Genomic DNA, 65,137 nt, shown 5'->3' with positions numbered 1-65,137 from the left:
TGAGCCAGGGGTGGATGATGCCGGCCCCTCTAGGGTGAGTTCAGCTATCTGGGCCTGAGCTCTGGTCAGGCAGTCCAGGGGGCAGTGACCCCAGCCTTCCGTGGGTCACGCAGACTTTTCCAGGCTACTCCAAACCTCCAGAGCAGGACTCAGGCCTCACTATCAATCAATCAATCGTATTTATTGAGCACTTACTGTGTGCAGAGCACTGTACTAAGCGCTTGGGAAGTACAAGTTGGCAACATATAGAGACAGTCCCTACCCAACAGTGGGCTCACAGTCTAAAAGGGGGAGACAGAGAACCAAACCAAACATACTAACAAAATAAAATAAATAGAATAGATATGTACAAGTAAAATAAATAAATAAATAGAGTAATGAATATGTACAAACATATATACATATATACAGGTGCTGTGGAGAAGGGAAGGAGGTAAGATGGGGGGGATGGAGAGGGGGACGAGGGGGAGAGGAAGGAAGGGGCTCAGTCTAGGAAGGCCTCCTGGAGGAGGGCCTCTCAGTAGGGCCTTGAAGGGAGGAAGAGAGCTAGCTTGGCAGATGGGCAGAGGGAGGGAGGGCTTTCCAGGCCCGGGGGATGACGTGGGCCGGGGGTCGATGGCAGGACAGGCGAGAACGAGGCCCGGTGAGGAGATTAGCGGCAGAGGAGCGGAGGGTGCGGGCTGGGCTGGAGAAGGACAGAAGGGAGGTGAGGTAGGAGGGGGCGAGGTGATGGACAGCCACTAGCCCCCTGGAATAGAGCTGTGAGTGAAGAGGAGATAGGAGGAGAAGGATGTCCTACTGAGTATAATCACTTCCAATCAATCAATCAATCAAATTGTATTTATTGAGCGCTTACTGTGTGCAGAGCACTGTACTAAGCGCTTGGGAAGTACAAGTTGGCAACATATAGAGACAGTCCCTACCCAACAGTGGGCTCACAGTCTAGAAGAACTAGAATCCAAAGCTGATTTCTCCAATCAAACAGCCAGAAGCAGCCCCAGTCCCCACCCCAGCGGAGAAAGAGAAATGGGGAGTGAGCCTCCTTCCCTGGCCAAACAATCAGATCGTTGGCTCAGGTCCTAAAGGGTGATTTCATTGACATCACTTCAGCTGTGGTATTTATTGAGTGACTACTGTGTGCAGACCACAGGACTAAGCACCTAGGAGAGTAATAATAATAATAATAATAATAATAATAATAATAATAATAATAATAATAACAATAATAATAATGGCATTTATTAAGTGCTTACTATGTGCAAAGCACTGTTCTAAGCACTGATAATAATAATAATGGCATTTATTAAGTGCTTACTATGTGCAAAGCACTGTTCTAAGCGCTGGGGAGGTTACAAGGTGATCAGGTTGTCCCACAGGGGGCTCACAGTCTTAATCCCCATTTTCCAGATGAGGTAACTGAGGCACAGAGAAGCTAAGTGACTTGCCCAAGGTCACACAGCTGACAATTGGCGGAGCCGGGATTTGAACCCATGAACTCTGACTCCAAAGCCCGGGCTCTTTCCACTGAGCCACGCTGCTTCCTCTGCAATAAGTACAATAAGAGTACAATAAGAGTACGAGAATGTCTGGTGTGAGAGAACAAGTTATTCCGGTAGACACGTTCCCTGACCACAAGATGCCATTTCCAGGCCCGCTCCCTTCCTGTCTTCCCTCACAGCTAAGCGAAATGTGCCCCCTGTGTGTTCTCAGCCCTCCCACGACAGCTGAGGAACTCTCTGCCTGCCCATAGCATGCTCGCACACGCCGGGCTGGATATAAAAGCCGAGGCTCTGTATTTTCAGACCCTCTTCACCTCCAGCTGAGCAGAACATCTGGTAATCGCTGCTTCGCCTCCCTTGCTCCATGGCTGAGGAACTCTCTGCCTACCTCCGACATCTTCTGTGCACCAACAACTCTAATATCCGAGGAATTGGCACCGACTTCCCCCTTCAACCTCGAGGAGACTACATCCCATCCTGATTTTCACCGCCCCGGTGGGAAAGAGAACAGCACCTGCAGCACGAGGCCTTCTTGGGAAGGCCACAGTAACCACTGCTAGGATTTTGAGCCCACTGTTGGGTAGGGACTATCCCTATATGTTGCCAACTTGGACTTCCCAAGCGCTTAATACAGTTCTCTGCACACAGTAAGTGCTCAATAAATATGATTGATTGATTGACTGATTTTAGGTATGCCGTGGATTCTCAATCATGAGGAGCCTGAAAATCTGCCCCTCCAGCACAGCTCCTTACTGACTTTTGTTTTTATTTTGTCTATTGTATTTTTGTCCTTGTCTCTTTTACTGTCTTTAGGTTTTATTGCTACTGATGTCTGTCTCCAGTCCTCTTCCCCACCTTTATTCAGACTGTGAGCCCCTCTAGGGAAAGGGTCCATGTCTAATTCCTTCTTGCATACTCTTTCCCAGTGCTTAGTACAGTGCTCTGCACACAGCAAGTACCCAATAAATGGCATTACTAGATAGCGGTGTTGGGAACAAGAAGCCTTAATAAAATCTTTCTTCATCTTTCGCCGACCTTACTGCTCCTCCAAAACCTTTCACCCCTCAGCCACACTGAACAATTTTCCAGGTCTTGGCTGGACAAGGCCATTGCTCTGTCTGAGGGAATCCTGCAGCCAACCTCTCTGTTTCTCTCATCACTGACATGCAGCCCACTCTGGGGAGAAACGTGGCAGTTGTTTAACTGCCGCTCAGCAACACAGGGCAGAGCGAGTAGCTAAAGGGACCAAGGCCCTTACAGAAACGACAGCAAGGATTTGAAATGGACAAAAATATTTCAATAAGCCTTTCCTGAAGTGTTGCCAGAGCTGCTAACAAGGACCCTACTTGTGCTCCTGTCTAGCTGGAAATTAGTTTTGTGAAGAGCTAGATTGAAAGAAGTCTGTGTCCTACTGCTTTACTTTTCCAGTAGTTATGCAGAAAGCAAAGCCAGAACCAAACACCTTCCCTGATCTACATGCTCAGCTAAGTTTCTCCCATCCCCTCTCCACTTCCTCCACCCTACTTTCCTCTGCTCTGTTACCAAATGCTGTCTCTCTAGACTTCGATCTCCTGGGTGGAATCCAGGATGGAGCCTGAGATACTCAGCTGCACATTTTATTGTGTAGTGTTGTGCCAACCAACTATTATGCTATTTATTGGGTATGTACTAAGGGTGTGGCAAGTAGCCTGGCCTAGAGGAAAGAACAGTCAGTCAGCCAGTCATATTTATTGGGCACTTACTGTGTGCAGAGCTCTGTATTAAGCGCTTGGGAGAGTACATCTTGTGGTGGGGGGGGTTTCAAGAGACCTGCGTTCTAATCTCATCTCTACTTTGTCCTTGCTGTGTGATCTTGGGTAAATCACTTAACTACCTGAGCTTCGGTTTCCTCATCTGTAAAATGGGGGTTCAGTATCTGTTAATAATAATTAACAATAATAATTTGGGTATTTGGCAAGCGCTTGCTATGTGCCAAGCACTGTTCAAAGCACTGGGGTAAATACAAGGTAATCAGATTGTCCCACGTGGTGCTCACAGTCTCAATCCCCATTTGACAGATGAGGTAACTGAGGCACCGAGAAGTTAAGTGACTTGCCCAAGGTCACACAGCAGACAAGCGGCAAAACTGGGATTAGAACCCATGACCTCTGATTTACAAGCCCGTGTGCTCTTGACACTAGGCCATGCTGCTCCTCTTCTGTTCTCCCTTCCCCTCAGACTGGGAGTCCTGTGCGGGACAAGGACTGCCTGACCTGATTTATTTTGTATTCATTCATTCAATCGTATTTATTGAGCGCAGAGCACTGTACTAAGCGCTTATCTACCCCAGCTTTTGGCACACAGTAAGAGCTTAACAAATACCATTAGGGAACCATCATCCCACCACTAGCACCATCTCAAATCCTCCTTACAGCTCTCTTTTCTCTGCAGGTTCCTTTTGGCCCATCGGAGTGTCTGAAAATTGATACTACATTTGCTGTCTTCAAATATCTCTTAGCTCATGCCCACTTAGTAGAGAAATCAGATTACCTTGAGTCGCCTTTTATGCCAGTGTGAGTAATAGCTTTTTTTTTTTAGGAGTTTATAACAATGAGGGGAAATCGTCCATTTTTCTCTCTCTTCAATAGACTGCCTCTTCCTCATTTCCTCTGCCTTCTGTTCCATTATGTTGGTCTTTTTTTCTTAGCCATTTTCCTTGCTCATCTTCTCCCTCATTCACTAAGGCCTTCATTGATTCCTCTTTGATTTGCCATAGTCTCTCCATCCTCTTCTTCTCAGTTTTCCTTCTCGTTTCTCTCCCAGCATTGCGCGCCGTTTGTGCCTACGTCTCCCTCCTCCCACCCTTAACCCCCTTCTCCCCCAGCCCTCTTCTCTCTATTGTGATGCAATAGGGAAAAGAGTAGTGGCAATAACAGTATTTATAAAGTGCTTCCTGGGTGCAAAGCGCTATGTTAAGTGCCGGGAAAGGCTTACCTGGATGAGAATTAGACACAGTCTAATTAGACACACCTCAAGGAGCTAACAGTCTTAACATAAAGGGGAAAGGGGGACTGGTGACAGACACATAAAGAGATCTAAAACAATATAAACACAAAGTCAACGTAAATGACCAGGACAGGGATAAATATAAATATAAAATCAACAAATCAGTAGGTCACCATGGCCTGAAGAGTTTGGAAATCGGCCGCCTCAGAGTCCCATGGTCACAATCGTAGCCTCATTTACCAGTCCAGCTGTGGACTTCCCAGTATTATTAACAATAATAATAATAATAATAATAATGGTGTTTGTTAAACACTTACTTACTGTTCTAAGCACTGCAGTAGGTACAAGGTAATCTGGTGCCCCATGTGGGGCTCACAGTCTTTATCCCCATTTTACAGATCAGGTAACTGAGGCACAGAGAGGTCAAGTGGAATGCCCAAGGTCACACAATGGACAAGTGGCAGGGCAGGGATTAGAACCCATTTATACTTCCCAAGTGCTTAGTACAGTGCTCTGAACGCATTAAGCCCTCAATAAATATGATTGAATGAATGAATAAATGAATGAATGAATGTCCTCTGATTCCCAAGCCTGGGGCTCTTTCCACTAGTCTACATTCTGCTTCTGAACTTCCTGCCAGGTGGTTTAGGATAGGCGTCCCTGCTGACAATGGGACTGGGGCCAGGAGACCCCCCTAGTTCTAGTACTGACTAGGCCTATTGCCCGCTGTGTGACTTTATGACCTTGGGTAAGTCACTTAACTGCTCTGGGCCTCAGTTTCCTCATCTGTAAAATGGGAATTCAGTACTTATTCTCCCTCCTACTTAGACTGTGAGCCCCACGTGGGACAGGGACTGTGTCCAACCTGATTATCTTGTATCTTTCCCGGCACTTATAAATACCATCAATACAGAGTGATACATATAATATATATGTATATATATATGTATATATAGTTAGATATCTATACCAATATATCTATATATTTATAACTATACTTATATATACAATTATAGCTATATATGTACATATATAATGGTGAGGTATGTGTCTATCTATATCTATACCAATAGATATAGATAGATAGATAGATAGATAGATAGATATAAATAGATAGATCAATCGATAGATATAGATAGATAGATAGGTAGATAGATATAGATAGATAGATAGATAGATAGATAGATAGATGGGGGAGCTGACCTCCATGGTCTGGTGGGGTCCTCTTTTTTTATGGCTTTTGTTAAGCGCTTACTATGGGCCAGACAGTGTTTTAGGTGCTGGGGTAGATAAAGGTAATCAGGTTGAACACAATCCCTGTCATTCATTCATTCTTTCAATCGTATTTATTGAGCACTTACTGTGTGCAGAGCACTGTACTAAGCGCTGTCCCACATGGGGCTCACAGTCTTAATCCCCATTTTACAGATGAGATAACTGAGGCACAGAGAAGTGAACTGACTTGCCCAAGGTCACACAGCAGACAACTGGCGGAACCAGAACTAGAATCCAGGCCCTTCTGTCTGCCAGGCATCCACTAGACCATGCTGCTTCTCTTAATTTCCCCTCTCCTACCAGGGCAATCTTTAAGGCTCCCCAATCTTTCTGCCTCCTCTCCTTTCTCTTTTTTATTCTCTGTCTCCCTCACTAGTCTGTAAGCTCTTTGTGGCAGGCACAGGTTCGATCAACCTTATTGCACGGTACTCTCCCAAGCGCTTAATACAGTGCTCTGCATGCAGTAAGCACTCACTAAATCCCATTGATCGATTGGAGGCAGTTTGAGACTCACAGTCCCACGCTGTTCTGAGGTAGCTAGCACTGAGCCTCCAGACCACAAGCTGGAAAGACGGGGGTGAAATGATTCAGAAAATTCCACAGTAAAAATATCCGGCAAACGCGTTACATCAACGGGTCTCCGTGCAGACTCAGATGTGACAAATGCAGAAGAAAATGTGGGAAAGGGCAGTGGTTGAAATGCCACCATCACTCTGACCACTTGGCTCTCCTGCTGCCCGCCGCTCAGCCCTGTTGAAAGCTTCGAGGCCTTGAACATGAAACCTCCGTGTGGTGGCTGGGGCGGTGGGATCTGAAGAGGTGTCAGAAAGTGATCTGAAAATGGAAACGGATTTGCCCAGTTGCGGTCTTAAAACGGGGTCATCAGCATCTCCGAGCTGTACCAGGGCCCACTTTGGTAAATGCACATCCGCTTGAAGCTGGCTCAAGTGAGCTGGACTTCCTAGAGAGCGCCATTCATGTCCTTCAGCATTTTGAGAACACTTCATACTTGGAGTCGGACGAATGTCCGTTGCTTGGGTCACGTCTCCAAATTATCAGAACATTCACACCTAAAGAAATTATCAGTTTGGTCAAGTGGAAAGAGCGTGGGTCTGGGAGTGAGATTAAGACTGTGAGCCCCCCGTGGGACCACCTGATCATCTTGTATCCCCCCAGCGCTTAGAACAGTGCTTTGCACATAGTAAGCGCTTAATAAATGCCATCATTATTATTATTATGACCTGTGTTTTACTCCCTACTTGACCAATGCCCTGCTATGTGACTTTAGGCAAGTTGTTTAACTTCTCTGTGCCTCAGTTCCCCCATCTGTAAGTTGGAGTTAAGATACCTGTTCTTCCTCCTTCTTAGTATGTGAATCCTGTGTGGGAGAGAAGCTGTATGCACTTATACCGACCCCAGTATTTAACATATGTTAAACACTGAATAAATACTTTCATTATAATAATAGTAATGATGATGGTATTTGTTAAGTGTTTACGATGTGCCAAGCACTGTTCTAAGCGCTGGGGTAGATACAAGTAGATAATTGCTTTGTCCCACATGGAGCTCACAGTCTTAATCCCCATTTTATTCATTCATTCATTCATTCAATCGTATTTATTGAGCACTTACTGTGTGCAGAGCACTGTACTAAGTGCTCGGGAATTACAAGTTGGCAACATATAGAGACGGTCCCTACCCGACAGCCGGCTCACAGTCTAGAAGGGGGAGACAGAGAACAAAACAAAACATACTAACAAAATAAAATAAATAGAATAAATATGTACAAATAAAATAAATAAATAAATAGAGTAATGAATACGTACAAAGATATATACATATATGCAGGTGTTGTGGGGAGGGGAAGGAGGTAAGGTGGGGAGGATGGGGAGGGGGATTTTCAGGTAGACCCACATGGGGCTCACAATCCTAATCCCCATTTTTTTTTATAATGGCATTTATTAAGCACTTACTATGTGCAAAGCACTGTTCTAAGCACTGGAAGCACTGTTCTAATTTTGCAGATGAAGTAACTGAGGCCCAGAGAAGTGAAATGATTTGCCCAAAGTCACACAGCTGACAGTTGGCGGAGCGGGATTTGAACCCATGACCTCTGACTCCAAAGCCCGGGCTCTTTCCACTGAGCCACGCTGCTTCAGGGAACTGAGGCACAGAGAAGTTAAGTGACTTGCCCAAGGTCACACAGCAGACATTTATCTGGGTTATTTCAGGACAAACTTTGGACTTGATGTAGTCAAATGTATTTTTTAAGAGTGAATGATCCAGGCAATCAATCAATCGATGGTATTTATTGAGTGCTTACTGTATGCAGAGCATTGTACTAAGCACTTGGGAGAGTACAAGACAACAGAGTTGGTAGACATGTTTCCCACTCACGAGGAGCTTACAGTCTAGAGGGGCAGACCTAAACCATAACTAAGGTCCCACACGAGGGATCCCAACTAAAGGGGATTGTCCAGTTAGATTGTAATCTTCTTGTGGACAGAGGTTGAGTCTCCTCCGGTACTCTGAATCTATGGTACTTGTGTTCTGCTCATAGTTTGTGTTCAGTAAATATGACTCATTGGAAGGGATTCACACAAATTGTTAGTGGCCACTGCAGAGAAGCACTGTGGCTTAGCAGAAAGAGCCCTGGCTTGGGAGTCAGAGGTCGTGGGTTCTAATCCTGGCTCTGCCAGTTGTCGGCTGTGTGAATTTGGGCAAGTCACTTAACTTCCTTGTGCTTCAGTTACCACATCTGTAAAATGTAGATTAAGATTGTGAGCCCCACCTGGGACAACCTGGTAACGTATCTCCCCCAGTGCTTAGAACAGTGCTTGGCACATAGTAAGTGCTTAACAAATACCATCATCACTGGTTCCTGCCCCAGACTACTCACCAGGTTGTGTGCTACACATTCCCCTGACACTAGTACTGGTGAAATGCAAGCCCACACCAGGACCACATTCCAACAGAAATCCAAAGTGAACATTGCTTAATAGATGCAATGCCTCTTTGCCTTTGCAAAGTCATCTGAACTTATTTGTCCTTCTCTTCCATCTGAAAATCCCATTCATGGAATGCTGCAATTACCCTGCTGGCCACCTTAAGCAAGATCTGTTCCTAGGGAAAGTTGTCTTTGCTTGGGATCGCTACCTCCTATCACTGGAGATAGAGATGCAGCATGGCCTAGTGGATAGAGGACGGGCCTAGGAATCAGAAGGACCTGGGTTCTAATCCCGGCTCCACCTCTTGTCTGCTGTGTGACTTTGCGCAAGTCGCTTCACTTCTCTGTGCCTCAGTTACCTCATCTGCAAAATGGGGATTAAGACTGTGAGTCTATGTGGGACAGGGACGGTGTCCAATTTGATTTGCTTTTTTCCACCCCAGGGCTTGGTTCAGTGCCTGGCACAAAGCAAGCACTTAACAAATAAAATGGGGATTAAGACTGTGAGCCCCATATGGGACAACCTGATCACCGTGTATCCTTCCCAGTGCTTAGAACAGTGCTTTGCACATAGTAAGAGAAGCAGCGTAGCTCAGTGGAAAGAGCCCGGGCTTTGGAGTCAGAGGTCATGGGTTTGAATCCCGGCTCTGCCAATTGTCAGCTGTGTGACTTTGGGCAAGTCACTTAACTTCTCTGTGCCTCAGTTACCTCATCTGTAGAATGGGGATTAAGACTGTGAGCCCCACGTGGGACAACCTCATCACCTTTTATCCCCCCCAGTGCTTAGAACAGTGCTTTGCATATACTAAGTGCTTAATAAATGCCATTTTATTATTATAGTAAGTGATATCATTATAAATTATTATAATTTATATATGTTTATATATTATTATTATTTATAAATAATAAATGTCATCATCATTATTATTAAATAGCATAATTATTATTATTATCTAGCACTTAACAAATAATATTATTCTTATTATTATCTACCCCAATGCTTAGTACAGTGCCTGGCACAAAGTAAGAGCTTAACCAATACCATAAAAAAAAGTGTGCCACTAGAGACTGAAGACAGCTTCACTCAAGGGGAGGACTATAAAGCCCTCTGTCCAACAGATTCAACATTACACATCCTGAATGGAAAAGCAAACTATCAGTGAAATATCCTTCACAGATCATCTGAGGTCTGCCACCACCATCTTCCCCACCGTGGGCCTCCTAGGGTATTAAATGTCCCCATCCACCTTTCTCCTCCCCACATGCCTTCCCTCTACACTTCTCTCCGTGGGAAAAGTAATAACACTTTCCTCTGCTGGCAAGGAGCTTGAGCGCCTCGAGGACAACAAACAAGTCAGATACAGAAAAGTTAGAGAGCCAGGAAGGAGGCATCAAATGATCTGTCTGCAAGTAAGAAGTATTTATTGAGCACTCACCGGCCATACCCAGCAGGAGTCAGACCAATGTTCACAAAAACTCAACTCCACATCCTACTAAAGGGAGTAGATTAATTTACAGCTCAATAAAAGGGGGGTTTACAAAGAGTTCTTTTTACTGGGCTCTTTTAGGCACCGCAGTTTCATCCCTTGCAGACCTGAATTTGGAGCTTCTTGATTGAATGTGTGGATGAACCCAGGTGACCAGAGATTCTCCTGATTGACAGTTGCTCTGCAAATCCATGGGAAGCTCAGCACTATTTCCCCACCCAACTGCCAGACTGCATGGACTCTGGGAAATCCCTGAGAAGGAACCTGCAGGATAGCAGGGACAGGGATGGGAAAGGCCTAAAGGAGATCTGTCAATCAAGCAGACTTTTTAATGTCATGGCTACCAAGCCAAGCCCTAAGGCAGGGTTAACGATAATAGTAATAATTGTGGCATTTGTTAAGCACTTACTATATGCCAGCACTGCACTAAGCCCTGGAGGGGATACAAGCAAATCGAGAGGGACACAGTCCCTGTCCCACGTGGGACTCACAGTCTCGATTCCCATTTTACAGATGAGGTAACTGAGGCACAGAAAAGTGAAGTGATTTGTCCAAGGTAACACAGCAGACAAATGGCAGAGCCGGGATTAGAACTCATGACCTTCTGAGTCTCAGGCTCGGTATCTATCCACTATGCCATGCTGTTTCTCATTAGTGATGGGTTAGTGGCAAGTTCATTCATTCATTCAATCATATTTATTGAGCGCTTACTGTGTGTAGAGCACTGTACTAAGCACTTGGGAAGTACAAGTTGGCAACATATAGAGACGGTCCTTACCCAACAACGGGCTCACAGTCTAGAAGGGGGAGACAGACAACAAAACAAAACAGGTGGGCAGGTGTCAAGTCATCAGAATAAGTAGAAATAAAGCTAGATGCACATCATTAACAAAATAAATAGAATAGTAAATATGTACAAGTAAAATAAATAATCAATCAATCAATCATATTTATTGAGCACTTACTGTGTACAGAGCACTGTACTAAGTGCTTGGGAAGTACAAGTTGGAAATAGAGTAATAAGTCTGTACAAAAATATATACAGGTGCTGTGGGGAGGGGAAGGAGGTAGGGTGGGGGAGATGGGGAGGAGGAGAGGATTCATTCATTCATTCAATCATATTTATTGAGCACTTACTGTGTGCAGAGCACTGTACTAAGTGCTTGGGAAGTACAAGTTGGCAACATATAGAGACGGTCCCTACCCAATAGCGGGCTCACAGTCTAGAGGACAAAGGGGGTTCTGTCTGGGAAGGCCTCCTGGAGGAGGTGAGCTCTCAGTAGGGGAGAGAGTTGCTTCACCACCACCCCTGCTGCCCATATCTGCAGCCAAGAAGTGCCCGCCATGATTGGAAGGTCCTGGCAGATAGACCCAATGTCTCTGGAGCTAGGAGTGGGTCAGGAGTCCCCCTGAAGACACGCTGCAGGTTTGGGTGAACCCGGCCTCCTTTCACAAAACAGTGGCATCACGGAATTGACGTCATGGGCCTCTCTCTATGCCCAGTATTCTCACTTGCCCTCCAGGACCACAGAGACTGGAGAGAGCTGGACATTCTGCTCCCCTCCAGAAGAGTCTGATCCGTTACTTACTCTCCCCATTCATTGCTCCGGTGTTCGATTCTCATTAGAGCATTAGACCCTCGTCAGACCCTTCATTAGAAGCAGCACGGCCCAGTGGGATAAAGCGCAACAGGCTTGAGAGTCAGAAGGGCCTGGGTTCTAATCCCAGCTCCACCACTTGTCCGCTGTGTGACTTTGGGCAAATCACTTCACTTCTCTGGGCCTCAGCTCCCTGATCTGTAAAATGGGTTTGATAATAATAACGATGGCATTTATTAAGCGCTTACTATGTGCAAAGCACTGTTCTAAACGCTGGGGAGGTTACAAGGTGATCAGGTTGTCCCACGGGGGGCTCACAGTCTTAATCCCCATTTTACAGATGAGGTAACTGAGGCCCAGAGAAGTTAAGTGACTTGCCCAAAGTCACACAGCTGACAAGTGGTGGAGCAGGGATTCGGACTGTGAGCCCCATGTGGGTCAGGGATTGAGCTCAACCTTATTAGCTTGTATCTACCCCAGAGCTTAGAACATTGTTTGACACATAGTAAGCGTTTAAAAATGTCATCATTAGAGCTGTGTCATGGGGGTCAAACTCTTCAGTAAACCATCTCTCCAAGGCCCCTTTAAACAGTCTCTGCTCATCATTTCTCAATTCAGGGTCTCTAAACCAGCTGTAAGCCCTCCTCCCTCACTCCAGCTTCCCCCAGTGACGAGGCTCCTCTTACTCTAACTCATCTTCTAGCCCCCCCGTTTGGCTTTTCCTTCAGGGGTAGGTGGGAGGGACCTAAGTTGGAGGGATGATGGTATAGCTTTAAGAGAACATTTGGCGTACACACATGCTCACATCTGGGGAGTGTTAACGGGAGCCTCGGACAGAGCCGGAGTCGCTCATTCTAGGAATGTTAAAGTAAAAGTTTGCTCTGGTGGCTGAGAGCAGCGAAGGAAAGACCGATTGGAAGGAAGTCGGGTAAGATCGGGCTCTCCCCCATTCCCCTGACTCTCAGGTCATCCCCAGGGGAGGTCGCGGGGAAGGAAAAGGGATAGCTTAAGAGACACTGGGGATATCAGCAGCCTCCGGAGCAGTGTCCCTGGTTTTGTCTGCGATGGGGTGGTCATAAGGCTCTTGGACAACCAAAGTCTTAGACCTGTGATGGTGGGGAGACTTTCTTCTGCTCCCAGCCAGAAGTGTACGAAGAGACCAGCTGCTCCGGGACAAAGGATGGGATTGGGGCTGGGATTAGAGAAGTAATGTGGCATGGTGGAAAGATCACGGCTCTGGGAGTTAGAGGACCCGGGTTCTAGTCCTGGCTCTGCCACTTACCTGTCATGTGCGGCCTTGGACAAGTCGTGTAACTGCCCTGTGCCTCAATTTAACTGCTCTGTGCCTGTTCCCTCATCTGCAAAATGGGGATTCAATACCTCTTCTCCCTTCTACTGTGAGCCCTATGTGGGACCTGATTATCTTCTATCTACTCCAGCACTTAGAACAGTGTTTGGTACATAGTAAGCACTTAACAAATACCACAATTATTGTACCACTAGTATCAGCAAGGTTGTTCTCTTGGTCAATTTTTTTGCCTTGGTTTTAAGGCTGGAGAGTGGGGACCCTCTTGCTCCCTCCCTCGCTCTGGTTTGTCTAATTCTGCCATCTTCCATTTCTTTCCTGGATTCCTCACCTTGTCCATCTTCCCTTCCTCCTGTCTCCCTTTCCTTGTATTTCTCCGTTCTCTGCCCTGCCCCTTTGACTCACTCTTTTCCTCTCTTCCTTAACCAGGTCCACTTTCTTTCTGTTTATACTCTTTCTGCTTATACTTCTTCTTTTTCTGCTTATAATAAAAGAAATCCTTCAGGAGTAATGATAGCATAGTAATATCTGCTTCCTCCTCTAGACTCTAAGCTCTTTGTGGACAGAGAACATGTCTACCAACTCTGTTATAGTGCACTCTCCCAAGTGGTTAGGACATTGCTTTGCACGTAATAAGCGCTCAATACATACAATAGATCTTTCCATCTGTGCTAAAAGGAATCCTTCAGGAGTAATGATAGCTCATAGACAAATGGTTCCACTCATCCTGACATCCTGGATGGGTCCTCGGAGGGTTCAAAGGGTCTCCTTGAATGTGCCTCTATTGTACCCTCCCCAGCACTTAGTATAGTGTCTTGCACACTATAGGTGCTCAATAAGTACTATAGACTGATGGATTGGTTGATTTGTTTTCCAGGCACAATTTCAGGCTAGTTCTGATACAGAATCTGGTTAGTTCATCCGCAGGACACAGTGTAAGGTCTTCCAATGGCTTAGGTGGGAGGATCTATTTGTCTCAGGGGTAGTTTTGAGGACTGGGCAGATTCTAGGACGTTTCAGGACTGTGGAGGCCTGACCTTGGGTCACAGTTCTCAGCTACCTGGATCTCTCATCAACAGTTTCTCAGGCCAGAGCCCCCTGCAGAGCACTGGGCTAGGGATCGGCTGGTTTGAGAGGACAGGAATGCCCTGTTGCCCCTTCCAGCCCTCCTGGGCCAGTCTGACTCCATGACGGAGCTTGTGGTGGGAATCATCAGTCTGAGGCTGAGGTTGTTGTATCCCCAAGCCCCAAGCTGGAGCCGGAGCCAGGACAGGCGTCATAGATGGGAAAGGAAAAGTTGCATCTAGGACTGGCTAGACCAGCCCTGGGGACTAGAGTCTGCAGCCCAGCAGTTGGAAACTCTGACCCGAGTCAGAGCCCCTGGATGGAGAGGAGCCAGGGTAGCTAGATTCTCTTCCTTGGCTCTGCCTTGGATTGGCTGGGTGACTAGGGGTGGCCTGATTGTGTCTCTGAGCCTCAGTCTTCCCATCCATATAATGGGGACAGGAATATTCACCCACTACCTCAGCAGGGTGGTATGAGCTTGGATGAGCTAATGTCTGTCCATAAACTGAGAGCCCTTAGAACATCCTGGGAGGGTGACGTGGGTGAGGTCGAGACAGAGTCTCGACATCCAGAAAATTGAACAGTCCCAGAGAGGGCAGGGAGAGAACCAACCACTCAGACGTTCATTAATAAAATCTGTCTTTTTTTTTCCAGGTCTCACGCCACAACCTCTCCCGGGTTTTGGACCGTGGTGATGCCAGCCGGCTGAAAATCTCAGATTGGAAATTCTCCCTCCCTCCACCCCACCTTTTCCCACCTCGATTTTTCCACCTGCACACCCCCCCTACCTCAGCCCCGGCCCTGTTCTGGGATGGGCTGTCAGCCTGCAGCCAGAGATGCCCCCTTTCTGCTGCTCTTCCTCGCCCAAGTGGCAACACCGACGTGGTACGCGGGTGAGTTCCGGGAGTTGCTGATTGGGTGGCATGGGTGGTAGGGAATAATGCAGGGAGGCTGTTCTCTATCTCCCAGGGGGCCGAGGACGAGGCAGCCAGAGACCAGGCTAACTCAGGGATGAGCTTCTGCTGGATAATAAGGGTAGTTACACCTGGCACGGGCTAGCAAAGATTGAAGCAGAACTCTTGTTCTTGGGGAATCTTTCAGCAGGGACAGCCAAGCAAGGCCTAGAAAAAGAGCACAGGCCCAGGAGTCAGGAAACATGAGTTCTAATCCCCGCTCACCACTTCCCTCCTGCATGTCCTTAACTTCTCTGTGCCTCAGTATATTCATCTCTGAAAGAGGAATTCAATTCCTGGTCTCTCTCCCCTTTAGGCTGTGAGCCGTCTGTGGGCCAAGGATTGTGTCCATCCTGATATTACCTTGCATCTACCCCAGTACTTAGTACAGCATTAGGTACATATTGTCTGTTCCGGGTGGTTAAGGTAGTATGAGTAGATGTCTAGCCTTTGCCAGGATGGTCATGGATTTGGAGGATTTTGCTCTGCCATTCGAAGGGCCTGAAAGGTAGGACCCCATTTGTTCCTGGCCATAAGTAGACTAATTCAGCCAGTTCAAGGGCCAGGGCTGTCACCACTCTGGCCAGGCACAATGTAGTCAGAATGGATCAATTTATCCTGAGTCTGCTGTCAGCACCCCTACCTCCATTGCCACCTGGGTGGCACAGCCCATGTGGAACAGCCCACGTGGAACAGGGCACATGGAATAACCCAGGTAGAATAGTCCACATGGAACAAACCACGTGGAACAGCCCACTGGAATAGCCCAGTGGAACAGCCCACGTGGATTAGCTCAGGGGGAACAGTGTTGGTCGAATAGTCTGGACAGAAGTGCCAACAGCCCTTGGTGATTCTGGCTGAAATGGCCCAACAAGAGAGAAGTAGCAGCAGGGCCAGAGACATTTCCATCTCTCTCTGGGTGCTATTCATTCCCCTCAGAGTTTTCCCTTTTTCCTTTTCCCCCGCTCTCCTTTACTCCTTCTCCCCATCCTCTCTCCATTCACCTTTTCCTCTTTTTGCTTATCTCTCTCCCTCCCTTATTTTTCTGTCAGTGTCACTATTGCTGTCTCTTTCTCTGTCCCTCTCCCTCTGTCTTTTACTCTCCTTCTTCTCAGTCTCTCCTTCCTCTCTGCCCCATCCTCCATCACTTTCAGGCCCTATCCTTCTTAGGCAGTGGAATTTTGGTCTCCTTAGATTAGATAAAGCCCTGCCTGGAGGCAGGGGCATGGATGAAATGACCTCCTGAGGTCAGTCCAACCTTAAGGTCAGTCCAGTTCCTTCCTTAATAATTATAGTGGCATTTGTTAATATTAGTAATTAATAATTTTGGTATTTGTTAATCGCTAACTATGTGCCAAGCACTGTTCTAAGCACTACAATGTGCCAAATACTGTACAAATCACTGGGGTAGATAAAAGATAGGTCAGAGTCCCTGTCTCAGATGGGGCTCACAGACTAAGTAGGAGGGAGACTAGGTATTTAATCCCCACTTTACAGATGAGGAAATTAAGGCACTGAAAAGTTGTGATTTGCCAAAAGTCACACTGCAGGGAGGTGACAAAGCCAGGGCTAGAACCTAGACCCCCTGACTCCAAAGCCTGTGATCTTTCCACAAGGCCACACAACTTCTCTCTGCATTTAAAATCCTGAAATCCCCCTTGCCCTTTGGGGAGAGGGCATCTCACTACTTTATTGACAATTCAGCTCAGACCCTGTCCATATCAGAAAGATGGGAGTCAGAAACAATCTTAGGGAACTTTTCCCAGGAGACTCTCATTTTCTCTGGGTCCCTCTCTCTCTCTGAGGGGCTTGCCCAGCGTCAGGCTCTAGGTCCCTCCCACTTTCTTCCTCACTCAAACTGTCTTTTGCTAATGGTTCTGGTTTGGGTTCTTCCTACTCCTTCAGGAATTTAGAGGGGGTCCCCTGGGTCCTGAGCTGCTGCCTCCAGAGACATCTCTGTCACCTTGGGGGAGGGCTGGAGGGCCCCTCCAAACTCACTCCTTGGACGTCCTATACCCTGAAATCTCCCTCTTGTTGACCCAAGGTGGCCACAGGACAGAAGGCTGGAGGAGCAAGTAGGGGGGGAATAAAGAGACTAACAAACAGCAGCAGAGGCTCTAGAGGGGGCCCGGCTGGCATTCCAGGACCTGGGTCCTCCCCGCAGCTGGGAGGGAGGTGGAGAAGGGAAGAGGAAGGAGACAGGTCCAAGCAGCGGGGCTCGGAAAATATCCACAGATGAGTAAATAACAAACTGCTCCCGCTGTGGCCACAGTCAGAGGAGCTAAACTTTTCCACATGCCCCGAGCTCCTGGGGGAAGAGGTGGGGGGTGGAGGGGGGAGAAGTGTCTGGCAGGGGGGAAAGAGTCTGGAACAGCTGCCCTGAGCCTCAAGCCAAGAGGCAAACCTGGTTCCCTCCTGGGCTTCAGTCACCTGGCAGAGGGTGATGGAGGTGAGCCTAGGTCTGGCTTGGAGCAGAGCCCCACCCAAGCAACTCTGGGCCGGGAGTCCAGCGTGCGAGCGGCCCTGCAGAGCCCATTGGCCCGACCGTTCTCCAAGCAGTTTGGGGGCAGGAGGCCAAGGGGCTGGGGAGACCGGAGAGGCTGTAGGAACAAGACTCAAGGTGGACATTCCCTCAGGTTCATAGCAGACAGTCCATCTTCAGCCGCTCTGACCAACTCTAGAGCATGGGCCCGGGAGCTGGAAGGTCATGGGTTCTAATCCCAGCTCCGTCACTTGTCTGCTGTGAGACCTTGAGCAAGTCACTTTACTTCTCTATGCCTCAGTTGCCCCATCTGGAAAACAGGGATTGAGACTGTGAGCTACATGTGGGTACATATTTATTACTCTATTTATTTATTTATTTATTTTACTCATACCTATCTATTTATTTTATTTTGTTAGTATGTTTGGTTTTGTTCTCTGTCTCCCCCTTCTAGACTGTGAGCCCACTGTTGGGTAGGGACCGTCTCTATATGTTGCCAGCTTGTACTTCCCAAGCGCTTAGTACAGTGTTCTGCAGACAGTAAGCGCTCAATAAATACGATTGAATGAATGAATGAATGACAGTAAGCTCTTACAAAATACCACAATTATTAATTATTACTGTACTCTCCCAACTGCTCTGTATACATAAAAGTACTCAATAAATACCATTAATTGATTGATTGATTCATTCATTCAATCATATTTGAGCGCTTACTGTATGCTGAGCACTGTACAAAGCGCTTGGGAAGTACAAGTTGGCAACATATAGAGACGGTCCCTACCCAACAGTGGGCTCACAGTCTTGGCACATTGATTGATTGACTGATTGATTGGTTTGCCCCAGTCTGATGCTGACATAGAGCAGAATGAATCTATGCCTGGGGTTTTGATTTTTAAGCATAATTTAGTGAAAGCTGCATGGCCTAATGGAAAGAGGATAGGAATGGGAATCAGGAAGCCTAGGTTCTCATCCCGGCTCCTCCCCTTGCCTGTTGAATGACCAGAGACAAGTCACTTTCCTTCTCTGTGCCTCAATTACCTCATCTGTAAAATGGGGATAAGATACCTTGTCACCCTCACCCTTAAACTGCAAACCCTATATGAAACTGGAACTGATCAGATTGTATGGTAGCTACCCCAGTGCTTGGCACATAGTAAGCATTTCACAAATGACACACTGCTATATTATTATGATTTTCATTAATAAGCCTCCAGCTTCCCTCCGTCTCGGCTCCCGTGATCGGTCTGGTGGCTCGGCAGTGGCCCCAGAGTTTACAGGGGCCCGGGAAGGGGAAAGCACTAGAACCCTGACTCTGGAGCTGGGGAGGGTGTCAGGGGTCTGCCCGCTGACACGCTCACTAACTTTCACTGTTTCACTTTCCATGAGTGTCCTTACAGGGCCCTGATTGATGTACTGTGACCTAAGCAATGCACATTACTTAGTGTAAGTTACACTGTGAGATCAGCACACTTTAGTGGCACCTGGTCCACACCAGGCACCTAGTGGTCTTGGGAAGACAGATTGCTCCAACAAGAGGAGCAGAAACTCTTTTTCCTGGTCCTTTTCTCTTTTCAGAAGCTACTTTTGGGAAGCAGCGTGGCTTAATGGAAAGAGCCCGGGCTCGGGAGTCAGAGGTCATGGGTTCTAATCCCCCCTCTGCCACTTGTCTGCTGTATGACTTTGGGCAAGCCACTTCACTTCTCTGGGCCTCAGTTACCTCACCTGTCAAATGGGGATTAAGACTGTGAGCCCCGCAAGGGACAACCTGATTACCTTCTTTCTACACCAGTGCTTAGAACAGTGCTTGGCACATAGTAAGCGCTTAACAAATGCCATCATTATTTGTATTATTATTATTAATAAGAGAAGTTAACTGGGAGGGGGAGCGTCAGGTCTCCTTCCCACCCTTTTATCCAGGAATATGTCTACCAACTCTGTCATATTATTCTTTACCAAGTGCTTAGTACAGTGCTCTGATGCAATAAGAGCTCAGTAAATGCACTTGATTAATTGATTGATTGGTTACTCCAGCTCAGCATTCCAGCAGGGAAGAAAGAGAAAGGTGGTGGGGTGGGATGGGGCAAGGGGGTAGGAAAGCCATCCAGCTGGCGTCAGTAGACTGGGCAGAAGCAGTTCCTAGCCAACATGGTTGTGCTCTGGTTCTGCTCCAAAAATCCCTGCACCCGTCGCAGACTATAATTATCTTCTTCGTGGTCTTCCCCCTCCCATTTCCCACATCCCCTGTAATGCTGAACCCAGGCAAAGAGCCTATTCCACTTTGATCCTACACTGAAAAGACAGGGTTACACAAAGTGTGGGTTTATGTTTCTGGCTGAAAATTCTCCCAGGACCTTATTCCCCGGAGAGAACACTCCCACGCAGGGAGTTTAGCCTCTGAGAGGGATGAAGGCCCGAGTTCTAATATTCCAGTTCAAAAGCAGAGGCTGGTTCTTCTCCCTAGAGGTCTCCCACTCTGATCTCCCCCGGCGGATTTAGTTCCGGACTTCCCTTCAGAGGGAAGGTGGTCCTCTAGCTAACACCTCGAGAACTGCTGGGCCCTGGGTCAAGGTGGCCAGTGACCCTGAGGATAATACTGGCCAAAAGGATGTGCTAGGATACAAAAGTGGGAAAGGAAAGTCAGACTGGGAGCTGCAAATACGAGAAAATGGGAAAGAGAAAGGGGTTGGGAGAAAAGAAAGGGAAATTATAAGAAGAGCACAGAAGGATGGGGGAGATGGGGGGGAAGTAGGAGAGAGAGACAAAGAGATATAAAAAGAGACAGAGAGACAGGCAGAGAGATGAGAGAGGCAGAAAGAGGAAAGGCAGAGAGACAGATAGAGATACATGCAGAGAGAGATGGAGAGGAGTGGGGAGAGAGAGAAAAGGGGTGAGAAAGTAGAGCAATGAGCTCTTTCCTCAGGAATGAGAGGAAACCCAGGAGGACATGCTTTCATAACTCCAGTGCTCAGCTTTACTCATTCACTTGTTCTCCAAGTTGGTCTGGTTTGTGGCCAGTGACTAAGAGGGGAATTAGAGCAGCCTCAGAATTTAGCCCTCTCTTGCCCACCCGTAACCCCGGGCCGCAGCGCTCCCCTGGGTGGTGAGGAGACCTCAGTTTGGGTGTGGTCCTGGTCCGTGATTCTTTCCGCCGCTCCACCAGGGAGCCCAGCCTCCAGGAATGCCCCTACCCTCCCACCGGCCGCTGGTCAGTTGCAGGAAGTCCTGGAACAGGGGAGCTGGAAGGAGAGTTTTCTGGAATTTCTCTCCTGAGAGAACTAAGTTGTTTCCCAATTAGGTCACCTACGAGACCAATGCCCTGAGATGATCAAGTTGTCCAGGGAGACCCACTGTTTAGTCTGTCTGAGGGCCTCGGCCCCAACGCCAGTCTCAGCTGGGCCACCTAAGTGTGTCTCCCCTATTACACTGGAAGCTCCTGGAGGGCAGGGAATGTGGACCTTCCTCCTGTAGTTCTGTCAATAATAATAATAATAATTGTGATATTTGTTAAGCGCTTCCTATGTGTTGAGTACTTACTAAGCACTGGGATAGATACAATATAATCAGATCGATCACAGCCTCTAACCCACAGGCGGCTCCCGGTCTAAGAGGACTCTTCCTAGCACTTAGCTCAATGTCTGGCACTCAGTGGCGCTCAATAAATGCCACTGGAAAAAAAAAACCTAAGAGGTGCAAGGGGCCTGCCCAGTCCGGCAGTGTCCACTGCATCCCCGGGCTGGGAAGAGCTTAACCACTTTTCAGGGCCCTTCGGGATAATAATAATAATAATAATAATAATGATGGCATTTGTTAAACACTTACTATGTGCAGAGCACTGTTCAAAGCGCTGGGGAGGATACAACGTGATCAGGTTGTCCCACGTGGGGCTCACAGTCTTAATCCCCATTTTACAGATGAGGGAACTAAGGCCCAGAGAAATTAAGTGACTTGCTCAAAGTCACACAGCTGACGTGGCGGAGCTGGGATTTGAACCCATGACCTCTGACTCCCAAGCCCGCGCTCTTTACACTGAGCCACGCTGCTTCTCATGGGATGGTATGGAGGTGGAGTCAGGCCCACCTGGAGGCAGTGGTCAGCCCCCAGTAGAAACACCCCCCCCCCCCCCCCCCACCCAAGGACTCGGTCAAGAACTCACTCAGCTTCTCTCCTCTCCACCGCAGGCTCAGGCTATCACCCTGATGACAGCTACAACGAAGTGTATGTGGAACAGCCCCCTCAGGCCCCTGCTCTGGATTACAGAGGTAAACTGCTCCTTCCCTTCCCTCAGGAGAATCCCCAGCCCCAACCACTTCCCTGAGGCTCCTTGAGGTCGGAAGCCATAGAGCGGTTCTGCTGTGTGATCCTTAGCAAGTTGCTTGTTGTATCTGAGAGTCTCTTCTTCCTCCTCAGTGATGAGAAGTCCTTCCCCTCTGACCCTACCTATCACAGGCCGGCTCACGATTCACGGATTCGTTCATTCACTCGTATTTATTGTGCCCTTACTAAGCGCAGAGCACTGTACTATGTTCTTGGGAGAGTACAATATATGAACTTGAGGGTTGAGCCCTTTACCAAATGGCTTCTGCTTTCAGCCAGCCAGCTCCAGGGCAGACCCGTGAGGCAGCCCTGGTTTCTGCTCCCTAGGTGGGGAGTGTAGCCTAGTGGAAAGAGCACAGGCTTGGGAGTCAAGAGAACTGGGTTCTCATCCCGGCTCTGGCGCTGGCCTGCTGTGGGAACCTGGGCAAGTCACATACCGTCTTCGCTGCCTCCATTTTCTCATCTTTAAAATGAGGATAGGAAGCCAGTTCTCCCTCCCTCTTAGATCATGTGTTCCATGTGGGACAGAGAATGTGCCTATTCTCATGATCTTGTGTCTACCTCCATGCTTGGAACACAGTAAGAACTTTAGATGACTCTCTGTCTCTATCTTTGCCTCTGAGTTTCCGTTTCCCTCTTTTCCCTCTCTCCCTCTCTGGGTCTCTCTGTCTGTCTCTTCCTTTCTGCCTCTCTGCCTCTGCATATCTCCTCCCCTCTCTTTCTCTGCCTCTGTGATTTCCCTCTTCTCCCTCTCTGAATCTCGGGGTCTCTCTGTCTGTCTCTCCCGTTCTTTCTCTGAGTCTGTCCCTCTCTTTCTGTGTCTCTGCGGTTTCCCTGTTGGCCCCCTCTGGGTCTCTCTGTCTCTTTCCTCTGCCCGACCCTCCTCCGTCTCTCCACAGTTCCCCGGTGGTGCTACACCCTGAATGTCCAGGATGGAGAGGCCACCTGCTACTCCCCCCGGGGAGGGAACTATCACAGCAGCCTGGGGACCCGCTGTGAGCTGTCCTGCGACCGCGGCTACCGGCTGATCGGACGCCGGTCTGTCCAGTGCCTGCCAAGCCGGCGTTGGTCTGGGATGGGCTACTGCAGGCGTGAGTGTCTGTCTGTTTACAGGCATGTGGGCATTGTGCGTGTCTGCTGTGCACAGGCGTATGTGTGTGTGAGGAGAGCTGGTACCCTCGGCCCCCTTGGTGAGCCCCAAAGTCCTATCCTCCCCACCCCGGTCACCTCTCCCACCCATCGCCATACCTCCCGTAGCCTCGTAGGGCAGACCTGTCTTTCTGATGATGGGTTGGAGCCTAGCACAGCCCTGCTGGCTTGAGCAGCGAGGGAGAACGTGGCCAAGGTGGAGGGCCACCAGACACCAAGAGGACTAGCCTTCCTTCTGTAAGAGACCCAGCACTAACTATGACTCTCCGAAGCCCTGCCTCAGCCTACAGCGGCATGGAGCCCCAGCCTCGAGGACTTGCCGTGTGACTCTCAGCCAGCCTCTTGCCCTCTGAGGACCTCAACTTCCTCCCTTTGAGAGGCTCCCCGGCCCCTCACGTCCAGACCGACACCTTGAGATGTGCGTCTAGCTGCTCTCCCTGGCAGAAAATCCCTACGCGACTTCACCCGTGCACAGCTGAACACCATCAGTCATTCATTCAATAGTATTTATTGAGCACTTACTGTGTGCGGAGCACTGTGCTAAGCGCTTGGGAAGTCCAAGTCGACAACATATAGAGATGGTCCCTACCCGACAACGGGCTCATAGTCTAGAAGGGGGAGACAGACAACAAAACATGTGGACAGGTGTCAAGTCATCAGAATAAATAGAAATAAAGCTAGATGCACATCATTAACAAAATAAATAGAATAGTAAACATGTACAAGTAAAATAAATAGAGTAATAAATCTGTACAAATATATATACAGGTGCTGTGGGGAGGGGAAGGAGGTAGGGCGAGGGGGTTGGGGAAGAGGAGAAGAAAAAGGGGGCTCAGTCTGGGAAGGCCTCCTGGAGGAGGTGAGCTCTCAGTAGGGCTCTGAAGGGAGGAAGAGGGCAGGGAAGGGAAGGGCATTCCAGGCCAGGGGGAGGACGTGGCCCGGGCGTCGATGGTGGGACAGGCGAGAACGAGGCACAGTGAGGAGGTTAGAGGCAGCAGAGGAGCGGAGGGTGCGGGCTGGGCTGGAGAAGGAGAGAAGGGAGGTGAGGTCGGAGGGGGCGAGGGGATGGAGAACCTTGAAGCTGAGAGTGAGGAGTTTTTGCCTGATGCATAGGTTGACTGGCAGCCACTGGAGATTTTTGAGGAGGGGAGCAACATGCCCAGAGTGTTTCTGCACAAAGATGAACCAGTTCAGCAACGTGAAGTATAGACTGAAGTGGGGAGAGACAGGAGGATGGGAGATCAGAGAGGAGGCTGACGCAGTAATCCAGTCAGGGTAGGATGAGAGATTGAACCAGCAAGGTAGCGGTTTGGGTGGAGACGAAAGGGCGGATCTTGGCGATGTTGCGCCATCAGCCACACACCTCCCCAGAGGTGTCTGCCCCTCAGGGGCAGGTAAACGTTCACTCTGGGCCCGAAGCTCAACAGGACACCCACACTTTTGTCCCCCACTCTGCTGTGCCTTCGGTCCCCAACTCTGTCTCCCTGACCCCTGCCTCCTCTCCTCCCTCCCCATTCATTCATTCATTCAATCGTATTTATTGAGTGTTTACCATGTGCTCTGCGCTTGGGAAGTATAAGTTGGCAACATATAGAGAAAGTCCCTACCCAACAACGGGCTCACAGCCTTGAGGTACTTAGGGAAAGCCCCGAGGAACCCTAAAGACCAGAGAAGGCGATCTCCCCGTCAGAGCATCGCCCTAACTTCTTCTGTTGTAGAGGTGAGGTGCCACGTGCTGTCCCTGCCCACCAGCGGTTCCTACATGTGCACCAACGGAGTGGCGCTCGACTCCCGTTGCGACTACAGCTGCACCAGTGGTTACCACCTGGAGGGCGACCGCAGTCGCCTGTGCATGGAGGATGGGCGATGGAGCGGAGGGGATCCCGTGTGTGTAGGTGAGCTCCAGCATCCCAGACCCTCCTCACCCAGGCTGAGCCGGACCGCTCCTCCACCGCAACCCGACCTAGCTCTCAGGGACCTCAAGAGAGTATCCGGTCCAGGCCACCTTTTCTGGGATTGTTGGACTGGCAAGGTCCGGGCCCGGCCTCCGCGGTCGACCCGTGCAGGCTTCGACTGTCCTGACGGCTGGACGTTGGGTTCCGGTTTCTGTCAGATCTCGAGCCCCCCAAGATCCGCTGCCCTCAATCCCGTGAGAAGATGGCCGAGCCAGAGAAGCTGACCGCCAGGGTGTACTGGGACCCTCCCATTGCCAAGGACTCGGCCGATGGCACCATCACCAGGTTGGCTCTGGGGGCTCCGCGCAGGGGTGGCCTTGGGGGGCCACGTTGGGGGTGTTGTCCAGGGGCGGCCCGGGGAGTGGGGTCTGGGAGCTTGGCGCTGGGGGGAGGGGCCCGAGGGCCTAGTGGGTTGCAGGGGAGGGCACAGGGAAGACAGTCTAGCTGTCCAGTGCCACGAGGCCCCGGCAGTCCCGGCCCGAAGCAGCGCTACCCAACTTGCCGGTGTCCCCATCCAAGCCCAACTGGCTCTCCCGGCCCCATCCAGACTGACGCTGCGAGGCCCAGAGCCCGGCTCGGATTTGCCAGAAGGGGAGCACGTGATCCGGTACACCGCCTACGACCGGGCCTACAACAGGGCCAGCTGCAAATTCATAGTGAAGGTCCAAGGTCAGAGAGAATGCGCGTATGTGTCCCTGATCCTGCTCTGGCAATCAAAGCCTGCCTGCGTACACACACACTCTCTCTCTCCTTCTCTCCCTCCCTCCCTCTCTCTCTGTCTCTCACACCCATACACGTCTACACACACGTTGCATCCACACAGACCCCAGCATGCACACAAATACACACACATACACACACAGGCCCCAACACTCCCACCTCCACACCCCTCTCCCCGCCCACTACCCCCTCTCTCTTTCTCAAAAGTAACACGCCTGAGGGAGAAGAGTGTCCAATAACAGAGATAGCCCAGAAAGAAGTCCCCGAGGCCCCGTCGGGCCCATGCCCGTCCACTGAGGTCCCTACCGGCCTCCAGCAGATGCTTCCTCGGCCCCCAGGGACCACCCCCTGTAGCTTCCAGAATCCGAGCCAACCTGGTGCCTTTGGGTCTCCTGGCTCGTTCATTCAAATTATTTATTGAGCGCTTACTGTGTGCAGAGCACTGTACTAAGAGCTTGGGAAGTACAAGTCGGCAACATATAGAGACAGTCCCTACCCACCAACAGGCTCATAGTCTAGAAGGGGGAGACAGACAACAAAACAAAACATGTAGACAGGTGTCCCCCGAAAGGGCCCACCTGGCCTTACCCTGTGCCCAGGATCTCAGGGAGCCACACATTCCTAACCTCCCTCTCAGAGAGAGGCCCCCAAGCGCTCAACTGTTCCTCCCACATTCCCAAGCTCCGGGCCCCAGATCCAGACAGGGTGGCCTGAATCCCAAGCAGCCCTCGGCTGACAGATCCCACCGCTGGGCTTCTCCTCCAGCCCCCACGGCTCCCTCCCTGCCAGCCTAGGCCCCTCTGCTTGCTCCACTACCCCCCAACCCTGAGCCCCCCACACCCCTTCCACTGCTGAAGCCCCCTGACTTGAGTTTCCCCTGCCAGTGAGGCGCTGCCCGACCCTTCAGCCACCCCAGCACGGCTACCTCACCTGCACCTCCGAGGGGAACAACTACGGTGCCATCTGCGAGTACCACTGTGACGGGGGCTATGAGCGCAGGGGCACATCCTCCCGGGTCTGCCAGTCCAGCCGCCAGTGGTCAGAGAGCCAGCCCACCTGCGTAGGTGAGTCAGGGCACGGGTGACCGGGAGACTCCAGGAGACAGGGAGTCAGAGGACCTGGGTTCTAATCCGGGGTCCACCACTTATCTGCTATGTGACCTTGGGCAAATCACTTAACATCTCTGTGCCTTATTCATTCATTCATTCAATCGTATTTATTGAGTGCTTACTGTGTGCAGAGCACTGTATTAAGCACTTGGAAAGTACAATTCGGCAACGGATAGAGACAGTCGCTACCCATCAGCAGGCTCACAGTCTAGAAGGTGTCTTAGTCTCCTCAGCTGTACAATGGGGATTTAATACCTGTCATCCCCGCTACTTAGATCGTGAACCCCATGAGGGGCAGTGACTTTGTCCTATCTGATAATCTTGGATCTACCCCAGTGCTTAGGAGAGTGCTTGTTACTAAGGAAGCACTTATCTGCTATCACAGGGGTGATCTGGGAGGGAAGGAGGGTGCCGCCCTTGGATCTGCCATCTTGGCCGACCGGCCCCATTCTCCTGCTCCCACCTCAGCCATGCAGATTAACGTGAACGTCAACTCGGCCACGGCCCTCCTGGACCAATTCTACGAGAAGCGGCGTCTCCTCCTCGTCTCTGCTCCCGACCCCTCCGACCGCTACTACAAGATGCAGATCTCAATGCTCCAGGTCAGCCAGGCCTCAGGGCCCGGCGCCTCCGCACCTGCTCCGGGCACCACCGGGCCCATTCCCGGGAGGACTGACTGTTTCCCTCTCTCGCCCTCCAGCAAGCCACGTGCGGGCTGGACCTGCGTCACGTAACCATCATCGAGCTGGTGGGGCAGCCGCCCCAGGAGGTGGGGCGTATCCGGGAGCAACAGCTGTCAGCCGGCATCATCGAGGAGCTCAGGTCCGGGCTGGGGGCCATGGGGCCTGTCGGAAAACTGGGAGACAGGAAGCATGGGAGTTGGGGGGCCTTCTGGGAGCCGAAGCTGCTGCCTCATGGCAGGGATCAGGGCGGGAGGGAAAGGAGGTGGCAAGGAGAGAGCTGAATCAATCAATCAATCCTAGTTATAGAGCACCTGCTGTATGCAGAGCATTGGGGCAGTGCAACAGAAGTAAAATACGATCCCTGCCCTCAAAGAGCTTACAAAGTAGCGAAGGAGAGACCCAGAATAAATGACCACTAAGAGAAAAAGAGAATGAAGAGAGGGCCAAGGAGAGAGAACTCAAGCTCAGAGAGCAGAGTGGCTAAATCAGCGCAGCTGGAAGTGCACAGGTGACTGTGAGTGTAGAGCTGCTGAGGAGAGAAGAAACTGAGTTAGGGTGGGAGTGGGGCAGGGCTTCGTGGAGGAGGTAGGGTGGATGGCAGATGAGCCAAGGGTTTTGAGGTGGGGAGAGCTGTAGGGGCCAGGGAAAGCAGAGAGTGGAGCCGGGATTCGGAGTCTGGGAAGTTTGGGCGGAATGAAGAGTAGACGAAGAAAAAAAGAGTTCTCTACAGGCTCAGAAACAGCACGGATGCTCCGAGAGAGCAGAGGAGGGGAGAGGGGGTGGTGAGATGCCGGCCAGTTAAGTAGTCAGTCAGTCAATCGATCAAGCAATTGCATTTATTATTAATAATAATAATAATGGCATTTGTTAAGTGCTTCCTTAGCACCGGGGGGATACAAGGTAATCAGGTGGTCCACACGGGGCTCACAGTCTTAATCCCCGTTTTACAGATGAGGTAAGTGAGGCACAGAGAAGTTGTGACTTGCCCAAAGTCACACAGCTGACAAGTGGCTGCGCTGGGATTAGAACCCATGACCTCTGACTCCCAAACCTGTGCTCTTTCCACTGAGCCACACTCCTTCTCTTCTTTAAAGTGCTTCTTCATTGAGTGCTTTGTGCATGCAGAGCACTGTACCAAGCACTTGGGTTAGTACAGTACAACAGAGTTGGTAGGCATGCCCTCTGACCACAAGGAGTTTACAGTCTAGAGGGGGAGACAGACTGTGTGCAGAGTACTATGTATTTGTTACTCTTATTTGTACATATTTATTCTATCTTATTTTGTTAATATGTTTTGTTTTGTTGTCTGTCTCCCCCTTCTAGACTGTGAGCCCGCTGTTGGGTAGGGACCGTCTCTATACGTTGCCAACTTGGACTTCCCAAGTGCTTAGTACAGTGCTCTGCACACAGTAAGCGCTCAATAAATATGATTGAATGAATAAATAAATCTATTATGCATATGTACATATGTGTTGAGGGGCTGAGGGCGGGTAGATAAAGGGTACCAACTCAAGTTCAAGGGCAACCCTGAAGGGAGAGGAGTAAAGGAGTTGAGTGCTTAGTCGGGGACAGCCTCTTGGAGAACTCATCTCGGGGAGGAAACATTTCTACCAGTTCGGTTATAGTGTACTCTCCCGACCGCTCAGTACACTACTTTGCAATCAATCAATCAATCAATCGTATTTATTGAGCACTTACTGTGTGCAGAGCACTGTACTAAGCGCTTGGGAAGTACAAGTTGGCAACATATACAGTCCCTACCCAACAGAGGGCTCACAGTGGGCATACACTAAGCACTCAATCAATGATATTTATTGAGAGTTTACTATGTGCAGAGCATATACTAAGCTTGTGGGATACTAATACAATTGACTGATTTGAAGGAGTAGTGGTCTGTCACGTACGACTGAGTTCTGAAGCAGGAAAGGAAGACAAGCCCAGCAGGGACACCGGGGAGGGGATGGGGGCAACGGCGACAGGGTCTCCCCTCACCCCGGTCTCCCCTCCCCAGGCAGTTCCAGCGCGTCACCCGCTCCTACTTCAACATGGTGCTGATCGACAAGCTGGGCCTGGACCGCGAACGCTACATGGAGCCTGTCACGGCCGAGGAGATCTTCTCCTTCATCGACGATTACCTTCTGAGCAACCAGGAGCTGGCCCAGCGCAGAGCGCAGAGGGACTTCTGTGAATGAGTGGGGCAGGGAGCAGAGCTGGCGGCGAGGGGGACCTTGGCTTCCAATGCTGAACCCCGGGGCCTCCGGGACTCCCCGAGTTGCCTTCACTTGGACTTCGGGTGCAGGAAGAAGTGGCCCACGGCCACAGGGAAGGGTTTGTTCTCCGGCAAGGACAGCAATCGATGGGCTGGGGCTGGGGGCCGCGGGGAGGGGTGGGCTTGTGGGGTAAACAACCCTGGCTCAGGGCAGCGGCAAAGGACTCCGGAACATTGCCTGAGTTGGGAGGGGGGGGTCAGGGGTTCCCCTTCCTCTCCTTTCTTCCTTCCCATCCCATATCCCCAAGCCAGACTCCTTCCGAGCTCAGAGAAGTAGATTCCCTACAATTGGGGAAGCAGCGTGGCTCAGTGGAAAGAGCCCGGGCTTTGGAGTCAGAGGTCATCGGTTCAAATCCCGGCTCCGCCACTTGTCAGCTGTGTGACTTTGGGCAAGTCACTTCACTTCTCTGGGCCTCAGTTCCCTCATCTGGAAAATGGGGATGAAGACTGTGAGCCCCCCGTGGGACAACCTGATCACCTTGTAAACTCCCCGGCGCTTAGAACAGTGCTTTGCACATAGTAAGCGCTTACTAAATGCCATTATTATTATTATTATTATTCCCTGGACTCGTTCACAAACAAGGCCACGTTAGCTCCCTCAGCTCTGAACCTACAGCACCAGTGACAGCAGAAGCAGCGTCAATGGCCACGGCCCTTCAAAAGAGTCCAGAGAGGAGTCACTCTCTGACCGGTCCTTGGGGCTTATATGCTGATGTCTGCGGCTAGGAAGGGGAGGAAGGGCAGAATTCCCCCTCCCTGGCCCCCTCTCCTTCCTCTCCAGGCCCCCCCCCCATCAACCAGCAAGGAAGGAAGGGCTTCCGGAGGCATGGGGGCGGGGGGGTCACTCTCCTCTCTCCCAGAGGCCAGAGACCAAGACAAGGACAGGATGCTGGGGGGCTGCTTATCTATTAACAGGGCAGGCTAGGAGAGAGGCTAAAGGAAAGATATGGAAGAGTAAATTTAGTCCTCGAGTCAGCTTGCAGCTGCTGCTAGACCATAAACTCCTTATGGGCAGGGATCGCGTCTACCAACTCCATTGTACTGTGCTTTCCCAAGCGCCTAGTAGAGTGCTCTGCACACATTAAACACTCAATAAATACCTTTGATCGATTGCTGCTGCTGGGGAAGCTGTCCATGTGGGCTCCTCCTGCTGCGGAGATGGCAGCGACATTCATTCATTAATTTATTCAATTGTATTTATTGAGCGCTTACTGTGTGCAGAGCCCTGTACTAAGCGCTTGGGAGCGACTTGCAGCTTCACGCATGGATCCCCGTCTGTCTCGTGTCTCCCCAGCCGGGCAGTCTGCTCCCCCTGGGGCCACAGTGGAGGTCTTGGAAAACTACTGTGCTGCTTCTTCCCCGCATGCAGGGGAGGGTGGGGAGGAGAAGGAAGGAAGGACCTGGAAACCCTGGAAATTCCAATCAGTTTTTCACTCAAGCTTTCACTTTTAAGAGGGTGGCCTGGAGGAAGCAAGTGAGGAGGGGAGATAAAACAAGGTGAAGTCAGTCTCAGTGATGGTGAGGACTTTGACCCTCGAGTGGACGGCAGAGAAGGATCAAGGCAAAGGGAAGAATTCCCTTTTCTCCCCACCTCGCGGGCACAGGCCATTGCTGAGGTGCAGGGCCAGCTGCTTCTGCTCAGCATTCAGGCCCCTGCAGTCCAGAGGCACTGTCATGGCAACAGTAGGGCCCTGCGACTCAGGAGACGACAGCTGCGGGACCTCGGCTTCCCTTCCCAGCAGGACCCACGCGCTCTGGCAAACAGCAGAATTCCAGTAGCCAGCGGCAGTCTTCCCACTCGCTCGGACGCACATTCCCCCAGGCCCCACCAGACAGAAGGGGATGTTGATGGTTTTCTTACACCAGTGAACTTGCTTTCCCTGGCATGGAAAGGAGAATCAGGCATTCCGGTTTTTGCCGGGGAGGGGTAAAGGGCTAGCCAGGGACAGCGGAAGGGCCCCAGACCGATCCCACTGGGCAGGAAAGGTGGGGGTGGCCAGCCCTAGCCAGACAGCCACAAAGGGACTGCTTACACTGGGATTTTATGAAAATCTCTCAAAAAGTGAAAGCAAAAGCCAAACAGCCACTGTAGTAAATGGGATAAGCCCGAAGAAGACACCCTCTCCTCCCCACCCCCGAGGTGGGGTCCGTCAGTCCATCTTCCCAGGCATCTTCTCTGGACAGACCGAGGGGTGAGGTAGGCGGCAGGCAGACCGTGTGCAGAGGCCAGAGTGCCGCTGACGTTGGCATCACCTGCTGTGGGAAAGTCCAGGGGGAGAGCGGGACTAACAGCTCAGAGGGCAAAGGCCAGTCACAGTGGAAGAGCAGTGCTTGACATTGCCCCCACACAGCGGAGCTTCAGGGATCCCGGCCATGGCCTGTGGCACTCCTCCATCCGAACCCCCCACTAGCTAGGGCTGGGGCTGCCGGCCAGCCCTGGGACTGACCCCTTAACGGGGGGCTTGCTTGGCTAATCCCCACCTTGAATTTCCCCAATAAAGCCCTCAGCCTCCAACACCGGGTGCCAGCCACCCCTCATCCTGCTGTCAGCCAAGTTAAGGGCCCAGCGCTAGTCCAGGAAGGCTGTTTGAGTAGGGGAAGCACCCCTGCTCAGGTCACGCTTGGCTAAGGAGAGCAGAGTCAGGCAGATGAGCAAAATGTCTGCGTGGAGGGTAGGGGATAGTGATGGCAGCATGGAGGAAACGATAACCAGCTTCACCGCAGCAGCCCCAGCGAGGAGCCAAAGTCCTGCTCCTCACACAAACCCCACAACCCCCTTCCCTGCCGGCCCATGTGCTACTAGCGAGGGGAATGCTGGCATCCAGTAAGGGCAGGGGGACTGATAAAGAGGAGTCAAATGGGCCCACTGCCTATTAATCACAATCAATCCATCAGGCCAAGCAGCAGCAGGCCAAACTGTCCGGTCGGGGAGGACTGATCACCAGGGGCTCCATCCTTCCGTCCATCACACGGGGAGATGGCGGCAGCACTTGAGGGTATCAGAGTCACACAAAGCCAGCGCCGGGGCAGAGACGAGGAAGAAAGCTTTATTGAAACGGATGTGCTTCTGGGAGATCAGGATGAGAGAGTTACAACTGGGGACCTCACCGTCCTCCCGCCACCAGCCCTTCAACCCTCATCTGTCCCCTGCTCCAGGCCCCACACCCGCTCCCTAACCACCAATGGGCTCTTCACAACAGCGGCCTCACCCCCTCACCCCCAACTCCGGCCACTCTATGGCAGAGCCAGCTGGCCCACCGGGCTCCTGGGAAAGGCTTGGTCTCTGCTGAGCCTGAGTCACTTGGCAATAGACTTTGATCAGTTAAATCAATTGGTAAGAAGAAGAGGAAAGTGTGATGTCTAGAAATGAGTTCAAGTCATGATGGATCGATCTGACACCAGATTTCTAAGTCCAGATGGGGGCCTGTGGGTGGGTGGCTAATGACCTGTCCCTCCCCTCTCTTCCTTAACTAGCCTTGCCCAAGACTTGCTCAGGTTTAGGAATCCATTACGGCCTCCCCCAGAGACAATCTGGGTTCAATCAAACAACCATCAAAAGGAGGGTAGTTTCATTCACGCTCTCTCTCCCCCTTCCCTTCCCCAGTGAACTCACCTTGCAACCTCCAACCCTGGTTCCTCAGGAAGGGGGCAACGTGAATTTTGTGGCCCTGTTCATTGCCCTCCTGCCTAACCCCCAACACACATGAATACAACCACCTTTCACTCCTTGGGTGGGTGGAAAAAAAACAGAGAAGGAAGGGGAAAGCTATGAATTTTACACGTCTTAAAGTACTGAACCTCAAAAAGAGAAGGCCGAAGTGGAATCTGACAGATGGAGATAAATAAATAAAAGTTTACCAAGAATAGATCCTTATACGTAAGTCTGCTTTAAGAGTAACAATTCCCCATCACTATATCGTGTAACAGCCAATTCTACCTGCATACACTCAGAGATAGAATGAAGCTATACATCCTCATGTCCTAATTCTGCGACCTCTTAAGCAGTTGCGCTCATTGCAGCGAATCTCCCACCAGCCCCCGGGGGGGCTCCAATGATCCCCCCCCATCGCTCCCAGCCCCTCCGTGGCTTGGGCTCCAATTCCCCGGGGTTGCTCTGGGCTCACAGCCCCGGCTTCTTGGCCATGGTGGAGCGGAGCTGGAGTGTCCCTTCAGCCCAGGAGCCCGGATACTGCTGCATCTTCTGCCACAGGCTGACTTCTTCCCCGGAGGAGTCCATCCAGTCAGCCTCCTGCCCGTTACTGAGTCCTGCGGGGGAAGCCGGGGTGGACGGGGTCACTGGGGGTCAGGTCACGGGTTATTAACGATGGTCTAGAGGGAGAGCTCTCTAGGGACCACCACCCTCAGACACACTGCCACTAGACTGTGAGCTCGTTGTGGGCAGGGAATGTGTCTACTATTGTACTGGACTCTCCCAAGCACCTAGTACAGTAAGCACTCAATAAAAACAATTGACTGACTGACCTCCCGACGAGGTTCCACCCTCAGCCCGAGCCCAAGACATCTCAGTCTGCAGATGCGCACGCGGCCCCACTCACGCTAGCCTCAGGGGACACCGACTCTGGCTGTCAGAGTCAGAGCTCAGGTCAGCCCCTTCAGGGCTGGACCCCCGCCCCCATCCCCAATCAATCAATTGTATTTATTGAGCGCTTACTGTGTGCAGAGCACTGTACTAAGCGCTTGGGAAGTACAAGTTGACAACATATAGAGACGGTCCCTACCCAACAGCGGGCTCACAGTCGAGAAGAAGACTAGAGAAGCAGCGTGGCTCAGTGGAAAGAGCCCGGGCTTTGGAGTCAGAGGTCAGGGGTTCAAATCCCAGCTCCGCCACTTGTCAGCTGTGTGACTTTGGGCAAGTCACTTCACTTCTCTGGGCCTCAGTTCCCTCATCTGGAAAATGGGGATGAAGACTGTGAGCCCCCCGTGGGACAACCTGATCGTCATGTAACCTCCCCAGCGCTTAGAACAGTGCTTTGCACATAGTAAGCGCTTAATAAATGCTATCATTATTATTATTATTAGAAGGGGGAGACAGAGAACAAAACATATTAGCAAAATAAAATAAATAGAATAGATATGCACAAGTAAAATAAAGAAATAAATGGAGTAATAAGTCCGTACAAACATATACACATATATACAGGTGCTGTGGGGAAGGGAAGAAGGTAAGGCGGGGGGGATGGAGAGGGGGAGGAGGGGGAGAGGAAGGAGAGGGATTAGTGTGGGAAGGCCTCCTGGAGGAGGTGAGCTCTCAGTAGGGACTTGAAGAGGAAGAGAGCTAGCTTGGTGGATGTGGGAAGGGAGGGCATTCCGGGCCAGGGGGATGATGTGGGCCGGAGGCCCACATCTCCAAGGCTCTGAAGGCACCAAAGAGGAGGAAGGGGCCAACTTCTGTGAACCCAACACGTGCGAGCTTGCAGGATGGGGGAGGGACGAGGAGCGGGGAGACTCTCACCACTGCCTACGCCCAGCCTGACTCCACCCAAGAAGTCGTTACTGGCCAGGGGTTCGCGGTCCCATACGGTCAGCTCCAGGCACACGTGCTGCAGGTCCTCTAGCCTCACCCCGTGGTAGACAAAAGTGTGGTTGTAGTGTGGATTCAGGGTTTTCTTCAGGACGGGGGTCTTGCGCTTGCTGGCCTTGGTCCTCATGGGCAGCAGGTACCTGATGGTCAGTGTCGGGGCAGCGGGCGAGAGCCAGGGAGCGGGAGGGAGAAAATGAGAACCAAGGAGACGACAGCTGGCGATGGGGGCTGCTTGGTGTGTCCCTCCCGCCCAGCTGGCTCCATGGATCCCAGCACCCGTGCACAAAGGCGGGCACGCACAGACACACGAAAACACGTGCCTCTTGCAGCCAAAGCAGAAGCAGCAGGCATTCCTGCCATTATGGCTCAGTGGAAAAAGCACGGGCTTTGGAGTCAGAGGTCATGGGTTCAAATCCCGGCTCTGCCAATTCTCAGCTGTGCGACTTTGGGCAAGTCACTTAATTTCTCTGTGCCTCAGTTCCCTCATCTGTAAAATGGGGATTAAGACTGTGAGCCCCACGTGGGACAACCTGATTACCTCGTAGTCTCCCCAGCGCTTAGAACAGTGCTTTGCACACAGTAAGCGCTTAACAAATGCCATGATGATGATGATGATGATGATGATGAGCCAGGCCCCGGTCACTCCTCCTTTCACCCCACTTTGCTTTCCCTCCCATACTGGTTAGGTCAGAACTGGACAAAAACCCAACTCACCCCTTGACGAAGCTGTCTGAAGTGCCCCCAGATTTGGCAGCCATCAGGTTCTTGGCCTCTTTGATCCACACCTGCAGCTCTCCTCCTTCCCCAGCTCTGCCTGTGGGGAGAGGTCCTTGTAGCGATGGCCCCCCAAGACCCACCAAGGACCACCACCCTCTGCGCCCACAAACGGCACTCGTCCAGAGGCCGGTACAGGCCGGGGATGAACTGAGACTAAGCCTCTTTCAGCGCAAAGCTGGAACACTAAACCAGCAAGCCAATTCCTCTCAAGCCAGAGAGCTTTATTTAGAAGACTATAGGCTCCCTGAGGGCAGGTATCATGTCCACTAACTCTACCGTACTCTCCCAATCCCATATTCCAGCACTCTGTACACAGAGTAAGTGCTCAAAAAATGCTATTAAGGAAGTTGTTCTGGAGGAAAAGCCCCAGACCCCCAAACACCCAAGAGCCCTACACAGTCCACAGTCCACCCAGTACGCCCCTCAGTGCCACAGATTGGCCCCATATGGGGAACAGAGCAGCCTGGGACAAGGAACTCCACCCCAAGGCCCAAGAGTAGACTTACTCTTTTTCCGATCACCTCCCACAGTGGGTTTGGAGGCTGGGATGTATTTCAGGGAAACCACCAACTCGCCCTTATGGGGCACGGAGCCTGCCAGGGGCTCGCTGCTGATCTGAAACACAAATGCCCCCCTGAAGGTCAGAGCTGGTCCCCGTCCAAGGACAGGCTGACCACTCCTTTCCTTTCCCATTCCCCACTCCCTCTATGGGGCCCGCCCAACACCGCCCCATGGATCCCGGCCTTTCCCTCCTGGACCCTCACGGCCAAAGGAGCCAGGAGCGGTCACTATCTCACTCCAACTCTCTCTCTGTGGATGAGGAACAGACTGGGTGGCTCTCCAGTCCACAGAGGCGAACCCAGGACTCTTAGGATCTTGCAGCTGCGAACAACAGTGCCACAGGCTCCCTGGCACCTTCAGATAAGGTACAGTCCGGGGACCGATGCAGTCGCCAGACTCCCGGCAGGGAGCATCCTGGGCGTTTGAGGGGTTCTCCTCCCAGTACTTTGGCTCTATTCTTGGAGACCACTCGGCTACTCCTTCCCACTCCAAATGCCAGCCGGGGGTGCCAGCCCCCTCAGAAGATTCGCACTAAGAGCTGTTGGGGGGTGGGAGGGGCCTCGGGCCCCTTCCTCCCACCACCTAGCCTATCTTGGAGGGAAGGGGCCCACCAAGGTGAAGCAGCAGGAGCACAGATGGGGAGTGGAGTGAGAGAGCAGTTAACCCCACCACTGAGGCACCTGAACTGACACAGAGCTCCCCGAAGCCACCGCTAACTGCACCCCCACCCAAGGGAGGCACGAGCCAGGCAGGGCTACGGGCCTCTCCATCCTCACTGTGACGGGACATCAATCAATCAATTGTATTTATTGAGCGCTTACTGTGTGCAGAGCACTGTACTAAGTGCTTGGGAAGTCCAAGTTGGCAACATATAGAGACAGTCCCTACCCAACAGTGGGCTCACAGTCTAGAAGAGGGAGACAGACAACAAAACAAAACATATTAACAAAATAAAATAAATAGAATAAATATGTACAAGTAAAATAGAGTAATCAATCAATCAATCAATCGTATTTATTGAGCGCTTGCTGTGTGCAGAGCACTGTACCAAGCGCTTGGGAAGTCCAAGTTGGCAACATATAGAGACAGTCCCTACCCAACAGTGGGCTCACATCTACGGAGATCAAGAGATTAACGGTTTCACACAGAAGAACATAAGCGGTGCCCTACAGAATCGGGCCCTGGGCCTGGGTGCCCAGGACAGGGAAGGTACCCATCTTCTACCTAAGCATATCGTCCTACTGGCAAATACATCCAAGGAACCTGGCCAGATCCTGGCTAGGTATGGGGTGTCACACACCATATACACATATGCCCCAACACCTCCCTGCAGAGACCCGTCTAGCTACGCCAGGCCCAGTGGGAGTAGCTATTGTGAAGTTCTTGAGGGCCGGGCAGAGCGGACATGAGGAGGCACGAAGAGGCACAAGGAAGAAAGCTGCTGTACCTTTCCATGCAAAGGGAGACAGTCGTCCATTGGCCGGTCAAACTGCCAGGAGTCCATGTGGACCTCTGCTTCCCCGAGGAATGTGTTCCGGCCCAAGCGTCCATGGTGCCAGACGGAGAACTGCAAAGTCCTCGTGGCCAGGACGGATGCAGAGATCTCGTACTATGACAGAAGAAGGCAGAAGCCTCTGGGTGAAGAGAATCAGCCGCTCTGCACTACTTTTTCCCAAGCACTACCCCTTCACCTCCCACCCAGCGACATCCTCCTTCCTCCCCGTCCTCCCTCGTCCCCCCGTGGCAGACGGGATTCCAGATGAATCCTCGCATTGGCCTTCAAAGAATCAACTTCCCATTCCTGTCACGTTCTCCTTCTGTCCCCAATAAAGAGTCAGTTTTCCTTCGGGAGCAGGGAAACTCTGAGCCTTCACCGGGGATGGCAGCAGAAAAGAAGAGAGGCCCTGGCCTTCTGTGAGTACCAGAAATTCTGCCGGGATAACTCTGAGGGCAAGATCATCCCTGTGGCTGTGGGAAGGGGACTGTTTCGGAGATTAGCATGGAAGCATGGAAACATGGAGAAAACCCACCACACTGCATGCAACAGGAAAGTCTACTTGCTTTGCCGCTGTGAGACTAAGTTGGGACAGGATGGAAGTGACCCAGAATCTCAAAAGGGGATGTAGAAGTATGGAAGGAGAAAGAGGAGGAGGACGACGAAAAGGAGAAGGACATCAGGAAAGGGTCAGTGGTGGTGGTGATTCGGGGGAGGGTCTCAAGAGTGCTTGGGATGGCCATTCTGTGCTACAGAGTCTGAGGATGAGGAAAAGTGGGGGGACCAAAGTAAATCCCTAACCCTTAAGGACGTTTCAAACTGGGATATTCATCCACAAATAACAGTAATAATAATATTTGTTACGAGCTTACTATGTTCCAAGTACTGTACCAAGTGCAAGGATAGATATAAGATAATCAGGGTGGACACAGTCTCTGCCCACATGGGGCTCACTAAGTAGGAGGAGGTAAGGCTTAATTCCCATTTTACAGAGGAGGAAACGGAGGCACAGAGAAGTTAGGTGACTTGCCCAGGGTCACTTGCAGACAGCTGACAGAGCTGGGGTTAGAACCCACGTTCTTTGTCTCCCAGGCCATGCTCTTTCCATTTATTTATTTATGTATATTAATGTCTGTCTCCCCCTCTAGACTGCGAGCTCATTATCAGCAGGGACTGTGTATTTTTGTCACTGTATTGTACTTTCCCAAGCGCTTATTATAGTAAGCACTCAAATACAATGAATGAATGAATGAATTAGGCCACGCTAATGAGTGCTTACTGTGTGCAGAGTACTGTACTAAGGATCTTACAGTCAGGTCTGACAATAGCCAGGATACTGGATCTACCCATCTGCGTTGTGTACTCTACAAGAGCTAGAGAGTAACTGAAATCCTATTATTACTATCATTATTTTATTTTAAATGGTATTTATTGAGCTCTCTGTGCCAGGCCCTGCATTAAGCTCTGGGTAACAAGATAATCAGGTTGGACACAATCCTTGTCCCGACTGGAGCTCACAGTCTTAATCCTCATTTTACAGATGAGGCAACTGAAGCACAGAAATATTGTGAGATCACACAAAAGATTAAGTGGCAGATGGAGGATTAGAACCCAAGTCCTGATTCCTAGGTCCACAAGGCCATGCTTCTTCTTCTTAATATTATTATCATCATTATTATTATTATCATCATCACTAGTATAGCAGTATTTCTCAAGCCCTTATGATGGTCCTCGTACTATAATAATAATAATAACGTTGGTATTTGTTAAGCGCTTACTATGTGCCAAGCACTGTTCTAAGTGCTGGGGGGATACAAGGTAATCAAGGTTGTCCCACGTGGGGCTCACAATCTTAATCCCCACTTTACAGATGAGGGAACTGAGGCACAGAGAAGTTAAGCGACTTGCCCAAAGTCACACAACTGAGAAGTGGCAGATCCAGGATTAGAACCCATGACCTTTGACTCCCAAGCCCGGGCTCTTTCCACTGAGCCATGCTGCTTCCCTATACTATACTATCCCTATACTATACTATATGCTGGGGTAGATACAATATAATCAGGTCAGACACAGTCTTTGTCCTATTTGGGGCTCACAGTTTAAGTAATAATAATAATAATGATGATGATGGCATTTATTAAGCGCTTACTATGTGCAAAGCACTGTTCTAAGCGCTGGGGTGGTTACAAGGTGATCAGGTTGTCCCACGGTGTGGGCTCACAATCTTAATCCCCATTTTACAGATGAGGTCACTAAGGCCCAGTGAAGTGAAGTGACTTGCCCAAGGTCACACAGCTGACAATTGGCAGAGCCGGGATTTGAACCCATGACCTCTGACTCCAAAGCCCGTGTTCTTTCCACTCAGCCATGTCGCTTCTCTTCTAGACTGTGAGCCCACTGTTGGGTAGGGACCGTCTCTATGTGTTGCCAACTTGTACTTCCCAAGCGCTTAGTACAGTGCTCTGCACACAGTAAGCGCTCAATAAATACGATTGATTGATTGATTCTCAAGTAGGAGTAGCAGTAGTAAAATAGTATCACTGCATGCTTACTGTGTGCAGAGCACCATACTAGCAGAAGGGAGAAGAGGTATTTAATCCCCATTTTACAGATGAGGGACAGAGAAGTGAATCAATCAATCGTATTTATTGAGCGCTTACTGTGTGCAGAGCACTGTACTAAGCGCTTGGGAAGTACAAGTTGGCAACATATAGAGACAGTCCCTACCCAACAGTGGGCTCACAGTCTAAAAGAGTGGGCTCACAGTCTAAAAGACTACTAAAGTGAAGTGACTTGCCCACTGGCTCCACTAGATCTCCCGACTCCCAAGCCTGTGCTCTTTCCACTAGGCCACACCAAGATGCGGGATTGCCTGCTGAATCCCACAAAGGAAACACTGCAGGGAGAGGTCATCATCATCATCAATCGTATTTATTGAGCGCTTACTATGTGCAGAGCACTGTACTAAGCGCTTGGGAAGTACAAATCGGCAACATATAGAGACAGTCCCTACCCAACAGCGGGCTCACAGTCTAAAAGGGGGAGACAGAGAACAAAACCAAACATACTAACAAAATAAAATCAATAGAATAGATATGTACAAGTGAAATAAATCAATAGAGTAATAATAGAGGTCGGCCGGCCCCCCATCGCTTCCATCCTCCAGCCCCGGGGCTCACCGAGAGGTGCTCGTCGAAGAGCGGGTCGACGGTGCCTCGTTTGATGGTGGTTTTCCGTTTCCCCTGGCGGGACTTGTCGGGCAGCAGGTAAGTTTTCACGTATCTGGTCCCCCAACAGAGCCCCAGCAGTCACCAGGGGAGAGCTCGCCATCCCACCGCCAGTCCAGCCATCCCGCGGCCCCCTCCGTCGCCGGCTTCGCCCCGGCCCACGCACGCCGCCGCCGCCTTCTCCCTGCCCGGTGTGGGTGATCAGGGTGGCGGAGCCCCCAACTTCCCCTTTCCTCCAGAGCGGCTTCAGGAGGGCAACTCACGGGTTGGAGCGCTTCTTGACCTCGTCGGCGTAGGCCAGCTGGCGGCACTCCTTCACGTGGACCAGCAGGGTCTGGGTGTGCTGGTCGTAGCGCAGGGAGAAGCGGATCTCGCCCGTCACGAAGATGTTCCCGAAGTCCCCCGCTTCGCTGTACAGACTGGCCATGCTGCCCAGCGTGCTCTGAGGAAGAGGGGGCCTGGCGTCCCACAGCCGTCAACCCTGCCGCCCTCCACCCTCCTGCTAAAACGCCATCCGGGCTTGCCAGCGGGAGCTTCCTGGCTTATAAAGTAGGTTGGCTGGCCAACAGGCCCTGGCAGAGAAACAATATGCGCTTGGCAAATACGTCATCCGTTGAGTCTACAGCTCACTCTCTCCCCAGTGTACTACTCTCCTCTCCTACTGCCCAATAAAAATAATGATGATGACAGTTATTAAACAGTTACTATGAGCTAGGCACTGTGCTAAGCAAAGAGAAAATCCAATTGGGCCGTCTCTATCCTTCCCGCAGCTCCCATTCGAAGGAGAGGGGAGAACGGGTATTCAGTCCCCATTTTACAGATGAGGAAACTGAGGGAAAGAGAGGCTAAGTGACTTGCCCAAGAACCCACGGCACGCAAGTGGCAGAATCGGGACTGGAATCAGGGTCTCTCGGTTCCTGGGCCGGTGCTTTATGCTTCCACCCTGCCTGCCTCTCATCCATCGCACCGTACAATCGACATTTCGCTAGAAGGTGGGAAAGTGGCTAGGGAGAAAAGGGGAACCGCCAGCCAGGTCATCTGACTTCTTGGGAGCAGCTCATCTAAAGGACTCTGTGGGAAAGGAGGTTAGAATGAACGGCTGAAATGGGGCCTGAGGGAGCGGTTATCTGGGAGGGAGTCGGTTACCCAAGGCCCCAGCCAAAATCTAGAGCTGGATAAACCCTCTCGGGGGAGGGGTAAAATAATAATAATAACGCGTGGCTCAGTGGAAAGAGCACAGGCTTTGGAGACAGAGGTCATGGGTTCAAATACTGGCTCCGTCAACTGTCAGCTGTGTGACTTTGGGCAAGTCACTTAACTTGTCTGTGCCTCAGTTACCTCATCTGTAAAATGGGGATTAAGACTGTGAGCCCCCCCGGGACAACCTGATCACCTTGTAACCTCCCCAGCGCTTAGAACAGTGCTTTGCATATAGTAAGCGCTTAATAAATGCCATTATTATTATTATCATTATTATTATTACCTCCCCAGCGCTTAGAACAGTGCTTTGCACATAGTAAGCGCTTAATAAATGCCATTATTATTATTATTATTATTATTATTATTACCTCCCCAGCGCTTAGAACAGTGCTTTGCACATAGTAAGCGCTTAATAAATGCCATTATTATTATTATTATTATCATTATTATTATTATTACCTGCCCAGCGCTTAGAACAGTGCTTTGCACATAGTAAGCGCTTAATAAATGCCATTATTATTATTATTATTATCATTATTATTATTATTACCTCCCCAGCGCTTAGAACAGTGCTTTGCACATAGTAAGCGCTTAATAAATGCCATTATTATTATTATTATTTATTAAGTGCTTACTATGTGCAAAGCACTGTTCTAAGCGCCGGGGAGGTTACAAGGTGATCAGGTTGTCCCACAGTGGGCTCGCAGTCTTAATCCCCATTTTACGGATGAGGGAACTGAGGCCCAGAGAAGTGACTTGCCCAAAGTCACACAGCTGACAAGTGGCGGGGCCGAGATTTGAACCCATGACCTCTGACTCCAAAGCCCGGGCTCTTTCCATTGAGCCAAATCCAGGTTGCCCAAAGAATTCCTCTCCACGCCGCCTCCCTGCCGCCTCAACCCCGGCCACCGTGAAGGAGGGCCACACCGTCTCCCCCGGCAGCCTCCGCGGCCCCCACGCCTCACCATGGAGGAGCCGCTGCGTAGACTGCTCCTGGCCGTCCTCTGCCGATGGATCTCCACCAGGTTGTCAATGTCTTCCTCTTCCTCCTCCTCCTGGACCAAAGATCATCTACTCTCAGGATCCAGGGGGAACCCTGCACATATGTGCCCAGGTACACGCACACACACACACACACACACACACACACACACACACACACACACACAGAGAAACACACAAGCACTTCCTCTTCTTTCACAAATCCATCACTCTCGTGTCCCCACTGTGGTGCGAGAGGGAGAGTCAGGTTCATGTTGCAACTTTGCAGCGTGGCTCAGTGGAAAGAGCCCGGGCTTTGGAGTCTGAGGTCATGGGTTCAAATCCCAGCTTTGCAAATTGTCAGCTGGGTGACTTTGGGCAAGTCACTTCACTTCTCTGGGCCTCAGTTCCCTCGTCTGTAAAATGGGGATTAAGACTGTGAGCCCCCACGTGGGACAACCTGATCACCTTGTAACTTCCCCAGTGCTTAGAACAGTGGTTTGCACATAGTAAGCGCTTAATAAATGCCATTATTATTATTATTATTTTGCAAAATAATAACTGAGATGTTGGTTAAATGTTTACTGTGTGCTAAACACTGCACTGAGAATTGGGGTAGATACCGGATAATCAGGTAGGACACAGTTCCTGTCCCAGGTGGAGCTCACTGTCTAAATGGTAGAGAGGGCAGGTACTGAATTCCCAATTGACTGATGAGGAAATTGAGGCCCAGAGAAACTGAGTAACTTGGCCCAAGTCACACTGCCAGGAAGCGGGGGAGCCTGGATTAGAACCCAGGTCCTTTGATTCCCAGACTTGCGTGCCCTATCCACTTGGCTACGCTGCTTCTCCCGTACATCTTCTTGTACTTCCCAAGTGCTTAGTACAGTGCTCTGCACACAGTAAGCGCTCAATACGATTGATTGATTGATTGATCTTCTGACTCTCTCCCAAGGAGGGCCTGGATTCCTGGTCTTGGGAATTAGGAACCCAGTGCCCTGCCCACCCAGCACCACAAAATAAAATAAAATTAAATAAAATAAATAAAAATCAGAGTTACCTAGTAGATAGAGCATGGCCCTAGGAGTCAGGAGGATCTGGGTTATTATTATTGTTGTTGTTATTAATATTATTAATTATTAATAACAATAATAGTAATTGTTTAGCACTTACTATGTGGCAAGCACTGTCCTAAGTGCTGGGCTAGATACAAGTTAATCAGATTGGACACAATCCCTGTCCCACATGCATACTCTTAATCCCCATTTTGCAGATGAGGCAACTGAGGCCCAAAGAAGTTAAGTGACTTGCCCAGGATCACACAGCAGACAAGTGGCAGAGCCAGGATTAGAACCGAGGTCCCTTCTGACTCCAAAGCCCTTGCTCTATCCACTAAACCACGCTGCTTCCCTAATCCAGTTTCTAATCCCGGCTCTGCCCCTTCATCTCCTTGTCTGAAATGACTTTGGACAAGTCACGAGGTTACTTCACCTGCAAAATGGGGATTAAGTCTGCGAGCCCCATGCGGGACAGGGACCGTGGACGTGATTCTCTTGTATCTATCCCAGTGTTTACTGCAGTGCCCGGCACTTGGTAATACCACAAAAGACAAATACCATAAATACAAAGACCACAGAAAAACCTTCTTCATAGACAATAGGGAATAAAGAAAACCGGGGAACAGGTGGCAGGGAAGGAAGCAAGTGCCAAGGCCAAACGCCCCGCCCCTCTGACATCACTAGATGTCAGCCAGCGGGGTGCTGCCAGCCAGGACTTCCGATTTGGATCTCCAGCTGGGATGGCAGCAAAATCCCCGCGGCTCAAATGCACGTACTCAATCAATCCCAAAACGGAGCCCCGGATCAGACGCCCGCACTCACCATGTCTACGTTGAGCCCTGGGACGGATTTGCTTCTGTCTCCCAAGAAGCCACTTTCATTCCCAGAATCTTCTGGGCGCAAATCTATCACAGACTTGGTGTATTCTGATTGAGAGACCGAACAAACCACTCCAATTTGGGCAGGGTTCTGGGATGATGCCAAGCCCCCTTTCCCTCCCCAACCCCAGCCAGAATATCCCTCCTCTCAGCTGCCAAAGCCACCTGAAGGCCTCCGGATTCTTCTGGGATTCTTCTTGAACAAAATGTCACTCTCATCTGCCGATCCCACACTGCAGACCCCAGACCAAGCTTCCTGAAAAGGGAAGGGAGGGGATAAACAGGAGGGAGAGAGGCCTTAAGCTCAGAGAAGAAAGACAAGGAGGCGTCGGAGCCTTCATGGGATAGTCCAACACCCCCATCCTTTGAAGGAAACCACTCCGAAGCTTACGCTTTCCACGCGGGAGGGAGAGGGGTCCCTGAAACCAACAGGGACGGTCAGAGAGGACATAGGTGATCCCGTGGGGCCTGGGCGTCTCCTTCCCTCTTGGAGAGTAGCAGCTTTCTTCAGAGAATTGCTTCTGGAAAGAAAAAGAGCGAGGGAAAGAGACAGCGTTTCCACTAAGGGCTGAACCTGATGAAAACGAAGCCCGGAGAAGGGCAGGGGCCTGCTGGCAGCCATTTTAATTGTCAAATCCGAACGCACGTTTCAGATTTTGTTCATAGAAGAAGGATATCCACTTTTGCACAGTAGAGCACTTTGCAGCTCAGCTCTCTCCAATCCCTCCCCACACCCCCGGTCTCAGTTCCAGAAACCCCGCATCTTGGCACCGTAGCGGCAGGACCCGAGAATGAAGCGAGATCAGAACTCCTCACCGGAAGGGGCTGCCCGGCCTGGAGGAGGTGGGTTTGCGACTGTCCACGCTCACGTCCTCCGCCTCCAGGCTGCTCTTTCCTCGCTTGGGCTGTGCAGTTTCCGTCGGCACCCTGGAGGGAGGAGGCCAGGGAAAATTCTGTCCAGGGCGGCCAGGTGCCGCGGGGCAGAAGGGGGGCTTTGGGGCTCATCGGAGGAAGGGTTGGGGTAGTTGGCTCAAACCCAAGAGAAGCAGTGGAGCTCAGTGGAAAGACCACAGGCCTGAGAGTCAGGAGACCTGGCGTTTAATCCCAGCTCTCTACTTGCCTATTGTGCAACCTTGGGCAAGTCACTTATGTATATATGTTTGTACATATTTATTTCTCTATTTGTTTATTTTACCTGTACATATCTATTCTATTTATTTTATTTTGTTAGTATGTTTGGTTTTGTTCTCCGTCTCCCCCTTTTAGACTGTGAGCCCACTGTTGGGTAGGGACTGTCTCTATATGTTGCCAACTTGGACTTCCCAAGCGCTTAGGACAGTGCTCTGCACACAGTAAGCGCTCAATAACTACGATTGATTGATTGATTGATTAATAGTGCCTCCGTTTCCTTCTCTGCAAAATTGGACTGAAATATCTGTCATGTATTCATTGAGTGCTTACTCTGCAGAGCAGTCAGTCATATTTACTGAGCACACACTGTGTGCAGAGCACAGTATTAAATGCTTGGGATGATGATGAGGAGGAGGAGGATGGTATTTTTTCAGCGCTTACTATGTGCAAAGCACTGTTCTAAGCGCTGGGGGGGATACAAGGCGATCAGATTGTCCCACTTGGGGCTCACAATCTTAATCTCCACTTTACAGATGAGGGAACTGAGGCCCAGAGAAGTGAAGAGACTTGCCCAAAGTCACACAGCTGACAATTGGCGGAGCTGGGATTTGAACCCATGCCCTCTGACTCCAAAGCCCGGGCTCTTTCCACTGAGCCACGCTGCTTCTCTTCTAGAATACAATGCAACAATATAACAGACTCATTCCCTGCATACAACGAGTTTACAGTCTAGAGGGGGAGACAGACATTAATATAAATAATGATAATAATAATTTTGGTATTTATTAAGCGCTTACTATGTGCAAAGCACTGTTCTAAGCATTGGGGAGGATACAAGGTGATCATGTTGCTCCATGTGGGGCTCACAATTTTAATCCCCATTTTACAGATGAGGTAACTGAGGCACAGAGAAGTTAAGTGACTTGCCCAAAGTCACACGGCTGACAATTGGCGGAGCCGACATTTGAACCCATGACCTCTGACTCCAAAGCCCGGGCTCTTTCCACTGAGCCACGCAGATACATCTATAAGCGCTCTACTAAGCATGTAGGAGAGCACAATACGACAGAGTTGGTAAATAGGACCCCTGTCTACAGAGCTTACTGCCTAGAGAGGAGCTCTTCCCCTCAGACTGGGTGCCCCATGTGGAACTGGGACTAATAATAATAATAATAATAATAGTATTTGGTAAGCACTTACCATGTGCCAAGCACTGTTCTAAGGGCTGGGGTAGATCCCAGGTAATCTCACAGTCTTAATCCCCATTTTACAGATGAGGTAACTGAGGCACAGAGAGGTTAAAGTCACACAGCTGATAAGTGGTGGAGCTGGGAATAGAACCATGACCTCTGATTCCCAAGCCTGTGCTCTTTCCACTAAGCCATGCTGCTTCTCAAGCAGGTCTGGCCTGATTGTTTTGATTTATTGATTGATTGATTGATTATTTATTTATTTATTTAAGTATTTATTTGACTTGTACATATCTATTCTATTTATTTTATTTTGTTAATATGCTTGGTTTCGTTCTCTGTCTCCCCCTTCTAGACTGTGTGAGCCCACTGTTGGGTAGGGACTGTCTCTATATGTTGCCGACTTGTACTTCCCAAGCGCTTAGTACAGTGCTCTGCACACAGCAAGCGCTCAATAAATGATTGATTGATTGATTGATTATAGTAAGTGCTTAACAAATCCCACAGTTATTACTATTATTATTCGCCCAAGTTTAGGAGCAAGTCAGCAATGGAAGTTTCAAATGTGAAAAGCCTAAGCCAGGCCAAAGTCGTCAGTGACTGTAAGTGTGTCTGTCTGTCTCTCTCTGTCCCTCTCTCTCTCCCTCTCCCTACAGGAGGAAGGGGAAGTCTTCTAATAATAATGGCATTTATTAAGCACTTACTATGTGCAAAGCACTGTTCTAAGTCTTATGTCATGCCTAGGCACCTCCTCCTCTGCTCAGTGGCCCAACTGGGTTATAATAATAATAAATAATGATGGCATTTATTAAGCGCTTCCTATGTGCAAAGCACCGTTCTAAGCGCTGGGGAGGTTACAAGGTGATCAGGTTGTCCCACGGGGGGCTCACAGTAGGTTTTGAAAATAATTCTGGGAAGGTATAAGCAACGTAAAGGTAAAAATGCTTGGGGGAATGGGGAAAATAATTCTGGGAAGGTATTATAATAATAATAATAATAATAATAATAATGACATTTATTAAGCGCTTACTATGTGCAAAGCACTGTTCAGCAACATAAAGGTAAAAATGCTTGGGAGAGTGGGGGTACCTTCTGCACCCCCCTGCTCCCACCCCAGGCAGAACTTTCTTCTCTAGGGGAGGACTTTCAGAATAGCTAGCTCTCAATTCTCGTCTCAGAGCCACCCTAGGAAAAGAACAGGGCTTCAGGCCTGTGTGACCCCAGTCACCTCAAATCCCCAAATAACCAATCAATCAATCAATCGTATTTATTGAGCGCTTACTGTGTGCAGAGCACTGCGCTAAGCGCTTGGGAAGTACAAGTTGGCAACATATAGAGACGGTCCCTACCCAACAGCGGGCTCACAGTCTAGAAGGGGGAGACAGACAACAAAACAAAACATATTAACAAAATAAAATAAATAGAATAGTAAATATGTACAAGTAAAATAACTAGAGCAATAAATATGTACAAACATACACATAATAATAATAATAATAACGATGGCAATTATTAAGCGCTCACTATGTGCAAAGCACTGTTCTAAGCGCTGGGAAGGCTACAGAGTGATCCGGTTGTCCCACGGGGGGCTCACAGTCCCAATCCCCATTTTCCAGATGAGGGAACTGAGGCCCAGAAAAGTAGCATGGTTCAGTGGAAAGAGCGTGGGCTTTGGAGTCAGAGGTCATGGGTTCAAATCCCGGCTCCGCCAATTGTCAGCTGTGTGACTTTGGGCAAGTCACTTCACTTCTCTGGGCCTCAGTTCCCTCACTTCTCTGGGCCTCAGTTCCCTCATCTGTAAAATAGGGATGAAGACTGTGAGGACGACTTTGAACCGAGCCACCAAAGTGCACCTTGGCCTTATTTCTCTCCGGAATGTGTCGGTGGAAGCCTGAGTTTTGCCCTTTGGGCCAGAAAGCCCCCTAGGTTTCCTGAAGAGAGTCAGAGCAATTTAGGGAGGGGAACACAGTCAAACAAAGGGAACAAAGGAAGCCGTTTGTAGAAATCCCCGTTGTTTCCCCGGCATCCACGACACCACACCTCTCGCTGTAGCCTGACTCTTACAGGGGTCTGTGGCTGAGATTTCATAAAGTCCTAAAGACAGTGTCACACGACCAACTGGTGCAGGGAGAGGTGACAGCCATTAGTGTATGTATACTGTATATATGTTTGTACGTATTTATTATTCTATTTATTTATTTATTTTATTTGTACATATTTATTCTCTTTATTTTATTTTGTTAACATGTTTTGTTTTGTTCTCTGTCTCCCCCTTCTAGACTGTGAGCCCACTGTAGGAGAGGGACTGTCTCTATATGTTGCCAACTTGGACTTCCCAAGCGCTTAGTACAGTGCTCTGCACACAGTAAGCGCTTAATAAATACGATTGAATGAATGAATGAATATTAACATGTTTTGTTTTGTTGTCTGTCTCCCCCTTCTAGACTGTGAGCCCACTGTTGGGTAGGGAAGAGAGAAGCAGGTAGGTAGAGAAGCAGCGTGGCTCAGTGGAAAGAGCCTGAGCTTTGGAGTCAGAGGTCATGGGTTCGAATCCCGACTCCACCACATGTCTGCTGTATGACCTTGGGCAAGTCACTTAACTTCTCTGGGCCTCAGTTACCTCATCTGTAAAATGGGGACTAAGACTGTGAGCCCCACGTGGCACAACCTGATCACCCTGTATCCTCCCCAGCGCTTAGAACAGTGCTTTGCACATAGTGCTTAACAAATGCCTATTATTAGTATTAGTATTAGTATTATTATTATTAGGGATGTCTCTATATGTTGCCAACTTGTACTTCCCAAGCGCTTAGTACAGTGCTCTGCACACAGTAAGCGCTCAATAAATATGATTGCATGAATGAATGAATGTTAACATGTTTTGTTTTGTTCTCTGTCTCCCCCTTCTAGACTGGGCCCACTGTAGGGTAGGGACCGTCTCTACATGTTGCCAACTTCGACTTCCCAAGTGCTCTGCACACAGTAAGCGCTCAATAAATACGATTGAATGAATGAATTAATTAATTAATTAATTAATTCGTGGAGAGGGAGACAAGCAGGACAGCACTTGATCTCGCTCCCGGTTTTCTATTCTGTTACCAATCCCTGTTCCCTTCTCTTCCAAAAAACCAAAGTTTTTTTTTTTTAATCTCCGGATTCAGCCCTCAAGATAGCAAACGCAATCAGGCTGTGGGGAGGAGTTTATCCAAAGGGGGTTACCTCTCAAACAAGGACAGATGGGGAGGGGGTTTGCTGCTTCTTTTGTTTTTTTTTAATGCTATTTGTTAAGCGCTTACTTACGTGTCGGGCACTGTTCTAAGCGCTGGTAGATATAAGGTAATCAGGTTGGACACAGACCAGGTCCCCCATGGGGCTCACAGACTTAATCCTCATTTTAGAGAAGCAGCGTGGCTCAATGGAAAGAGCCCGGGCTTTGGAGTCACAGGTCGTGGGTTCAAATCCCAGCTCCTCTGATTGTCAGCTGTGTGACTTTGGGCAAGTCACTTCGCTTCTCTGGGCCTCAGTTACCTCATCTGTAAAACAGGGATGAAGACTGGGAGCCCCGCTGTGGGACAACCTGATCACCTTGTAACCTCCCCATCATCAATCATCAATTGTATTTATTGAGCGCTTACTATGTGCACAGCACTGTACTAAGCGCTTGGGAAGTACAAATTGGCAACATATAGAGACGGTCCCTACCCAACAGTGGGCTCACAGTCTAAAAGGGGGAGACAGAGAACAAAACCAAACATACTAACAAAATAAAATAAATAGAATAGATATGTACAAAATATATATGCATAGATATGTCCCCAGCGCTTAGAACAGTGCTTTGCACGTAGTAAGCGCTTAATAAATGCCATTATTATTATTTTATAGATGAGGTAACGGAGGCGCAGAGAAGTTAAGTGACTTGTCCAAGGTTCCACAGCAGACAAGTGGCGGAGCCAGGATTGGCACCCAGGTCCTTCTGACTCCCGGCCCTGGGATCTACCCACTAGGCCACACTGCTTCTCCGTAGTTCGGACAGAACTTTTAGGTGGGAGATGAGCCAGCCGCCAGCCAGCCAACGCCTTTACACTCATCATCTGGCACCCCCAGTTCTCAGCAGGCTAAGTACATAGCCTCTTATTCTTTTCCTCTACCTGGACCAGGCCTAGCCCAGGTCCTGGCCCAGGCCCTGGGGAGTTCATTCATTCATTCAATCGAATTTACTGAGCGCTTACTGTGTGCGGAGCACTGTACTAAGCGCTTGGGAAGCACAAGCTGGAGTTGTGAGAAGCTGGGCTTCTCCCTGGAGGGCCGGGAAGGGTGAGTCAGAAAGTACAGCACCTCCAGGACCCCGGCATTTCCTCTGACATTGACCCTCAAAACGGTTCCGTTTGTGAGCTGCAGGACTGGGGAGAAGAGTGGCCAAGGCAAGAATCTGGCTCTTACCGGAGCCCTTTCGGTCGCTCCTGGGGGCTCTTCCGGCCAGCTCGGGGGTCTCCCATCTGGGACTGCTGCAGGAGACACTGTCCCACTGTCTCCCTTTTACTGGCTAAAAAAAAAAAAATCAATTCAGAGGAAAGGGAAAATCATTTATAAAAGATGTGCGCACACACATAGGCTGATAACCTAGATGGTCCTACACCACTGTTCCTCCCTCCATTTTTCAGAGCGTGGTGGAGGCTGGCTCGGGGGCCCAGGGACCCCAATGGTCCCAAAACAGCACTTCCACCCTGACACCAGCCCCTTTCAGGAGATGCTCCGAAAGGTGAAGGTGAGCAGGCCTTCACCTCGTTCCAGCGGGCAGAGCTGCGAGGCTTCCAGCCACTCCCACCCCAAGTCCAGAGGGCTTAAACTCGAGGCTGGGACTCCGAGGTTGATTCCGCAGACACCCCCCTATCATCTACCCCCATCACCTCCTACCTGGAGACTTCCGACGCAGGGACATTCGCACTAGGTCACTCCCCACATGGTCAGCAAAGCGGTTCACCTTCTGGTCATAAAACCAGTCTCCAGTCGTCTTCTTCAGCTCTCTGAGTGGGTAAGAAGGGTCACAGGGAGGTCTGGGGTTTCTCTTCTCAAAGTCGACCAACAAAAGGCAACCTGGTCTAGGACTTTTCAAAACTGCTGCCTAGATAGTAGGCTTCGTGAGGACAGACAGCAGGTCCGTAACTCCCTGGAACTCTTCCAAGCACTTTAGTGATAATAATAATGGTATTTGTTTAGTGCTTACTATGTACCAGGCACTGTACTAAGTGCTGAATGCTCTGCCCACAGAAGGTGCTAAGTAAGCAGCGTGGCTACTGAGGACAGCAAGAACCTGGAAGTCAGAGGACTAAGGTTCTAATCCCAGGACCATTCATTCATTCATTCAATCATATTGAATTGAGTGCGTATTGGGCGCACACAGTAAGCGCTCAATAAATATGATTGATTGATTGATTGATTGATTGCAGAGCACTGTACTAAGCCCTTGGGAAGTACAAGTCGGCAACATATGGAGACGGTCCCTACCCAACAACGGGCTCACAGTCTAGAAGGGGGAGACAGACAACAAAACAAAACGTATTAACAGAATAAAATAAGTAGAATAAATATGGTCTGCTGTGTGACCCTAGGCAAGTCACTTAACTTGCCTCAGTTCCTGGCTTAGTGGAAAGAGCATGGGCTTGGGAGTCAGAGGACGTGGGTTCTAATCCCAGCTCCACCAACTGTCTGCTGTGTGATCCTGGGCAAGCCACTTAACCTCTCTGTGCCTCAGTTACCTCATCTGGAAAATAGGGATTAAGACTGTGAGCCCCAAATGGGACAACCCGGTTACGCTGTATCTTCCCCGGTGTTTAGAACAGTGCTTGGCACATAGTAAGCACTTAACAAATACCAACATTATTATTATTATTATTATTATTATGTGGGATGTAGATTGCGTTCAAACTGATTATCTCGTACCTACCCCAGCGCTTAGTACAGTGTCTAACACACAGTAAGCGCCGCCCTGTCAACTGGTGGAGGCTGCGAATGTCTGCAGGGAGGAAGAGGATTCATTCTTTCATTCAATCGTATTCATCGAGCGCTTACTGTGTGCAGAGCACTGTACTAAGCACTTGGAAGGTACAATTCGGCAACAGGTAGAGACAATCTCCACCCAACAACGGGCTTTGAAAGGCAGCGTGGTCTAGGGGAAAGACCTCAGGTTACTTAACTTCTCTGTTCCTCAGTTTCCCCATCTGTAAAAGGGGGGATGAGATACCTATTCTCCCAAGCTTCCCTTAGACCACGAGACCCCAGGGATTTTCTGATCTACCTGGAATCTGCACCAACACTTAGCACAGTGTCTGGTGCATTGTAAGCGCTTAAGCACCGCGATTACGAGTACGCTCACTCCGCTGATTTTAATAATAATAATAATAATAATGGCATTTATTAAGCGCTTACTATGTGCCAAGCACTGTTCTAAGCGCTGGGGAGGCTACAAGGTGATCAGGTTGTACCACGGGGGGGCTCACAGTCTTCATCCCCATTTTCCAGACGGGGTAACTGAGGCCCAGAGAAGTGAAGCGACTTGACCAAAGTCACCCAGCTGACAATTGGCAGAGCCGGGATTTGAAATCGGACTCCAAAGCCCGGGCTCTTTCCACTGAGCCACGCTGCTTCTCTGTGGATTCTCCATCCACACGGTCAAGGTTGTTTCGAATCACCCCGCGCCCGCCAACTGGGTCCCCGTGGGACCACCTGGGCATGCGGGCCTCCCCCGGCTAGGGGTCCCAGCCCCCACCCGCGGCTACTCACGCCTCCTTAGCGCACACCCTGCACCGCCAGGCCCCATCAGGGCCGCCCGCCGCCCGGCAGTCTCGGCACACCAGGTGGTTGCAGCCCCGGCACGTGCTGGTCTTGGCGGCGACTCTCCCCAGGCTCTGCAGGCAGCGGGCACACGTCCGCTCGCTGTACCGCTGGCTACTGCGCTTCGCCCCCTTCCTCCGGATCTCCAGCAGCTCGTTCTTCAGCCGCCTGCTCGACGGACGCAGAGAGGCACCCCGCTGCAGTCAGGGGCGGGGGGCGGGGAGAGCCGCGGGCAGGGCAGGGCAGTGGGTTGGGCGGGAGAGTGGTCCAAGGGGCAGGGGGACAAAGGAGGGAGGGTCGAAGTGGGGGCGGGGGGTCCCTAGGGGTGCAGACATCAGGTATGGCTTATTCCGGCCCCCTCCGGCCTCCCGTCAGGAGGGGCCCCGGACGCCCACCCCAGCCTCTCGCGCCTCCGGTACCTGATCCTCCTCTCCTCAGCTTTCCGGAGCTCATCATCGCGCTGCAGGACCCGCAGGATCAAATCCCGCTCCGCCTCCGACAGGAAGGACAGGTCGACGGCCTCGGACATGGTGCGCTCCCTCGGGTCCCGGGCTCCCGCTTCCCGACGTCCTGGGGGAGCAGGTCCAGAGCCCAGTGTGTAGCAAAGCCACAGACGCTAGACCTTTCCAGGCACCCACACTGGGCCCCTTCCAGGCAGACAGTTCACCGCCGACGGGGACGAGTGATTTCCCGATCACGGGGGCATCGCCGTGATAATAATAATAGTAATGATTGCAATAATAATGGTGTCACTGACACCCAGTTTTCAGTCAGGTCTGTATAAAGAGCCCCACTCCAGTCAATACTTCCCTCTGCTGCACAGATCATTTTTCTACAAGAATGTTCAGGCCATATTTCCCCACTCCATCCACCTCCACATCAAACAGAAACTCCTCACCATCAGCTTGAAAGCACTCCATCACCTTGTCCATTCTTACCTCACCTCACTACTCTCCTACTACAACCCAGACCCATCACTTCGCTCCTAATGCCAACCTTCTACTGTACCTTAATCTCGTCTATCTCGCCGCTGACCTCTCACTCACGAACTGCCTCTGGCCTGGAACCCCCTCCCTCTTCCTATCCGACAATTACTCTCCCCGGCTTCACAAAGCCTTATTGAAGGCCCATCTCCTCCAAGAGGCCTTCCCTGATTAAGTCTTCCTGTCCTCTTCTCCCAGTCCCTTCTGTCCCCTTGACTTGCTCCCTCCCTTTATTCATCCCCCTCCCCACCCCACAGCACTTCTGTACATAGCTGTAATTTTATTTATTTATATTAATGTCTTCCCCCCCACAAAGACGGTAAGCTCATTGTGGGCAGGGACTGTGCCTGTTTATTGTTATATTGTACTCTCCCAATCGCTTAGTACACTGCTGTGCATACAGTAAGCGCTCAATAAATATCAGACTAAGACTCTTGTCCCCCCACTGCCCCATGCCCACCCCTGGCTCCAGACACACCATGCCCTCAGCCCACAGGCAACACCTGATGTACCAACTCTTCACAGTCACTGATTTTTCCACTTACACTTGGTATTTTTATCTAGTCTCCCAGACTTTTATCTACCATATAACCTCTGGACTGTAAGCTCATTGTAAGCAGGGAACACATCCGCCAACGCTGCTGTCTTGTCCTCTCCCAAGCGTGTAGCGCAGTGCTCTGCATACAGTAAGCACTCAATAAACACCACTGGTGATGACGATGATTCCTCAGCTGATGCTATCTTGACGTCAGACAGTCGATAGTTCACTCTTCTGCACAGATAATTTTTCTACAGGAATGCTCAGGCTATGTTTTCCCAGTCCTCAAGAACTTCCACCTCCACATCAAAAAAAAACAATAAGACAATAAGATCCGAAGCCCACTGTTGGGTAGGGACTGTCTCTATATGTTGCCAACTTGGACTTCCCAAGCGCTTAGTACACTGCTCTTCACAGAATAAGCGCTCAATAAATATGATTGATTGATTGATTGAGGGCGGGAAGTCGACTGCATCCCCTGCTTCCACGGGTCCAAGCACCCGACGGGCGTTTTCTAATCCTCTTTAAGTGTTTTCCCTTCCTCCACACTTGTCTCCGGGGGGAAGCGCAGGCATCCCGCCAGGTCTAACACACACAGTGGCGTTCCTACAAGCTCCTCAGACCATCCCTGTATATATGTTTGTACGGATTTATTACTCTATTTATTTTATTTGTACATATTTATTCTATTTATTTTATTTTGTTACTATGTTTTGTTTTGTTGTCTGTCTCCCCCTTCTAGACTGTGAGCCCGCTGTTGGGTAGGGACCGTCTCTATACGTTGCCAACTTGTACTTCCCGAGTGCTTAGTACAGTGCTCTCCATACAGTAAGCGCTCAATAAATATGATCGAGTGAATGAATGAATGAATCCCATTGACGGATGGATGACAAGTTTGTCGTGGGCAGGAAGCATGTCTACCAACTCTGATGCACTGGACTCTCCCAAGCGTTTAGTACAGTGCTCTTCACACAGAGAGCGCTTAATAAACACAACTGATGATGACGATGATCCCTCAGCTGATGTCCCATCAGACCGTAAAATCCGAGGGTGGACTGTCGACCGCCTCTCCTACTTCCAGGGGTCCAAGCATCGGACAGGCATTTTCTTATCCTCTTTCCGTGTTTTCCCTTCCTTATAATCCCACCAGGTCTAACACATACGTGCTGCTCCTAGGAACCCTTCAGACCATTCATTCAATCGTATTTATTGAGCGCTTACTGTGTGCACTGCACTGTACAAAGCGCTTGGAAAGTACAAATAGTGATATGGGCTAAGTGCTTACTATGTGCCAAGCACTGTTCAATGCGCTGGGGTAGATACAAGGTAATCAGGTTGTCCCACGTGGGGCTCACAGGCTTCAGCCCCATTTTACAGATGCGGTAAATACTGAGGCCCAGAGAAGTCAAGTGACTTACCCAAAGTCACACAGCTGACAAGTGGCAGAGGAGGGATTAGAACCCACTACCTCTGAGCCCCAAGCCCGGGCTCTTTCCACTAAGCCATGCTGCTTCACTGATTGACCACAGTGCTCGTTATGGGAGGGGAGGAGGGGGGATGTTTCTTCCAACTCTTAGTGCTTAGTACAGTGCTCTTCACACAATAAGCACTCAATAAACATGATAATAATAATAATTATGGTATTTGTTAAACGCTTACTATGTGCCAACCACCGTTTTAGACACTGGGGTAGACACAAGGTAATCAGGTTGTCCCACATGGGGCTCACAGTCTTAATCCCCATTTTACAGACGAGGTAACTGAGGCACAGAGAAGTAAGATGACTTGCCCAAAGTCACCCAGCAGACAAGGGGAGGAGCCGGGATTAGAACCCATGTCCTCTAACTTCCACACCCATGCTCTTGGCACTAAGCCACGCTGCTTCCCAATTCCTGATTGAATTTGTTGCTTGGATCCTCTAGACTGTAAGTTCATTGTGGCCAGGGAACGTGTCTACCAACTCTGTTGTACTGTTCTCTCCCAAATGCTTAATACAGTGCTCTGCACACAGTAAGTGCTCAATAAATACTATTGATTGATTGATTTCAGACACATCTACATGACTCATGTACTTGGTAAAGAGCTGCTGGCAGGGTCTGGGCACCTTGTCCTTCATTCTACAATCCCTGGTTACATGGAGCCACCCCAGGAAGTGCCTGGGGAAGATGGGCAATAATAATAATAATAATAATAATAATGATGATGATGGCATTTATTAAGCACTTACTATGTGCAAAGCACTGTTCTAAGCGCTGCGGAGGTTACAAGGTGATCAGGTTGTCCCACGTGGGGCTCAACAGTATTAATCCCCATTTTACAGATGAGGTAACTGAGGCACGGAGAAGTGAAGTGACTTGCCCAAAGTCACACAGCTGACAACTGGCAGAGCTGGGATTTGAACCCGTGACCTCTGACTCCAAAGCCCGGGCTCTTTCCACTGAGCCACACAAGAACTGAGTCAGTTCTCAACCCAACTGCCCCCCGCGACCCACAGCACTTATGCCGGGAGTGAGGTGAAGCAGCGTGGCTCAGTGGAAAGAGCCCGGGCTTTGGAGTCAGAGGACATGGGTTCGAATCCCGGCTCTGCCACTTGTCAGCTGTGTGACTTTGGGCAAGTCGCTTCACTTCTCTGCGCCTCAGTTACCTCATCTGGAAAATGGGGATTAAGTCTGTGAGCCCCCCGTGGGACAACCTGATCGTCTTGTAACCTCCCCAGCGCTTAGAACAGCGCTTTGCACATAGTAAGTGCTTAATAAATGCTATCATTATTATGATGTCCTTATCTGTAACTTATTTATTTGTACTGATGACTGTCTCCCCCATTCTAGACCGTGAGCTTGTTGCGGGCAGTGAATGTTGCACTGTCCTCTCCCAAGCACTTAGTACAGTGCTCTACAGACAGTAAGGGCTCAATAAATACGACGGAGTGAACGAATGAATGAAATGGAATTTGTAGCTACGTGTCCGTCTCACTCCCGGTAATACGGGACACTCAGGAGGAAGGGGCCCGCTTTCCTTGGCTATTTCCCACAAGCAGCTGCTCAGTTCCCAGGTTTCACAGCGGGTTTTCTCCAGGCTCCGGATTAGCCTGCCAAGTGTTCGGTAGGAAGCAAGACCTCTAGCCCACCCGCTTCCTGCCATTAAGAAACTCCGGTTTGGGGATCTGGTCAACACTTGGAATTCCAGGCCGCCCAAGCTTCCAACTGGATCCGAGTTTCCATTATTCATTTAATCGGTTTACCGAGCGCCCTGCGCAAAGCACTGTATTAAGTGCTTGAGAATCGCAAGGGAAAGGTGCATAATAACACGAGATGGGAAAGGAGAGGGAGAGGAAGGACACAAGATTTCGGCTGATTCTTGAGGCCTTGGGGATGAACTGGCCAAGCTAGGCCTTAGAGTCCCTGTGGTCCCCTCAGTGAGAGATTGCCCACTCCCTCCAAAAGCAGAGTGGTCTAACAGAGAGTCGGGAACCTGGATTCTAATCCCAGCCCTTCCATTTCAGTGCTCAGACCAGCGCTCGGCACATAGTAAGCGCTTAACAAATACGATAATTATTATTTCAATCAAGAAGCCTTCCCTAAGTCCTCCTCTCACTCCCTTTTGTGCTGCTCTTACTTGCTCCTTCATTCATGCTCCCTCCCATCCCCACAGCACATTATGTATTTATCTATATTTATTTATATTAATGGCTGTCTCCCCCTCTAGACTGTGAGCTCACTGTGGGCAGGAATGGGTCTGTTTGTTGTTATACGGTACTCTCACAAGAGCTCAGAACAGTGCTTTGCACACAATAAGCGCTTAATAAATGCCGAGAAGCAGCGTGGCTCAGTGGAAAGAGCCCGGGCTTTGGAGTCAGAGGTCATGGGTTCAAATCCCGCCTCCTCCGCTTGTCAGCTGTGTGACTTTGGGCAAGTCACTTAACTTCTCTGGGCCTCAGTGCCCTCATCTGTAAAATGGGGATTAAGACTGTGAGCCCCCAATGGGACAACCTGATCACCCTGTAACCTCCCCAGCGCTTAGAACAGTGCTTTGCACATAGTAAGTGCTTAATAAATGCCATTATTATTATTATTATTATTATTATTATTCCCTGCATTCGATTTAGCTTGACAAAGAGGGAAGGGGCAATTGTGGTGCTTCAGTCCTCATCGATGGGATAACAACAACAATGGTATTTGTTAAGCGCTTACTATGTGCCAAGCACTGTCCTAAGCGCTGGGGCAGATACAAGGTAATCAGGTAATCCACGTGGGGCTCACAGTCCCCTTTTAAAAGATGAGGGAACTGAGGCACAGAGAGGCTAAGTGACTTGGCCAAAGTCACACAGCTGATAAGTGGCGGAGCCAGGATTAGAACCCATGACCTCTGACTCTCAAGCCCGGGCTCTTTCCACTGAGCCACGCTGCTCCTCCATCCCCCTCCGAGGAGCAGATACTCCAAGGATCCGTTTGCCCCTTTTAGAGACGGACCAAGCGGGAGCCGGGCGGGCCGTGGACGCTTCCGCTGCTCCCTCCGGGCTGGAAAACCAGCTGCCCAGAATGGGTCTGGCACGCTTGGCTTGGCCTGGAGGGAGATTCATTCATTCAATCGTATTTATTGAGCGCTTACTGGGTGCAGAGCACTGTACTAAGCGCTTAGGAAGTCCAAGTCGGCAACACACAGAGACGGTCCCTACCCAACGGTGGGCTGGCACCTGAGGGGAAAGGGGTGGAGAATGGGAAGGACAGTACTGGTTCCCAAACCAATCGATCAGTGGTATTTATTGAGCGCTTACTGCATCCATCAGCCCCCTCGGGTCCCTGGGGATCTCCAGCGGCACTGTTCGTGGGAGAAAAGTTGCCCATAGAGGGTCAATTACTTCTCAAGCAGTCACGGCGTACAGCAAGTGGCCACAACCACCTCATTCGACGTCTGCGAACAGCAGAAAGCGGATGATCCCGGCCAGCCTCAACACGGACAATTTAAAAGAGAAGCAGCGTGGCTCAGCGGAAAGAGCCCGGGCTTTGAAGTCAGAGGTCATGGGTTCAAATCCCGGCTCTGCCAATTGTCAGCTGTGTGACTTTGGGCAAGTCACTTCACTTCTCTGTGCCTCAGTTACCTCATCTGTAAAATGGGGATGAAGACTGTGAGCCCCCTGAGGGACAACCTGATCGCCTTGTAACTTCCCCGGCGCTTAGAACAGTGCTTTGCACATAGTAAGCACTTAATAAATGCCATCAAAAAAAAAAAACACAGTTTGATCAGCAAAGCGCTTGCCTGCTTGAGGTGATCGGGTGAAATGGAGAGTCTGGCTAGCAATGCTACGGTATTTATTGAACAATGAAGCCTTATTGAAGGCCCATCTCCTCCAAGAGGCCTTCCCAGACTAAGCCCCACTTTTCCTCATTTCCCATTCCCTCTGCATCGTGGCCCTGACTTGTTCACCTCTCCCCTCCCAGCCCCACGGCACTGAAGTATCGATCTGTCGTTTTATTTATTTGTATTCATGTCTGTCTCCTCCCCTCTAGACTGTGAGCTCGTTGTGGGCAGGGACTGTCTCTCTTCATTGCTGCATTGTTCTTTCCCAAGCGCTTAGCACAGTGCTCTGCACACAGTAAGCGCTTAATACGATCGATTGAATAAATGAATATTGAGTCTTGGGGACTGTAAGCTCACTGTGGCCAGGGAATGTATCTGCCACATCTGTTGTACCGTACCCTCCCGCAAGTGCTTTGTACAGTGCTCTGCACACAGTAAGCACTCAATAAATACCACGGATGATGACGATGACCTATTGGGCGTCTCACACTCTATTAATTGTTCGGAAAAGTACCTTTCGCCTAGTCAGCTTTCTACATCCCCCAGCCCCACCCATTTGCACCTTGAAGTCTCCTCCACAAGTAAGCTGGGTTCCTAGTGCAAGGAGCCCGGGCTTGGGAGTCAGAGGTCGTGGGTTCTAATCCTGACTTCGCCACTTGTCTGCTGTGTGACCTTGGGCAAGCCACATCGCTTCTCTGTGCCTCAGTTACCCCATATCTGCAAAATGGGGATTAAGACCGTGAGCCCCAGGTGGGACAACCCTGATGACCTGTATCCACTCTGGTGCATAGCAATCAATCAATCGTATTTATTGAGCGCTTACTGTGTGCAGAGCACTGGACTAAGCGCTTGGGAAGTCCGAGTTGGCAACATATAGAGATGGTCCCTACCCAACAGTGGGCTCACAAAGTAAGCGCTTAACAACTACCACGAGAAGCAGCGTGGCTCAATGGAAAGAGCGCGGGCTTTGGAGTCAAAGGTCGTGGGTGCAAATCCCAGCTCCGCCAACTGTCAGCTGTGTGGCTTTGGGCAAGTCACTTCACTTCTCTGGGCCTCAGTTCCCTCATCTGTAAAATGGGGATGAAGACCCCATGGGACAACCGGATCACTTTGTAACCTCCCCAGCGCTTTGCACATAGTAAGCACTTAATAAATACCATCGTTATTATTATTACTATAATAACAAAAGAGCTGTGGAAGTTTTAAAGGATGGCACGGTTCTTACCAAGACTTGAAAGCCTCTGTCGTGAGCTCCTGTGACAGGGCCCACCTCCCCCTACCCCTCGGCCCCAGGGGCCCAGCTCTGACCCTAGGGTCCCTAGACAGCGTGAGAGTGTCCAGGGAGTGGGGGGGTCACTGCAGGGCCCCTCTGTGCTTTATCTTACCGCGGGGGGCCGAGGAGTGGCTGCTGGGGCCAGGCTGGGCCCCGAGAGGTCCAAGAGGGGATGCGATCACACGGCGACCTTCTTTGGGGGCTACCTGGGGTGGGGGTGGGGAGTTGGGGGACCCCAAGATCGGGGATGGAGCTGCAGCTCCGGGGGCCGGCCTCGCCTCGCCTCTCCCCTCCACCCACCCTACTGCTCCCTCGGCCCAGGCCCCGGCCCTGCCGCCACTCTCCCTCTGGAGATGGGGTGGGGGGCTAGGATGGGGTGGGGCAGTTAGGGTGGGACGGGGATTAGGATGGGATAGGGAATTAGGATGGGGTGGGGTGGGGGGTTAGGGTGGGGTGAGGGGGTTAGGGTGGAATGGGGGTTAGGATAGGGTGGAGGATTAGGATGGGGCGGGGGGTGGTGGTTAAGATGGGATAGGGGAGTTAGGGTGGGGTAAAAGGATTAGGATGGGGTAAAGGGGTTAGGATAGGGTGGGGGATTAGGATGGGCTGGGGGGTTAGGACAGGGTGGAGAGTTAGGATGGGGTGGGGGGTTAGGATAGGGTGGGGTGGGGGGGCTGGATGGGATAGGGGAGTTAGGCTGGGGTAAAGGGGTTAGGCTGGGATAGGGGGGTTAGGATGGGGTAAGGGGGTTGGGATGGGGTTAGGATAGGGTAGGGGGTTAGGATGGGGTGGGGGGGGTTAGGATGGGGTGGGGGGCTGGATGGGATAGGGGAGTTAGGATGGGGTGAGGGAGTTGGAATGGGGGTTGGAATAGGGGTTAAAATAGGGTGGAGGATTAAGATGGGGCGGGGGACTAGGATGGGGCGGGGGACTAGGATGGGGCGGGGCACTAGGGTGGGGCGGGGGGTTAGGATGGGGTAAGGGGGTTGGAATGGGGGTTGGAATGGGGGTTAGGGTAGGGTGGGGGATTAAGATGGGGTGGGGGGTTAGGCTGGGGGCGGGGGACTAGGATGGGGCGGGGGGTTAGGATGGGACGGGGGTTAGGATGGGGCGGAGGCAGACGGAGCTCCGGGAAAAGGCAGGGGGGAGAAAGGGGGCGGAAAGGGCGGCCGGGGGGGGGCGGGGGGAGCCAAAGGGAGGGCGCCGGGGAAATGGGGGGCCGGGACGGGACAGGGGAGAGGAGGGGAGAGGAGAGAGGAGAGGACAGAGGAGAGGGGCCCCGGAGGGGCCGGGACACCCCGGCAGCCACTCACCTGGACGGACGATGGGCCGCCGGGCCGGGAGGAGCCGGGAGCCGAGAGGAACCGGGCCGGGAGCCGGAAAAGGCAGAAAGTTTTTCCCAGGAGCGGGGAGGGGCCGGAGGGAGGGAGGGACGGACGGACGGAGGGAGGGAGGGACTGGAGGGAGGGACAGGGGAAGAGGGGGAGGGGGGGGCGCCTTAAAGGCCCCCCGCCACCGGCCCCGGCCTCCCCCCCCCGACCCCACAAAAACCCGCCCGCCCTCCTTCCCTCCTTCCCTCCTTCCCTCCTCCTTCCCTCCTTCCCTCCTTCTTCCCTCCTTCCCTCCTTCCCTCCTTCCCTCCTTCCCCTCCCCGCAGCGCTTCCATAGATTCATTCATTCATCCAACCGTCTGTACTGAGCGCTTACTGTGTGCAGGGCACTGGACTCAGCGCTTGTATAGATTCATTCATTCAATCGTATTTATTGTAGCGCTTACTGTGTGCAGAGCACTGGGCTAAGCGCTTGTATAGATTCATTCATTCATTCAATCGTCTTTACTGAGCGCTTACTGTGTGCAGAGCACTGGGCTAAACGCTTGTATGTATTCATTCATTCATTCAATCAATCGTCTTTATTGAGCGCTTACTGTGTGCAGAGCACTGGACTAAGCACTTCTATATACTCATTCATTCATTCAACCGTATTTATTGAGCCCTTACTGTGTGCAGAGCACTGGACTAAGCGCTTGTACATGTTCATTCATTCAATCGTATTTATTGAGCCCTTACTGTGTGCAGAGCACTGGACTAAGCGCTTGTATAGATTCATTCATTCATTCATTCAATCGTCTTTATTGAGCCCTTACTGTGTGTGCAGAGCACTGTACTAAGCACTTGTATATATTCATTCATTCATTCATTCATTCAATCAATCGTATTTATTGAGCCCTTACTGTGTGCAGAGCACTGGACTAAGCGCTTGTATATATTCATTCATTCAATCAATCGTATTTATTGAGCGCTTACTATGTGCAGAGCACTGGGCTAAGCACTTGTATATATTCATTCATTCATTCATTCAATCAATCGTATTTA

General features: G+C 50.5%; 2 protein-coding genes across 2 annotated transcripts; one reads left to right on the top strand and one right to left on the bottom strand.

Annotated features, from left to right (window-relative positions):
- Positions 1 to 12,642: 12,642 nt before the first annotated feature.
- Positions 12,643 to 29,852, top strand: SRPX2 (sushi repeat containing protein X-linked 2). Its single transcript, XM_038748235.1, has 11 exons — positions 12,643 to 12,719; positions 14,817 to 15,055; positions 21,779 to 21,859; positions 22,814 to 23,005; positions 24,782 to 24,958; positions 25,177 to 25,303; positions 25,566 to 25,687; positions 26,623 to 26,802; positions 27,316 to 27,449; positions 27,548 to 27,669; positions 29,542 to 29,852. The coding sequence occupies exons 2-11, from the start codon at positions 14,974 to 14,976 to the stop codon at positions 29,720 to 29,722; spliced, it is 1,398 nt and encodes a 465-aa protein (XP_038604163.1). The 5' UTR covers positions 12,643 to 12,719; positions 14,817 to 14,973; the 3' UTR covers positions 29,723 to 29,852.
- Positions 29,853 to 32,826: 2,974 nt separating this feature from the next.
- Positions 32,827 to 64,130, bottom strand: SYTL4 (synaptotagmin like 4). The gene is made up of 17 exons (XM_038748237.1): positions 64,076 to 64,130; positions 55,090 to 55,240; positions 54,620 to 54,838; positions 52,754 to 52,863; positions 52,280 to 52,382; positions 46,335 to 46,445; positions 45,910 to 46,039; positions 45,684 to 45,774; positions 45,463 to 45,566; positions 43,567 to 43,656; positions 41,665 to 41,843; positions 41,354 to 41,456; positions 38,127 to 38,288; positions 36,625 to 36,733; positions 36,056 to 36,155; positions 35,273 to 35,481; positions 32,827 to 34,065 (listed from the first exon to the last, which is right to left on the bottom strand). Exons 2-17 carry the CDS (start codon positions 55,197 to 55,199, stop codon positions 33,920 to 33,922), a joined length of 2,076 nt encoding a protein of 691 aa, XP_038604165.1. The 5' UTR covers positions 55,200 to 55,240; positions 64,076 to 64,130; the 3' UTR covers positions 32,827 to 33,919.
- Positions 64,131 to 65,137: the final 1,007 nt, after the last annotated feature.

Source organism: Tachyglossus aculeatus, chromosome 6 (genome assembly GCF_015852505.1).
Source record: "Tachyglossus aculeatus isolate mTacAcu1 chromosome 6, mTacAcu1.pri, whole genome shotgun sequence".
Classification (NCBI taxonomy): Eukaryota; Metazoa; Chordata; class Mammalia; order Monotremata; family Tachyglossidae; genus Tachyglossus; species Tachyglossus aculeatus.
The sequence above is the reverse complement of the archived record's forward strand: the minus strand, read 5'-3'. Positions and strand labels throughout refer to the sequence as shown.

What these genes read in the sequence shown, in the direction of transcription:
- SRPX2 (XM_038748235.1), top strand. Translation starts at nt 14,974, where the DNA reads ATGGGCTGTCAGCCTGCAGCCAGAGATGCCCCCTTTCTGCTGCTCTTC. An exon ending in ATTCATAGTGAAGGTCCAAG is followed by an intron (nt 25,688 to 26,622) that starts GTCAGAGAGAAT and finishes TTCCCCTGCCAG; the next exon opens with TGAGGCGCTGCCCGACCCTT. An exon ending in GGCATCATCGAGGAGCTCAG is followed by an intron (nt 27,670 to 29,541) that starts GTCCGGGCTGGG and finishes TCCCCTCCCCAG; the next exon opens with GCAGTTCCAGCGCGTCACCC.
- SYTL4 (XM_038748237.1), bottom strand. Translation starts at nt 55,199, where the DNA reads ATGTCCGAGGCCGTCGACCTGTCCTTCCTGTCGGAGGCGGAGCGGGAT. An exon ending in GAGCGACCGAAAGGGCTCCG is followed by an intron (nt 46,446 to 52,279) that starts GTAAGAGCCAGA and finishes TCCTCCCTCCAG; the next exon opens with GGTGCCGACGGAAACTGCAC. An exon ending in TACGCAGCGGCTCCTCCATG is followed by an intron (nt 41,844 to 43,566) that starts GTGAGGCGTGGG and finishes CCTCTTCCTCAG; the next exon opens with AGCACGCTGGGCAGCATGGC.